This window comes from Coenobita brevimanus, chromosome 72 (assembly GCF_032717465.1).
Source record: "Coenobita brevimanus isolate Jiangsu-jjx chromosome 72, ASM3271746v2, whole genome shotgun sequence".
Classification (NCBI taxonomy): Eukaryota; Metazoa; Arthropoda; class Malacostraca; order Decapoda; family Coenobitidae; genus Coenobita; species Coenobita brevimanus.
In genome coordinates, this window is record NC_137025.1 from 12,164,592 (window position 1) to 12,233,567 (window position 68,976).

Below are 68,976 nucleotides of genomic sequence, written 5' to 3' on the forward strand. Positions count from 1 at the left end.
GCCAGAAGAACGCTCCCAAAGTTTATTACCCTGGCAGGGCGCGAACCCTCGTTCTTCAGTGTACGAAAACGCACACTTTACCACTGCACCACAGAGGGTCCATATATATATATATATATATATATATATATATATATATATATATATATATATATATATATATATATATATATATATATATATATATATATATATATATATATATATATATATATATATATATATATATATATATATATATATAATCATCTCATCAGCCGTTTGAGTGTCCACTGCAGGAGGCCTATCCCTACCGAAGCTGGGACGATACAGCCAAGGTATCTCTACCAAATGGCTTAGGCTGTCTAGTAGAGATTGTATGTAGGGCATGGAAGTGTTACTACATGAGAGTGTGGTGATACTAACTCTAACATACGGAAGTGAAGCTTGGATGTGTGGAAGGACACAAGTCAAGAGTCGGCCAGAGCAGTGGAAATGAGTTACTTTAAGAGCGAGCCTGGTTCAGCCACAGCAACCCTTGTGTCCGCCAATGACAGGCTGACGAATGAGGATGTAAGGAGCGTTGTGGTGTGGATGTGGATATGATAGGGAGCGTTGTGACGCGAACACACTGAGGTGGTTTGGCCAGTTTACGAAAGACTGACACTTTACCACTGAGTCTATATATATATATATATATATATATATATATATATATATGAGAGAGGGGGTGAGAGCTGGGAGCAGGGCAGTGAAATGGCGGGGGACAGGGCGACTTGGAGGCGATTTGTTATATATATATATATATATATATATATATATATATATATATATATATATATATATATATATATATATATATATATATATATATATCCCATTGGAGCCCAATGTCCCCAGTATTGGACAGAACTGGGAATTTTCAAATCTTAATAAAGTAGGGAACCCCCGGGGTAGGGACCAATGAGCTTCACGACTATGAGCCGATAGGCGGAGGGCGGTACGCTAAGGACCCTCCCGGAACAGTGCCTCGCCAAGCAACGCTGGGATCCAATGGGATATATATATATATATATATATATATATATATATATATATATATATATATATTTACATACATATATATATTTATATACATACTCATACACATTACTCATACACATACAGATCAGTACATAAATCTGATTGCGAAGGTAATTACTGGGGAGCTTCCTACTCATTTCGTGAATTAATCTCTTATGCTATAGTACCTGAATTATTCAATAAGTAATTAGATTCAGATGAGCTTTTTTGAGTTAAGTTCATCTCCATGTAATTAATTACTTAAAAGTACAACTGAATCGTAGCTACGTCTTTTTAAAGTATGACTAGAAAGTACACATTACTCTAACGGAGAGGAGAGGATGGCGATCCTAGGAATGATATCTATGTTATAATCATCGTATTTCTGTATGTTTCTTGGTTTGTTTGTTACCGTAACACAGCAAAAACCGCGCAACATAGAGGAATTTTCGTTAGAGCAAAGTACCGTTAAAATACTCTATTTTCAAGAATAAAACAATTTTCAGTCCAATCGGGCCACCGGTCCCCGAGTTATGACTCATCTCTGGCCGTTTGACATCGAGCGTAGGCCGCCGGGGTCGGCCTTTAAGCAAGTAATTGTAATTGTTAATTTCTGACATATTTTCTCTCTCTCTGTCTATCTATCTATCCACCTATCTATCTGTCCATCTATCCATCTGTCTTCACCTATCCATCCATCCATCTGTCTATCTACTTATCTATCTACCTGTCTACCTGTATATCTATCTATCTATCTATCTATATATATATATATATATATATATATATATATATATATATATATATATATATATATATATATATATTATACACACCCACACACACCCACATATACAGTATATATATATATATATATATATATATATATATATATATATATATATATATATATATATATATATATATATATGTATATATATATATATATATATATATATATATATATATATATATATATATATATATATATATATATATATATATATATATATATATATATATATATATATATATATATAATACCCGACCCCTTCTTAATATACTCGTATATTACTACTTAATTTGTACACAAGAATCATTAATTACCTTATATATAAAATACCAAACCCTTATTCATATACTCGTATATTACTACCTAATCTGCACACATGAAGCATTAATTACCTTGAGTGTTAACTATAAAAATACTTTAAGTAAAGTGTGTTTAAGCAAAAGTTAATACAGTATCAACTTTAATGGACAACAAGGACTTCACCGCTAACAACAACAACTGGTGCAACAAGTGTATACAGTATGCAACAACAGGTGATGCTGGCAGCTCTCCCAGATTTCTGCCAGTCTCTCTCATCCACAAAACCCGCGTGGATTCTTTCTCTTCCGTGATCCATCTCTGCCCCACAGCGTGAAAGAACATATAGTATGCCATCCATCCCAAATTCCTACCCTTCCGCTGTTCTGTGTCGTGCTTATATATTTTATCACCTCTGGAAAAGTATGTCTGAATTTTTTCCCACCCAACGATCTCTTGGCTTATAAATGCAATGACCAATGAATCTCGACAGCTCGAAATGATGGGATCTCGATACTCTCTTGTGAAAGCTTCTCCCCATCACGTCGTAATTTTCTTTGTCCCTTTGACTTAGTGCGTTACATAATCAGTATCGGCGGAACATTCATTAATAATTACAACACATTCACTTTTAATACTTCTTTGCAATGGTGACCTGCAATTAAATAAAAGTTCAGCTATTCAACTGGGCGATGGAGCGGTTCCAGTCCACCTTAATTTAACATTTGTCTTCATCAGCGTCCCGACCCTACTCCCGCTATTAGGCTGGGGTTGGCAGGATCCAGAGAAAATTAAAAACATACAAAAGCAGTAAAACTATCATCATAATGTTTAGCAACATTGGGTCACATCTCCATTCATTCCTATTTCCAGACATTGATATTTTCTACTCCTCTTCGAAGGTGAACCCATTCCCCTTGACGTACTCTACTTCATACAAATCTTCACTTTTGCAGAATATAGCACGTTTGAAATGGAGTGTAGCCCTTGTCATAAGCGGCATCATACCTAGTTCACCCATCCAGTTCTATCATTTGAAGATTTTGCTTTTTCATCTTCAATATATAGATTCTTACATGTTTGCTGATCATCATAAGCCATTTTCCTGGCCATCTATGCCTCAGTCTACCTTCTTACTTAATTGGATTATTTATTTCCACTCCCTGTTAATTTCCACTCCTATTCATATCCATTTTCTCAGTGTGGCCAGCCTTCTAAGCTTAACACTCTTCTATTGATCAGCAGTCAGTTTTGCCCGCCATCTCTCACAAATCTTAATATTTTCTAAGTAACCCATTTATATTCCTTAACAGGGTCATAACGCCGGGCTTTTCATGCTGATGCCATACCAGTGTTTCATACCCGTTCTGTAATGTGAGTGTTATCATACCCTAATCGTGTATTACAGCATTGGTATTGAGTTTCTTGTTTTGCTATATCTCATACGTGCCGGGGATTTGAAACAGGTGTACTGCAGTAAGGACCGTACTACGATAACTGAGGGCACGAGGGTATGGACAGGCTCCCATCTTCTGACAATAAATTCTAAAGCTTGTGATGATATTACATGCTTGACCGGTATGTATCGTCGCTGACTATACTTTATGGCGTAAGATGCAGGTTAATCACACCAAACAACTGCAGATGTTCCATAAATGGCCGGGAAAGAAAAAAAATAGGAGCTTGCTTGCACCTCAGCTCAATCAGTTTTGATAATGGAGATGTTAGATTTTAAGTTCCCTTTCTAAATTTTCTTAAATAAAGGTCATCGTAAATTACAGAAAATGTTGCCATTTAAAACTCCAGTAATTCGTAAAAATCTGGTTAGTCAGTTTTCCCATTTCACAGTGCCACTTGTATGATGTTTTGGAAGACTAAATAGAGAAATACTAGGTCAGTTTCCAAACATAATCAGTTTTTTTACATACCTTGATAACTTTCTCATATGCCCTCTATGATGGCCGTGAAAATGCCCATAACAAAATGCATCTGTCTCAAAATTCCTTCTAGTGTCTTTTTTCGAATTTGGTTCTCGGCTCAAAGTATCAACAAACAAGTACCAAAGCTCTAGGGAAATAGAAAGATGCCGAACCATATGGGGCCCCACTTAACTGGAGCATCCTATGGAGTTCCACAAGAGTGAAGCACCTCGCGTGTGAAAATCCTAAGAATGTGAATGGCCGACTGGGCAGCTCCTAGAAATATTCTCTCACCAACGTGTTCTGATGTCTCCCTGCCCAAGAAACGCTGTGTCCCCTTTTACACTTCCTGTATTCTGTACTATCACTTTTTATAAGTTTGTTCTCCAGTCATACTCGAAGGTATTTAATCCAGCCCTCTATATACTCGTATTACAAGCTTCACTGAACTTCCATTAGCGCAAATTACATTGATCGGAAAGCACCATTCTTTAAACTGTACCGTTAAATGTTTTACCGAAAGAAGCCTTTGTACATTGTCCTGAAGTGTTGGTAGTTACGCCTACCAAATAGTGGGGGCATTTCGTCACTGATATACTTAGCTCATGCTTCCCGTGCTCAATATACAAAGACAATTTCATACCCTCGCTGTTGTATCATGTTACACAGTATTGCACTGGTATCTAGGAGCTTGTAATTTTCCACTGTTTGCTGTGATGGTTTACATATCAGGCAGCATCTATGAAGCTTCCAGTAATCCCATCAAACGCAAACTACTTTTTTGTGCAAGAACACTAATCCTCTTGGCTCCAAGCTTGATATTTTCTTTAATATGCACATCTTCTTAGTCTCTAATCGCTATACATTCTCTTTGTGTCAAACTTCAGAGTGCAATATCGAAAGTGTGCACTCCAGAGATACTTTAGTTTTTGGTGTGTTAGAAGTATGTACTGCTTGAATTATTTGTCCTTAAATGTGAATTACTTAGGCTTTTCAGCCGCCATACCTTTATCAGCTAGATGTCTATCTTTCAACAGTAATAACGCTTGACAGAAGCCAGAATATAACTACGCACATTTATTGCCGGGGCATTGATAACGTGTATTCTTATGCTTAGCAAACTGTTTTGTTGTTAATGAATTTCGATTATTAAAACTATAGTAATGCGGACCTTAATTTCTATTACCTGATCATAAATCCAGAAATTTAATCACTCGACTTTACATTCGTTGTATTAATAAGAGCTAATGGCACTTTTATCACGGTCTAATTATTTCATAAGCTGCTAAAATAACACGATAAGTTGTCTCCGATGAGGGTAGCCACGTAACACTAATTGTCACTATATATCGAGAGTATTTCCACTGATACTGCATTAAGCGTGTTTGTCTGTGAGTGTGTGCGTGTGTGTGTGTGTGTGTGTGTGTGTGTGTGTGTGTGTGTTTATCTGCAGGGCGGCTATCGCCCTATCACACTGGCCTCACTCTTGTGACAGAAATTCTAATGAGACTGTGGTCTTAATATTGCATACAATTGTCCATCACAATGCAGTAATTGGTTACGATTTTACGTATACATTTTAAGAATGTTACAGTTATACAAGAACTGAAGGTTTAGGGGAAGCGTACATGCGTCAGTCCTAAAGATATAAAGTAGAAGGAGCATTCAGATAGTGCTGCGCCCGCTCCCAGTAATTGGTCGAAGGGCCTAATATCTAAGGTTGACCCGTTACCTTGCTTTAGACCGGCTTTTGTCAAATTCGAGTTGCATCTTCCTTGCCAGACGTTCACCCTTTCCACTAAGTTAGGTCCAAATCGGATCAAAACTGTTCTAGCTGACTTTGTTCTGTGGCCTTGACCACTTGACCACTGACCTATTGTTTTCAAAATCAGACCTCTTCCTTCTTGACTGAGCCTCAGTCTCTTTACATTGTTTGGTTCAAATTGAATCAAAAGGGTTTGAGTTCTAGAGTCGAGGCTTTGACTCTGACCTGTGACTTTAAACTTTTATTAATTTTTTCCAATGTCAGAGCACGTCATTACTAACTTATCCTCATCCTTTCCATCCTGTTTGGTGTAAATCATATCAGTACTATTCATGTTTACCTTGTCGTGTGACCCTGACCTACCTACTTTTCTTAAAAACAACTCTTCATTCCCTAGACTAATCCTCGACAATTTCGTCAAGTTTTGTCCAGATATCAAAGCTGAATAATTCTGCACACACACACACACACACACACACACATGGTGATACAATATCTCTGTCGGATTTCCACACGTGCGGGGTTAATTAAGTAATATTATATACCTCTTGGGATGGTACTGGTTTTTGAAACCCAAGCATTACATGAAAGTTGACATCAAGTTTGCACGGACGTCTGTTCAAAAAAAAAAAAAAAAAAAAAAAAATCTGAAAAAATAACACTTAAAAACCTTAATATTCCAACAGTTAGTAATACAACTCATATAATCTTCTCCAGTAATGATGTAATCACTTCCTCCGTCAGCATCAAACTACACTTTAACACTCTGTGTACTTATTAATTCTAATAATAAATTACAAGTACACATGTTGTTGCGAATACGATCCGTTCTCATTAATATAGTCAGTCCTGGCTATGATTTGGTTATTTGTTCCAAAATATCAAAACCTTTCTTATGTTTGGTACTGCAAACAGGGCAAACCTGGGAATCATCTTTGTAGGTAGCAATGGAACTTTAATTGACTGTTTTCGTATAATATTGTGCTCTCAGTAACAGAAACGAACGCCAAAAAAGCCAGTATAAAAGAAGGAACTTGTGTACTAAATAGCCAAAATCGGAAACTCATTTACAGTAACTCACCAAATACCGACCTTTTACCTCTCACAGGAGGACATGTAGGATTATGCTCTTTTTTGCAGCACCATTTTTAAAAGGATTATCATGGACTGGCTTACATTTTATCTGAAACTGCATCAGTCAGTCCTTCATCTTGTTAGCGCGGTCAAATACAAATACATCCTTCTTGTTGGCTGATGTTAAGTAGTCTAAAAACATTGCATCATTTCACTGGGATTCAGTACAAGCAAAGAATGGTCGTGACTGGCAGAGTTTTACATTGACTAACTTCACTGAATCACTACATTCAGATATTCATACAAACAACAAAACGAATGTTTGTTTCTTATTGTTGTGGGAATTCAGTCAAAACAAGAAGAAGCTCTCAGAAAATACAATAATCACTCGTCCACCAACTAGTGTAAGGGCCGAACATTTGACTCTGCTTTGTGACCTTGATCTTTGACTGAATGCTGTCAAAATCGAATTCCTTCACCCTTCCTTTACCCTGAACCTTCCCACAAAGTTAGGTCTAAATCGGATCGAAACTGTTTAAGCTGACCTTGCCATGTACCTTGTCATTCGACCTTTTCTTGTGACCCTGACATTTAATAGGTTGCTTTCCAAACCGTATCCCTTCATTCTCCTTTTACACTGATCTCTTCCTTAAACTTTTGTCTAAATAGGATAAAAACTGTTTAATTTGACCTTGGCATGCGACCCTTACCTTCAGAATGTTGTTCTAAAAAACTATAGGTCACCCCCATGGCTGAACCTCGGCTCTTCTCCAAGCTTGGTCCAGATCATATCAAAAGTGTTTTATTTACTTGTTCGAACACTGATAGAGAGGTCGAGCATCTACCTGATTGTTATCAAAACTGACTTACTTCTTTCTTTCCTAAACATCAACCCTTCCACCAGTGTTGGTCTATATTGGATAAAAACTGCTTGAGTTGGCCTTGTCATATGGCGCTTACATTTGACCTTTCCTGTGACTTTGGTACTTATTGTTATCAGACTGAAATTATCTTATTCTCGCCTTTCCATGAGCTCTACCGCAATGGTTTGTATAAGTCGGATCAAAACTTAATTTGACTTTGCCCCGTGACTTTGACCTTTGATCTGTTGTTCTCAAAAACTATAGGTCAACCCCCTGGCTAACCTTCAACGCTTCCACCAAGTTTGGTACAAATCTGATCAAGTGTTTTAACTACTTTGTTCAAACACAGGCACGTACTCACAAGTCGAAATCTGACCTTACCCTGTGACCTTGGCATTTAACTGAGTGTTCTCAACTTTGACACATTTCATTTTTGCCTAACTCTGAACCCTTCCATCAAATTTGGTTGAAACTGGATGAGACCTTTTTGAGTTGTTTTGTTTACACACACACGCGTGGGGGGGGGGGGAGGCGATAACTCTTTCAAGCTGGGCGTAAGCATATGTTTTGTTTGCATCATGTTGTACTTTTAACTTTGGTAGGTTTAGGATGATGAATTGGATTGTCTGAGGCCATACAGATGGCTTGATAATTTTAACAGTATATGAAAAACGAAATGATTATGCTGAAGGAAATGACGAAAGATGGAACTGCAGAGATGAAGTATAATTGTAGATGCATACAAAAAGGAGTTTTTTTTTTTTTTTTTTTTTTTTTTTTTTTTTAACTTGGCGGTGGACGGAAAAGATCTCTCCCACTAAGTAAAGCAGTTTTTAAGTATTTCTTCTCCTTTCGAGAGAGCACAGATTTCCGAATACTTAAATGATAAATGAATGGAGGTACCAAAGTTGAGTGAATAATATCGTGAAAATATTGACATAACATTTTTCTTGCAATGGTTTACTACAGTGGCGATTTGTTTGTAGCAAGAACTGGTAAAATCCTTTGCAATTAAGGGCCCTGACAGACCCCGTATAGATTTTCACATGTTTGAAGAGTGTCCGTCTAAACATACGAGTAAGTTTTATTAATTCATATATCTTGGACTTTCGTATAAAAGGGCAACAAGGGGGTAATACTAAAGCTTAACAACGCACCTAATTAATTCAGTTATGTTTAACTTAATTTTGATTTAAGAGTGCATAAATCTGCTCGTCAGATGGACCGCTGACTCTCATTATATTCCATGAAAAAATAATACGTTGCTGTAGGAAAGGAATGTTTGGGGTTACTGCTATACCAAAATAAACTTCTCTAGTCAAGTTTACCTTGTTATCATGAAGAATCAAAAATTTAATTTCCTTATTCCCCTTGTTAATATTCCTTATAAAACATTTACTTCATTATTACTGACTGTTTTATGTCAAGGATTTACTTCCTCGTTTCAATTCGGTTAGTACCAAAGATATTTCTTCCTTTTGGGGGTTTATTTTATATCCACGTACTGTAAAATTATTAAAAAAAATATATATATATATTCCTGGTATTAGTCCGTATTCAGTATCTTTCCGAATATTTACTCGTTTCTTCTGTAACAAAAACAAAAAAAGGGCCAGTTATCTTCCTCTTTACGAACTGGCCAAAAATAAAAATAAAAATAAAAAAGTAGAGTCCACTCAACTTTGTTCTGATGAACCATGAAATAATTTTACTTCTTGTTTTAGTTCACCTTCTGTTTACGAACAATAAAGGCTATACAGGATTCGGTATAGTTCAAAAATTACCAGGACATTACACCCTATTATCTTCAGAAATTGTTAACATTTTACTTCTTTTTTCCAGTTCACTATTTTCATGAACCATCAGTATAAGTGCTCCTCATGCATACTTACTGCACGAATTGCCAAAACTTCTTTAGTCCATTTGGCTGTATTCTCACGAACCATCAATTTTCTAAGAGCACCTCATTCCCTTACCATGGCCCATCACGTTATGGCGCTTAAATCTTTTTAAATGGCGCCCATCTACCAATCCTCCTCCTTTTTTTAAGCTCAAGCGCCCATCTCGGAGAGATCGATGGACTTAAGCAAGACCAGCGTAGAAACTTTGTAGTCTTGACTAGGCGCTAAAACTATTACCGAAAGTAAGACAAGAATTACTTTAGCACAGTAAATTTAGTACAGGCCCTAAAAGTATTCAAGAGGGCAAAGCAAGATTAACTCTATAATCTTGGCTAGGCTCTAACGCTATTATCGAAAGCAAGACGAGATGTACGGTATTTACAAAATCTGAAAATTTTGCCTAGACACCAAAACTGTGGTTAAACACTAGAACTTTCAGGAAAGCCATGTAAGGCCGGTTTAAGCCTTTGCCTCATAGCTGCCTCCACCAACGAAGTTGGAAAAGGTTATTGTATTAACCCCTCTTTGTTTGTTTCATAGTCCACAAGACATCTGAAAATGTTATTGATGGATTTCAGTGAGATTTTATGAATATGTGGGTCATGGGCCTAAGACGAGTTGATAATTATTACTGATAATCTAAGTTCGAGTCCCGGTTCAGGACTACTATTTTTTTCGGGACTATTTGTTTATTTGATTATCGACAAGCTATCTCAAAAAGTTTTTGATGGATTTCAGCGAATTTTTATGGACTTGTGGGTTATGGGCCAAGGAAGAGTTGACTAAATGTTGGTGGTGATCTGAGTTGTCTGATACGACGCTGGCGAAGGTTTGGTATCTCTGAATCTTGTCTAATTATTATTATTATTATTATTATTATTATTATTATTATTATTATTGTTATAATAATAATTATTATTATTATTATTATTATTGTTGTTGTTGTTGTTATTGTTATTATTATTATTATTATTATTATTATTATTATTATTATTATTATTATTATCGTTGTTGTTGTTATTGTTATTGTTATTGTTATTATTTAACCAGGAGGCGTCATTCGAATTTCATTCCTGCCATCTCCTGACGATTCTATTCACTCAAGCTAGACTTTTCTGGCGGGGGGAGGATTCAGGTATAGCCTGCGTTAACATAGGCAGCTCCTGAATGTCGATTGTAGTTTGTTCTGTTGCTGCTGCCAGACAGTTTTATTCAGCTCAGAGATGACTTTCTGAACTGGAGGAATGAGATATTGCAGTCATCAGCCCCTTCACTGCTAGATACCACTCTGAGGTTGAATGTAATCGTCTGGGGATGGCAAGATTAAACCAAAGTAAAATGTAAGCTGATTGAAGGGGTTAATGAAGACTTTATAGAACCCCATCAGAATGAAAAAAACAAAAATCCCAGAAAAAAAATCTAGTTACACCAGGAATATAGCAAAAATATGACTTTATGAAGAGATGAGCAATATAAAAACAAGTACCATACCGTTCTAAATTATTTCATAGTTAACCCTTCACTATGATGACGTGCTTGTGTCCTTAATTTATTCTTACTGCCAACAAACTGTTTCATTCAGCTTAGGAGAGCCCCGTGGCAGTGACTAAGGAGGACTGTAACTAACACCGCTTGTTTGAAAAGACTAACCTAATCTGAATTAAATCGTCCGGAGACGGTAAGACTAAAAGGAAAGAGCAAGTGAGAGGGAGTCGTCAGTAGGGGGGCAGGATTACGGCGCATCAGCCTCACCATTTCCAATGTCCCTTCAAATAATAAAATCAGTGGTGACAACAATGCAGTAAAGGAAAATTGAGGGGTCACTGTCTTGAAGGCGTTAACCATTTGAATGCGTTGGCGTCTTTACTTTATTCTTGCTATCTCCAGTCGGTGTAATTTTAGTTAAGAGAGACACCTGAATCGTAGGGGGTTAGGTATAGCCTTTATTAACTGTTTCACTAAAAGATCTAACAGAAGTATCAAAATAAACCAACAAAAGGCGTCATCGCACTGAAGGGGTTGATGGAGAGTGCATCTTCCCTCTCATTAAAATAGGCCTTTCGAAACCGAAGACACCATCGTACTGAAGGTGTTGATAGAGTTTGTTTCTGACTACTTCACCAAGAAAGGCCTTTCGGAGCTGAAGAAATTTGTCTTGGTAGAAGAAATATAGTGAGTAAAATGACATTAATATTTTAATAAATACTGTAGATATGAAGTAAAAGACTGACATAAAATATAATTAAATAATAAAGTACAGTACTACTTAAAAAAAAAATGCCATCCCACTGCAAGGACTAAGGAAAGTAATAATGCGGAAATCTCAAGGAAGGGATGAAATATTTAGAAAGTGTTGAATCAGGGAGGAAAGGGAATTGTAAACTAAATAACAGAGAATACTCAAGCTTGCCAGAGAACGGTGAAAGGTGCAAGTTGCCTGAGGGATGATTTCGTAAACATAAAGGTGACAGATTTCAGTGTCCTAATTCTTTAGCTAGCTTACGTATTTCATATTTTTTTCATGCACATAGCCAGAATTATATAGAGTTTAGGAGATTTTCCGAAATAGAGGGGTTTGATGTAATCTCCTTTAACTCATTCACTGTGAGAAGTGTCTCTTTAACTAAATTAATCATCAGCTGGCGACAAGAACGAAGCAGAAATATAGGATTCACGCACGATGCATATTTTAGGGGATGTACTTATTTTCTTGTGCTACTGTTTGGTCGGATTCTTCACTTTAATACCAGCCTCCTCTTTTGGTTGTGAAGTGTTTGACAGCTGAGTTGTTGTACTAGCCCAGTCTGTCTGAAAGAGTAGACTCATCAACCATAGGCAAGCAACCGCCCCGGCAGGGCAGTCCCGTGCATTGTTTCCATACGGCTGACAGCCCCTCGCCACAGCAAGACTCAGGGATAGTATGGAGCATTGGTTCCTGAGTGACTGCTGCATAGCTTCTCTCCACCCACTTAGCAGGAACACCATAGCAGACTTCACGTCACCCCGTTATATGTCTACAGTATATGGTTACCACTTAGTGTTGTAAATAGTTTCCTGAACTACAGGAAACGATTTGGCTTGTCACTCAGTGAAGATCTACCTGAAGTGGAAAGAAAATTAATAAATAGTGAGCGAAAGGATGCGAAAAATAGGAAAATAGGATAACAGTCACAGAAAGAGCATGAGAGGCATGGAGGAAAAGCAGACAGCACTACCTCAAGTGAGTGGACGATGGACACCCCCACCTACCACCTTGACAGCTGAGTAAAGAAAAAATATAAACAAGCAAACTTTAACACGATTTCGATTTGAAAAAAAAAAATCTGTAACCATGGTCTCCAATACTTATAGTTTTGTAAGATATGGATCTGAAATAACTGGGCAAAAAATTTGTTAGACCATATTTATAGAATATACAGTGGTCTCCACCTCTTTTTCAATCTCTTCTCCTGTGCTCCACGTCTTCAGTTTTCGTGCTCTTGTAAACCCAGAGTTTCACTACTGACTCCAACTCTTCCCTCTGCTTGTCCTCCCTTATTCATTCTAGGCCTTCCTTGGTTCTCTAAATATGTCATCACACAAAATCCTTCCACTGCCAGTCAACCCCGTTCATCAGCTTCCAACCAAATTTGCTGGAGGTCAACAAGGACAGATAAGAAGCCATAATACCTGTTATAAAAGGAGAGACAGCAATTAGTGACCTGGGTAGTGGCCCGTAACCGAGAAGTCTCGGGTATGATTCTCAGGTCAACTACGAGACCTTCGGACAGGGCCTCTTTAGTCAGTTTGCAACTTGAACTGAAGAGGGACTTGAATTCGTTAAGCGACGTTTGCGTGTCGTTGTCTGGGGAAATGTTTGAGGAGTGCTTTCCTTGTCACCTATGCACAGTGACCAGAGGTGGGATTCTCAGACACATTTACGACTAATGCCCTGTTATTTTTTGCAGGAAGAACTAGAGATATGGACCCTTTCATTTTTTGTGCTTCCATCTAAAACAATTGAGAGGTTTGGCAGTGTTCCTCTCTTAACCAGAAACTGTATTTGAAGAAAGAACGAAAGACAGGACCAGATTTTTCGTTGTCCATGCTCCAAAACAAATCTGAGTCACGACTGCCAATCGACAGTAAATATGTTCGAGAATCCAACTTCTGTACTCCTCGACTTACCTCAGTTCTTTTACTACTTGTCATCTCATCATAATGGTGTTTTGCAGACAACAGCAGCCAAAGGAGTTGAAGGAACCCACCGTCAGTTCTTCCAAGCCAGTACCCACGAGGAACCCTTCAATAGTCGCGTTGCAGGACGTTTATAACAGGAAAATCGGCTGTGTGAAGCTTATTTGAGAATTGTATTTTTGGTATGATAATTGTATATATTCCTTTGTTTTATTTTTACCAGCGAGCGAGCGCAGCGAAGCGATGTTTACTCTTCGTTTAGCAGAGAAATGAGCGACCCGACACGACATGGCCCGACCGCGATGGTTTTCAGAGGCTAATAATTTTTCCACTGTGTGAGACAGAGAAAAGATTCTTTCAGCAGGTAGTAGATACATTCAATAAATTTTGTTTTTAGCCATATATTTACTCATGAGACCAAAGAAACCCCTTGGAATCCCAGCTTTCCAAGGGAATGTACAGAGGGCTTCAATTGACATGCTCCACTATGAAATCGAATTTAAAAAGATTTCCTGTTGTAACACTATGTTTTCTTTCGTCAATTCTAACAATTAAATATTGGATATTCCGCTCATAATTTTACATGAACGTTTTTTCAATGTTTAGGGGATGAAATCAACAAGAGTAATTGCCCCGTTTCTGGGTTTTATCATTCGATCAATAGCCAGCCGTTTACCGACGCACTTCGTTAACACTGCAAGTCGGGAGCAGAGAACTGAACATTGCCCTTGTGATAAATGCTACGGCTCCTTGCCATTTTCACATCCAGAAGGAAGACGTGGGAGAAAGAGAAAATGTGAGAAAGTAAATATTTTAGCTCAATTATTCTTCTGTTATTTTTCAGCTACCTCACCAGAAATATTAAAAGTTTACACGAACATGAAATTATGACGATAGGCGTATGTACAAACGCTCGCTCGCTCGTCACGTTCTCACAAAGCGCACTTTACTGGTTTAGTACTGACGATCATATATGTGTGGTTAGTTTGTATACTGATTCACAGTAAGCATTAAGCCTTTACTCCGACTTCCGACTCGTATTTTATTTTAGCCACTCTCTGGCATATATTTAGCTAACAAAGAACTAAAAACTATGACTAAACCATCTAATGTAACTTTCAGTGTCTTAATAAAGGACATGTACCCCTTATTTAACAGATATCTAACGATTTTCAGATTGCTGTTAATCATTATTACTCAGTATTATTTAATGCAACCTAAAGCCATCATTATGAAGAGCTTACCGGCAATTTTTCCTGAAAAAAAAAAAAAATAAATGCCCTTTAGATAACTCTGTGCTGGAGAAGCCAATGTTTGGTCAGTTTTAAACGCGGCTGCCAAGCGCTTGAAATGTTGCTCCATACATTTTTCATGGGATTTGGGGCGCATCCCGTGCTCAGTCAGTTCAGGCTGCATTGTCGCATTTTGCATCGATTCACCGGCTTGAGGGATTTTGGAAGGAAAGACATTGGCGGGCGCCCACGGTCGTGGTCTGGTTGCTACCCAGTTCAGTTAGATTTATAACCATGAATCATAGACAGTATTCTAAGTGGCATAGAAGGCTTCGCTGCGACTCCTCCTTAGCATTTAATTTGCATATTACACTTTTTAATCCTCTAGGATGATACTGAAGCACTCTACACAAGGTCGATATAAAAAATATATTAGCATAAAATACAATATCAAGGTGTTTAATAAAGCGGTAAGAAACAGATGCTACGAAGCATCATATGTCCGCTTAAAATGCTTTTCAGTCTTTGCTCACCGTCAACCTCCCCTTACCCCATTGACTGAAACGAATCAGTATCTAGGGTTTCACAGCAAACACAGATTTCTCGTTCGAAGTTTATATGGTCTGTACGAGTACCAACGTCATCGCGAACTGTTAGTCATGTAGTCTAGCAAAGATTCGAGCTAGCAGAGCGCATTTGCTCAAAACTGACAAATATCCCGAATACCTTTCAGCTCAGTTGATGGCCATTCGTAGTGAAATTAAAGGGAAAATTTGTCTAGCAATCATGGAGACCAAATCTTACCTCATAACAAAAGTCCATCGAATTTGATGTAACCACGACTTCATATTTAATATGTGAGAGTAGTCCAGTTCCCTCAGATAAAAACAACCAACTCTACCTTTACACTGGATGACAGATTGTCTTTGGGCTGGAAACACTGACGATGATTTCCCTCCAATGGGTGATATGATCAGAGGGTGGGCAGATAGTATAACTTATGGGTTTACTGGAATTGCTTATGTGTCCATGATGCATTCCAGAATAACCCAGCTGTTTCCATACAACCTGGTATATTAAACTGGGGGGGCTGACACCCTCATATTTTGCAGTGGCATTTTTACGAGTAATTTCTCTGCTATTAACATTCATTCATCCATCTTCAAATCCTACGTTGCCCCATAAGGAGCGTACGAGCTAGGGGCTAGGCAAGTTGGTCCTGACAGTTAAGATGAGAGTGACCAGCCTCACTCATCCCTGAGTGGTATTACGCGAGCAATAAACCCCAGCCATCCCTTGGATATAAACCTTCACCGGCTCAATCCGATTGGAGCGCCGTAATTATCCACTAAACCACCAGGCCAAAACTTGGTTATATGGTTAACACCCAGCGTAGTAAATCGTTTCCTTGTGTACAGGAAACCATTTGGCTTGTCACTTAGTGTAGAATCGCCCACAGGCCGAAGGAAGAGGAAATAATGAAGGAAAGAAAGACAGAAGAGGGAGTGTAAAATCACCCGTAGGCAGATGGACGAGGAAAGAATGAAGGAAAGAAATACAGAAGAGGATGGAAGGAAAGAAGGATGGAGGAGAGGAAAGGGCAGACATGCGAGAGCAGCACTACACTGAGTGAGTGGATGGTGAGCACCCCCACCTACCACAATATCAATCTAATAGTAAACAAACTCAGAAGGGCGACCTCTTTCCTTTACAGATTGGGCCCCGGGAGAGCAATAACATGTACGATTAAGTTTCTGGTCTGACCATGATTGGCTTTCCAGGAAGGACAAGAGAAACATCAGAAAATAGCCATGGCGTTGATTCACAAACTTTGGGTCAGTGGCATTAAGATCAATTTTGTCTCTCAGGTAAGATTTATTTTTTGTCAACAAGAGACAATGGTAATTTCTGCGCTCTCCTTCACTTGCCCTTCCTGGATCAAACAGAAACAAAATAATAATAATAATAATACTAATAACAGTCGCAACAGGGAACTGATTGTGTGTTTGTTATGCTCAGCCTGGATGTTGACGCAAATGCTGTTTCATTACATTCAGTAGAGATTCTGTGCTGTTGATTATCTAAATTTTATTTTTACTTGCTTTATTAAACGCCATGTATATGGGAGAGACTCATGTTTATTTATTTGTTTATTTATTTAGTTGTTTATATTTTGTCTTATTCTTTTTCTTCAGTTAAGACCAATGATTTAACTCTTCACTAGGTTGGCGTCATTATTATTTTACCCTTGTCATCCCCAGACGATTTACTTATTTCCAGTATACTGTAGCAGATATGAGTTTTTTTTTAGACTTTGAATGCCTTTAGTCCTGAACACTTAGGCAGTTTCAAATCATCGGGTGGTAGCAAGAATAAATGTAACGACGTCATTGTGCGCGTGAAGTTAATGATTTTTTTTAATATTACTCAAAAACAGCTCATGAACCTAGTCAGTAACAAGAGTGATAAGTTATACATAATTAAGAACGCTAGGCATTTATTTTTGAAGGCTTGAAAAACGGAAACTTTTAAAATCCAAATGGTATTCCTGCTGACATAAACTGCACTTGGTGTATCATTTCCAGTGCTCTTATAATCCACTGCACACTAATTAAAAAATGTTCTCCGAAATTAGTCAGATGGAACGAGCACCACTAAGCTCATCGTTTCCAAATTACCACCATGAAGTCTGTAAAATATATATACATACCGGCTTATTGTGTACAAGTATGGATCATTATAAGGTGCATGGATGTGTTTGATTGCCTGCTGTTTCGATCCTAACGTAGGTATTGGTATATATGAAACAATTTAAGGAATACTCGTATACCAATTTTCGGCGTAAAGGCTAGTTCATATGAATTTCGTCTAAGTTGTATTTATAAGACTTCAGCTTTTCAACTTTTTTTTCAGAATCTACCAATGTTTTTATTTTTTATTTTTTAAGTTCAAATTGTTTCCCATGCTTATTGTTTTCCTTATTTTTTAAATATAATTCAGCCTGCACTCGTTCACGCTCTTAAGTCATGGCAGTCGTGAATCTGAAATGTACTTTTACCAATCCTACCTTCGAACTGTGGCATCATTATTCAGATCTAGGGTGGGCATAATTCAGGAGGTTAAATGTTAAGTACACTCTGGTAGGTTTCAGCTGGACTCCTTCGTTGTCAGAACCCAATTGGGAAACCAGTGTCAATAAGGAACAACCATTGCATCGAAAAAGAATGGCAAATAAAGAGGACGCAATAAGGGAATGCTAATTTCAATTGAAAATCTTTGTGCTGATGCTCCCAGTGCCTTATTCTACCTGATTTTCTATATCCAACCGTAATGTAAGCTGAATCTGTCATTGTGGCTTAGGAATAGAGAACAAATAGACAGCATAACTAGTTAGTTTTTATTTTATTGCAAACACTTACGTCACCATTATCAATTAATTTGGAAAGTATTTACAAATATCTTACAGTGCACGTAGATTGTCTCACATATAAAAAGTCAGACGACCTCAACAGACACATACTAAACACTCAACCATGGTATTAAAAAGGGTAAATGAGCTTTGTTCACTATAGAGAAGTATTCCACTGATAGAATTTGACATCAGATAAAGTTAGGTCTCTTATTGCTAATTCATGAAGCAGTTGTTGATTGTGTATGATCGCTGACTGTCCCTCTGGCCAGTTGCGTGGACTCCGAGTCTTGCGTGGCCACGTGGAGGAGCTGCCGGGGACGTTGTCCCCTGCCACTGCCACCGATGTAGACCCCGCAGACTCGCTTTTGCGGATCACATCTAGCTCGTTGTAAAAACTTCCGCCGTAATAATCGACGACATGAGCGTGGCTAGAGTGATGCTGCAGCTCTGAACCCGACGCTACCGGTACCAGAGGGCTCTGCCATCATAGCCGCATCTCCTCATAAGGGGGTATCTTGCCCTTCGGCGGTGCCGGCACCTGCACAGGCAGCAGTGGCTGTGACTCTGATGGCAACAGCCGCGGTGGTGGAGGCGGCATCGGCAGTGTCTGTGGCTGTGTACTGGCTTTTTGCTGCTCTTGTATTTGTTGCTGTGGCTGATTACCAACCATAGTAACATTACCATTCGGTTTAGTAACTGGCACTAGCGTCGTACCTTGATCAGGGACTGTGAGGCAGCTTGGCGGGTCGGCAAATGCAGGAGGACACTCTGACAGGTGTGTGAGGGCGTGGGTGTAGACGAGTGGCGAGGGCGGCGGGGCCATTAGGGAGGTTACTGTCAGTGGTGGCTTTGACACCTCCAACTGGGTGCTTGGTGCTATAACAGGAGTAGAAGCAGTGCTGACACCCACCATCTGCTGCTCACTGCTGCTCTGACTGGTCTGCTGACTTTGCTGTTCCTTCTTATTCCCTAGCCGTGCTCGGTCACGCTGGTAGTACACACCGGCAAAGATTAATATGTTCAGAATGAGTAAAGAGACTCCAATGGTGATCGTCACCGACAGCGCCGTTGAGTAAGATACATTGGCTGTAACCTCCGACCTAGTTTCTTGGGTTCGAGCTGTTACGTTGGGAGATATATCGTTATCGTAGTTAGGATGCAGGCCAGAAGGAGTCGTTAGAAAGCGTGTAAAAAGGGAAGGAAAGGTTGTGGTTGAAGTGGTGGTTGTGGTTGTGGTGGTGGAGGGCAGGATGTAGTGGCCCGCCATATGCTGTACCGGCCGTACAGGACCTGAATACAGCTCAGGGTCATCGAACTGGGAGAAAAGATGGTGGACTGCAGAAAGCTCCTGCAGTTGGTCCTCGGGGTCTGCTTCCTCGGCCTCTGGGTCCCTGAGGGTGAGGAACTCGAGGCGGCCCACACGCTGCAGGCGAGGCACCAACCAGGTCCACAGAGCCAGCTGGTGGGCGCGGTAGTGGTGCCTCATCTGGGGCTGAACACCTGCATCACAGCATAATGAAGACTGGTTAGTGGACGCATGCTTTTAATCCTCAGTCGGCAAGAAGCCACAACCACAATGAATACAATAGCAAAACGAGAAGTCTAAGGAGGAGAAACTATCATCAAAATACCCAGTTAATAATAATAATAATAATAATAATAATAATAATAATAATCTCTCCATATCTATTGCCAGACGCCTTAATCCCATAAGGGGTGGTAGCAAACAAATCGCTTCCATGTCACCCGGTCCCCCACTATTTCGCTGCCCTGCTCCTAGCTTACACCCCCCTCTCTCATATACCTCTCCACTATATAATAATAATAATAATAATAATAATAATAATAATAATGATAATAATACAATATTTAAAGGATAATTAAGAAAAAAAATTCAGGGTCCAGTTACATATAACTAGAAAGAAGTAACAGATAGATAAGATTTCTGTCGTGTTCGTGGTTTATGAACATAAAGGGAAAGTAGTAATTAGAATGTTGTTAGATAAATCAAAACAATAATAAATAATGAAAGACTTAGTATGGATGGTTTTTGCTTATAGGTAGAACCGAGAAATAAAAAGTTGGAGTAGTAAGAGATGGGATGCAAGGTCCTATTCACTGGACAGACTGATGACTGTTATTTTTATATCATCTCACAAAAAATTTTATTCTTCTTTTCATTCATCCACCATGTAATCCTTTTTGCCCCATCATTTGCGTAGGGGTCCTATGCTAGGCTTCTCTATTCCGACATTTAAGGCGAGGGTAACCACCTTCCTTCGCATCTGAGTGCCATAATGTGAGCAATAAACCTCAATCATCCTTCACCACCCTCCTTCGCCTTTGAGTGGCATAATGTGAGCAATAAACCTCTACCGTCCTTCAGATTTAAACCATTCATTTAATTATTTTTCCTTCTTCCTCTGGCAACTCACTCCACATAGGTGAAAAATTTAATTTATGCTCCTGATAATTACGTGTCTAATGTACTTTGTTCGTGAATGCTATTTCTTTAAACTTAAACAGGACAGGTTTGTTAAAAGAGAAGTTTTCAGCAAGAAAGATTAGGGCTGATAAAATAAAATCTTAGGATATTAATCTTACCATCTTTATAATGCAGTATTTGGGAAGCAACTGTTTTTATCATTAATATCATCTCAGTTCCCACCAAAGGGGAAAAAACAATGGAGGAGTGAGATCCAACATAAGAAAGAAAAAAATAGAAGGCACAATGTAGGGTATACTTTACTGACGTCTAAGAACATCAGACTGGTTCAGCGGCAATGTTAGGTCTCTCTCTCTCTCTCTCTCTCTCTCTCTCTCTCTCTCACACACACACACACACACACACACACACACACACACACACACACACACACACACACACACACACACCAGAATACACAGAGCCACGTTCGGAGAGACTGTACAAAACGAAGAGGGACACATTTATGCACAGTATTTTTGAGGACAGGCTCTGTGTAGTCGGAAACGTTAAAGAAATAAAGAGACCCTTCTGAGGGTTCGAGGGCCTTGTGATTCTCAATGCGCCTGGCTTTTTCACTTCACCCATCCAAAATTCATTTCGTACCCTCCCCAAACCCTTTATCCTCTTTACCAAATCCTGCCAACCCTCCTGGCAAAAATCGTGGGTGTGCTGCAATGCCTGGCGTCAGAAATCATTGAGAATATGAACTCTCTTCAACACATATATATATATATATATATATATATATATATATATATATATATATATATATATATATATATATATATATATATATATATATATATATATATGTATGTATGTATATATATATAGAGAGAGAGAGAGAGAGAGAAAGAAAGAGGAGGGGGGGAGATAAAGTAACTTGTGACCTCATATTAGATTAACGTTGGAATAACGGATGTACTGTAGGTGGTTAAATGCAACTCCCGCAGCGATAATTTTTTCATTACAGCTTTTTGTACGTTACTGAGGCAAACTATATCGAGACTCAGATAAATTAAACTACATGAAACAGATTATCAAGGTGTGTTATGCAAATATATCGCAAAGAAAAAGTTACTGTTGAGTCTCCTATCCCACCCACAATACGACCCTTAGTTCATATGCTTTAAATGCTTGTGAAAACCTTAAGAGTTTTTTTTTTCTGTTTTTATCCACTAGTTGCTCTATATCAGCCACATTACGCCTTGCTTACCTATGGCCAGGTACCGCTGATAGATGGGATCGTACTTCTCCCAGGTCAGGCCTCGAAAGTAGTTGTCGATGGCGTTGGTCAGCATATCCTGGTCAGGGCGCAGATCTGGGTTTCTGTTGATTTGTCAGGTAGAAGGCGCTTTTAGTAACCTCGAGGACATGGTTAATAAGTAAATGCAAACAAGTATGAGTTCTAAATTTTTAATGCCTTCAGAACGATAGGTCATCTTAATTTTCCTGACCTCCACACTCACTACTCTGTTTAGTATGAAGGCCTTCATAACATCATCCACCTTTCTTCCCTCTGTGTCAATCTACCTTTTTAAACTTCCTGAGCACATTAACCTCTCTTCTTTAACCCTGTCACCAAATTTTCTTTCCACTGCAAAAATTATCCACAACAGAGAGTGGGTAACTTATTTCATACTATTTTTCAACATGGAATAACAAATACTGACTCTCTCCTGGGGAAGTTGGTGATGAAATTAATCATGGCCTGGCAGTGATAATACATTCACCATTAACGGACCCTAGGTCAAAGCAGCACTACAGAAATATTCTATTCCGACCAATGCCATGGCAGGCGATTTTATTCAGCTGAGAATGAGTCTTAGGGGAAAGTTAAAAAATGCGGTTATCGCTTTCAAATTGACCATGTCCTGACGAATATAATGATGATGGTGAGCATAAATGATGAAAATTTAAGTCGTATGGAGACATGTTTCAGTGCTCTGGTTGGGATCCATTACAAATATGACCTACGCTGAAAGGGTTAATTAACATATCCGCTATACTGACCCTGTCCTGGCGAAGTTAGCTATGAAGGTGAGCATGGCCTGAGAGACGAGCTGGTCCTGTCTGGTCCAGTTACCGATGTACACTCCCAGCTCGGCCACCAGGGGCGCACCCAGCACCAGCGGTAGCTCTGACCCGTGCACTGCGCCGTGAAGACTCTGCACGGGGATCATGGTGGGTGAGAGAGAGAGAGAGAGAGAGAGAGAAAGAGGAGGAGCCCTCAAAGTCTGGACGTTTAAAGTACGTGCTGTTAGTATATGCTTTCATATGACAGCATATGTTCACATTCTGTCTGTTGTACCCATGACATAAACATCGAGACACACAAACGTAGCCAGTACAACACCTCGACCTCCATATGCATATATTTTCCTATAGACACCCTTTCTCCATTTTTATTTCGTCAGCACGGGGAAGATTTTAATTTTAACTATCACTCTCCCTCTTTGTAAAAGGCCTGGTCTTACAGTGGGCCTAAAATGGACTAATACAAATATACATAAATCCAGCCCTCTCAGTGGTAATATTACAGCCATGAGAGACTGAATCCCCTGTGTGGCAAGAATGGCGAGTGGCCCTCCCCCCCCACCAGGCCTCCCCATCAACTGTAACTCGGCGCCATGCACGCCCTGCTCCGGGAGTCATGTAATGGAGGAAGCCTGCAGCAGAACTTGGTGAAGAAAATAAGTCCGTAAGAGTCTGGGAATCAGTTTACCGGGAAGTGCTGGACCCGAGTATCGACGGTAACTGGCGAAAAATAGAATTGTAAAGGTTTTGGTTGTGTACTAGATGTTCATGGACACACATAGCATAGAAACGCCACGGTAGATACCAGTAACTTTGATGAAAGTACAAGAATGATATATTGCAGTTCGTATGATTAATCATAGCAATGGCAGGTGCTGCTTTCTGGATTACATATATATATATATATATATATATATATATATATATATATATATATATATATATATAGATAGATATATATATATATATATATATATATATATATATATAGATAGATAGATAGATAGATAGATAGATAGATAGATAGATATAGATATATATATAGATATATATATATATATATATATATATATATAGATAGATATATATATATATATATATGTGTGTGTGTGTGTGTGTGTGTGTGTGTGTGTGTGTGTGTGTATATATAATGTATGTAAATTATATGATATATATGTATGTTAGGGTGGTCCATGGCTATATACTGGAATTTCACATAGCGTACACTGATTCAGACACAAGATGCCCTTAATCCAATTTACTGCCTTAGTAACATGTAAAAAAATGAGGCCAATCTGATAACGTTTAGGGGTCGCTCTAAACTTAGGCTTTTAAGAGGGTATAGATGGTTCGCGAGAAATGTACTGTAGATTGTAGAATGTTCTAGAAGGGGCTAGTCGGTTAAAAACGGTTATAGAATATTCTGGTATGTTCTAGAATGTTCTGGACGGTTCGAGAAAAGTATGGAATGTTCTATAAATACCCGCAGGCGGCCTTGCTGCTCAGTTGGCCGGTTGTGCAATGTGCAATTGAGCATATTGCGCTGACAAAATGTGTGTGTGTGTGTGTGTGTGTGTGTGTGTGTGTGTGTGTGTGTGTGTGTGTGTGTGTGTGTGTGTGTGTGTGTGTGTGTGTGTGTGTGTGTGTTGTGTTCTGCACAGCCTACTTTGCGTTTTTCCTCTATTTTAAGTTGAGTTTCTGTTTGCAGGTGATATGGCTATAGCCAGGGTGCTTCTGTCTGGTTGACTAGTCATTCTGAAGAGACAATTACTGGTTGTCGATTGCCATCCAAGGGTCAAGTACTCAGGCATTTCTTTTACCACCACGTAATGCTGAAGAAAATAAAGTCTGACAGTGCGTCTCCAGTGACTGACACTGTTCTTATTTTCTGGGATTCGGCCAATGTTCCGACCTCGACCGTCTGCTACGGCAAGAAGAAGCTTCTGGGGCTATTCAAACAGTATGAAAAGCTGAAGAAATATCGACTGAAGGACTCAGATTCATGTCGAATGAAAAAAGATATATTTTTTGGAGACCTTGAAGAACTGTTTGACATCCCCAGGCGAGATGTTCAGAAACAAATCACAAACGAAGAATTCGGGGTTTCCCTAATCAGTCAGCAGGAAGATCGCATGCAGTCATCAATGACAGTCGACCAGTTGTTCCAAATGGAGACGGCAGAAGAGAAAGGAAAAATCTGATAGAGACAAAGAAGCTATGGCTAAGACAGTCGATTCGTCAAAGACTGATTCCCTTTCTTCTTCTTCCACATAGGAAGTACTGTAAAAGATGTTGGAAATCTGGATTTTACCCATGTGCTCCGTCGAACAGCAAGTAGATGTTGCGATGGGAGCCTCAGCAAATGCGACTGGTCAAAACTTGAATAAACTGACGCTCTCCAGAAGCTTCATCCGTCGCCGTCGATTTAAGAACCGTGAAATGACAGCAGTTGAGGCTAAAAATCACGGCATACAGTATCACCATGACATTCCGTGCTGTTCGAAGGGGGCTTTCATCGAATAGCACTTCCGTTGAAAAATAGGGTTTACCGTGCTGAAATGACTTTTCTGAATATGTGCTTACAGTTTTCTATTAACATTAGTTACAAAAACTTCTGTTTTAATGTTCAGTGTTCACGTCGTTTATGGTGAAGTGCAATAATGTGATGGTAACAAAAAGTGAAAGCTGTTGCGACCTTTAAATATTAAACTAGAGAATTGAAATTTTGCAGGTTCGTTTGATTAATAAATGGGAATAGAAGCAGCTTGTATTTGTCATGCTATCCTGTTATTTGTATTTTGGGACCACCCTAAAGTGTGTGTGTACATAGATAGATAGATAGATAGATAGATAGGCCTACATGCTTTCTGGGTTATATATATATATATATATATATATATATATATATATATATATATATATATATACACACACACACACACGTGGGCCAAAAGTTACTTTACCATAATATTATTCAGTATTATGGTGGTTTAGTGGGTAGTTATTGTGCTCCAATCGGATTGAGCCGATGAAGATTTATATCCAAGGGGTGGTTGGGGTTTATTGCTCACGTAATGCCGCTCAGGAATGAGTGAGGTTAGTCACTCTCATCTTAAATATCAGGACCAACTGCCTAGCCCCGGGCTTCTACGCTCCTCATGGGGCAACGTAGGATTGGATGATGGATGGATGGATGGACACAGTTACATTACAAGAGTTATATTTCATCTTCCAAATTAATATGGATACAAGATGGTACACCTCCTCATTGTGGTAGGATTGTGCAAGAATTTCTCGGTAACACTTTCGACACATGGGTTGAAAGAAGGGCTACTGCTGAGTGGCCTCCAAGATTACCTGACCTAAAGCCATGTGACTTCGCAGTTTCGAAGATGATCAAAGGGGAAGTTTCCAAAACATATATCATCATCAGCAGCAGCAGCAGCCGTTTGAGTATCCACTGCAGGACCGGCCTATCCCGACCGAAGTCGGGACGATACAGCCAATGTATCTCTATGAAGTGGCTTAGGCTGTCTGGTAGAGATTGTATGTAGGGTGAGAAGTGCTTGTAAGTGTAATTGTAGTGCTGGAGTGGCTTTGGATGTGTGAGTAGTCTGTGAACCAAGTGTAATCGGCCCGAGCAAGCCGACTGGGTGCAAGCATACTTCATTGTAAGCGACACTGGTTCAGTCACATCACCCCTTGTGTCCGCCAATGCAGTACGTGGCCGGGTGAACACTCCCAAAGATTATTACCCAGGCTGGGCGCGAACCCTGATTCACCCGTGTACGAAAAAGGACACTCTACCACTGGACCACAGAGGCTCCTATATATACTGTATATATATATATATATATATATATATATATATATATATATATATATATATATATATAATGAGGGGTCGCTAAAGCTAAGGGAAATGAAAGAAACCTTGCGTCCGTAAAATGTTAGTCGGAAACAGGTGGATAAGGCCGTTTCAAGAGGTACTTCTGTATCTAAAATATGAGATGAAAATGGCAAAGGAAGAGAGGTTGTTGTTGTTGCTGTTGTTGTTAATGACCCATGTCTGTCTGACCGAGCAGATCCATCAGTCGCAGGTAAGCAATCGTCCCTACAGTACCGTCCCATACAGTGAATAGATGTTCCCTTGCGGTAGACAGCACCTCATTCTGGCCAGGTGAGGGGAAGAGTATGTTGGTTTGGTTCCAGATGGACGCCGCATTTGTGTCTTCAACCAGTTAACAGTGACATCATTGTAGACTCCACATCTCTTTATTGTATCATTTGTTTACCACCCAGCGTTGTATATGGTTTCCTGTGTTACAGGAAATCGTTAGGTTTGTCACTGCGTGTTGAGCTACAGGAAGTAGCATGAACAGTAATAAAAAGTGACAGGAAGGATTGGGAGAAATAGGAAAAGAAGAGGACAAATACAGTAAAAGAACGATAAAGATAAGGGAAGTAGACAGCCTTACATCAAGTGCGTGGATGATGTCTGCCACTTCCTACCACCAAAGAGAGGATGTAATTGTTCTTAGCACGAAACTGCATTAGCTTATAGAGCAGTAAAAAAATGCATCAGACATAAGGAAAATTTCATACCAGCATTGCCAAGGCTAACCACATATACAGTAACAGAGTGAACTAATTAAAGTCTTATACTTAAACAGAAAATAATCATAATATTACAGTCACACATCATTTACTTTAATCAGTGGTGATGTTAAGGTCATGAGGTTTTACAAATGGCAAGATTTCAGTTCCAGCTCAAAAATCGCATGCATGATTACTGAACAGACACAGGCAAACTCTCCTTCCACAGTTCTGTATAATGGTTTGTGGCAATATTATATTTGCGTCAAGAATGTAAGCAACCCTAAATGGTGCAGTAAAAACAGATGGATGTTTGGCGATTTTTGGTATGGTTGCATTAGAATGCACTCTAATTGTAATCACTGATCAAATTGAATTAAAAATTGATATGATTCAAATGAAAATGTACACAAAAGGATTATGACTGTAAAGCATTTTTTTTTAAGTGAAATTTTGGGCAGAAATGCAATAATACAACGGAATGTAAGAATACCAGCGAAAGATTAATGGCCCAGGTGCTCACTGAGATTACTGTTCCCCATAAAACCCACTCACATTATCCGAGAAAAGTTCTTCTTCCCATGATGCAACATCTATGGGCTAAATATCACCGGATGATTCTTTATTTTCTGTAGGACTATTTGGTGGACTATTTGGTGTGTGTGTGTGTGTGTGTGTGTGTGTGTGTGTGTGTGTGTGTGTGTGTGTGTGTGTGTGTGTGTGTGTGTGTGTGTGTGTGTGTGTGTGTGTGTGTGTGCGTGCGAACACGCGTGTAATGTAAATTTTTAAGTAACACAGAGCTGTGAAAAGAATTTCCCTGTGTACTGTACTAAGATGAACTTGTTCTGTGCCACTCACACTCATCGAGCCGTAACTGCGTATACTTACGAATTGCTCATCAGAGTGATCACTATCGTGATCGAAGACATAGAAAAACTGGTTCTTGTGTCCCATGCGAAGGTTGTTGGCAGTCATGATGAGTGGAGCCACATACTGAGCATCACTGAGAGCATTCAGTGTGGCGTCTCGTACAGCAGTTGGGGGAGGGTCTGGCTGCTCCCAATCTGTGTACTCTTTCACAGCCGAGATGAACACCTCGTTCAGGTGGTAGTCATAGGAATTACGGATCATCGTGCGCAGAATTCGATCTCGCTGGTTGAGGGACAAACCATCTTGAATGGAGGCACGTGTGAAGGAGTTGAATGCCTCGTGAGGCACCACTCCAAACATGAGGTCATACTCGCGGCTACCTTCAAGTGCCCTCTTCTTCATCTCCCTCCGGTAGTCCTTTTTTATCACGATGCCATCCACGCTGGGACCGAAGGAGGGCAGGAACTGTGGGGATGAGATGTGAACGGCCTGCAACTCCTCCAGAGGCTTTTCCTTGAGGCAGTTAACCATCTCGTCCAGCTCCTGGTTGGAGGGGGTCAGGTCAGGACGATGAAGGCTGACGTTGGTACAGTTGAGGGCCCGGCCGAACTGAATCGCATAGTGAGTTGGCGTGTCGACGGTGGCCCAGGGACTGAGTGCTGAGCCAGACATGAGCACCGCCCGCTGGAACAGGCCAGGAACCACGGCTGCCGATGTCATTAGGAAGTGTATACAGGCGGCGCCAGTTCTGTGACCCACCAAGGTTACACTGCCAGGGTCGCCACCAAAGGCCCCGATGTTCTCCTGGACCCAGTGGAGTGCCGCTATTTGGTCCATTAACCCGTGGTTCATCACATGTCCATGCCCACTTGGGTCAGCGTTTGTGTTCAGGAATCCTGCAACAGATACATACTGTTCAGTAGTCCTCAGTTAATCACACAATGCTCATTAAAATTAAATCAGTCACATCGTACGCTACTCAGCAGACTTTCAACAATCTCGCACAGCTTAGGATTTAGTGCCCTTCACTAAACATCATAAGAGTGAAATATTGTGGATACTAAAGACAATGAAGGAAACCAGGAATCAATTTATTTTGCTCTATTTATTATTATTATATCATCATCATCCGAACCTCCTTTCCCACCCAAGGGCAGGGTGAGGAGTAGCAATGTCCAGACAGCACAAACTTGCCCAATTCAAATAGGCCACACTTCCATTCACTCATCATTCAAGCCCCCGAAATCCTGGCTCCACCAGATACGCCAAAAACATTCACCACATTCTGCAGTTTCACACAGTGTATCCGATTGAATCTATCCGGACGCTGCCATGCTCACACGAGGTACCAAAATCACTGATCACGCACTTCTCCTAACAAAATTCATCCAGCCAGCTCGATCTCTTGTCAGTTCCATAGCCTCACCGACTTACAAACCTTTCTTCCTCACACACTCATCCACCATATCTTTCCACCATCTCCTTGGCCTACCTCGCCTCCTCCCTCCTTCAAATTCGATCAGGTATACCTATTTTACCACTCTATTGTTATCCATTCTTTCCACATGACCATACCATCTCAGGACACTCTCTTCGATTCTGGTGTCCACAGACTTCCTCACTCCATACATTTCACGAATCACATTATTTCGTATCCTATCCAGCATCTGTACACCACATACATTCCTCAGCAGTCCCATCTCCACTGCTCTCACTCTTGACTTTTCATTTTCATGTCACACCATAGTCTCACACCCATATGTTAGAGTTGGCACTAACACTCCCTCATGTAAGCCTCGTGCAGCTACAACACTCAAGCCTCTGTTTCTTATCAAGGCCTTCATTGCACTAGCCATTTTTCTTGCTTGTGTCACTCTACTTTCAACTTCTTTTGCCCATTTTCCTGTCTTTTCTATCACTGTACCCAAGTATTTGAACTCTCTCACCAGTTCCAGTCTTTCTCCATTCACTGTGACATCACACTGGGAGTCACCTTCTCTCTCAGTAACCATCACTTTATTCTTCTCTACATTTACTCTCAAGGCACGACGCTCACAGACATCAGCAAAACTCTGCACTAGCCTACTGAGTTCTTGTCCGGTACTTGCAAGCAGTACTGCATCATCAGCATACAACAAATTTGAGATATTCCATCTATCACCATTCATTACCAGCGCCATCCCTCTCTCCATTACTCGTGTTTTTACTTCTCTCGTCACCCCATCCATATATATATATTGAACAACCAAGGGGACATCACACAACCTTGTCGCACGCCCACACCGATCGTGAACCACTCACTTAGATGCGCATTAACCCTTACACATGCCTCGCCACCATCATAAAAACTCTTGACAGCACCTAACAGCTTACCATCTACACCATACATGAGCAAAACTTTCCACAATCCCTCTCTGTCTACTTTGTCGTATGCATTTTACAGATCCATGAATGCCATAAACACCTTATGGTCCTTCTCACAAGCCTTTTCTGCTACCTGTCTCACTGTAAATACTTGATCCACACATCCTCCGCCACTCCTAAAGCCACCCTGTTCATCATTCACTAGGACTTCTGATATCTCTCTTACTTTCTCTACGATAATTCTTCCATATACCTTCCCTATCACACTCAATAAACTTATGCCACGATAATTCTTGCACTTACTTCGCTCACCTTTTTTTTCGTACAGGAGTACAATCACAGCCCTTTTCCACTCTGCAGGCGCAGTTTCACTCATCTATGCTTTCTTACATATCTCCAACAAGCACTTCATTCCACTCTCTCCACAACACTTAAACATCTCTGCATACACCTCATCAACCCCAGCTGCTTTCCCATTTTTCAGCCGTATCACAGCGCTCTTCACCTGTGCGAGTGTCACGTCTCCTGGCACTGCATTCCTTCTCTGCACACCCCCAAAACCAGTCATGTTTACAGCCGCTCTGCTCTCTCTATTCCCATTCATCAGGCTTTCAAAATTTTCTTTCCATCTGTTCCTTACTTCATCTCCATAGGTTACTAACCTACCACCTGCATGCTTCACACCATCACATTTCTTTCTATTCATTATAATTGTTCATAAAGTTATTAATTCACATCGTAGGAATTCTTGATCTTTGCAGGGGTTCCCCACATACAATAAGACTGGCCATGTACAATTTAAAACAGTGAAGGCTGTCAACAGTCTGACTGAGTTGTCCGAGTCAGTAGTGTAAAAATGATAATGATGGCCCGATAGTTCAGACCTAACCTAACTTGGCCTTACCGAGTGGTCCAAGTCTGTAGTTAAGAGTGATGACAATGACCTCCCCGTGTGCCGCCAGAACTGACCCATCGTAGGAGTTGGAAGCGCCCCACTCAAAGCTCTCTCCGTGGATGAACACCACCACCGGCAGTGCTCCATGGCCAACCGTGTCTGCAACTAGGATCCAAGCACATGTTAATAATTTTTACGTATTTTGAGTCCTTTAGTCCTGAATGGGTACGATGCGTGTATATCCACTGTGCTGGCTGGCTGTAAAGAGCTTATTTCTGTAATCTGTCAAAACATAGTGAGCTGAAGTATAATAGTGCCCATCATCATGCAGCAAAGCGTACTGTTCACGGAATATTGTCTTAACCTTTGCAACTCTAGATATGAAGCCATCCTAAACATAGTATAAAGAGAGTTTGATGTGTCTTCATGCCTATGAGAGTGTGAGAGGGGGACTCGGTTTTTAGACTTTTCCTAAATGCTAGCAAGGCAGGGCATTTACACACCTGGCACTCTAAATAGGTCACCACTCTTCCACACGCAGAAAACTCAGGCTGCGTTCCCTTCCTCGGTAAGAAATTTCTAACAACGCACATCTCAAAACAGTGTTAATTTATGAACGCCTCCTATCGATTTCGTTGTATCTGTTTGGTCCTGAGCTGTACTGATGAAAATGTTGTTGTTAGCTGCCATTCAGCTTTGACTGGCGAAAGCAGTAGCTAAATTACCGTATGATTGTCCTTACCATGCTGAAGGCAGGTGCAGATAAGACAAATTTAATCAAAATAAGGATTTAACCCAACGGCATAGGTTTAGCAGTAAGTGTCATGTTCCGATTAGCTTTGGAACCAACGTAACACCTCTTCCCTGATTTATTCTACATATTACATCTCAGTATCATTTGTATGTTAATGATGTGCGCTGTGTTGATATCAAAACTATATGAATTCTATGTAGAGAATATTTAGGCGTAAAGTGCATAAGCTGCAATGAGGAGGTGCTATGGTGCGTGCTATGCTACCCAGGATACGGCCCTAAGAACGAGTTGCAGCGTCTGTGTAGGTATTTCTTTTCATCAGTTCGTTTCTTAAATATACAGATCTTGTCCTACATTACCGACCATGGACACGGAAATGGTCACATCTCCACACATTAATCCATATTGCCAGGCACGTGATTAACATGCTTTAAATGAGAAAACTACTTTCAGAGTGGCACGAATGAGAACCAGTCATTGATATTAGACATTTATAAAGAAAAGTATAACTGTTCTGCCAGCTTTACGGATAAGAAAAAAGTGAAATGGGTAATCTGTTATGAAAAGTAGCAATGTGTGAAGTACGAATAAGCGGTTACGAATATGAGAATTCATGGCAATAGTTATTAAGTGAGAAATCTAGTAACTGGCAATGCTACACACGTAAAAGAAAACGTGTGATACTGCTCGGTAATTAACTAATTACACAATGGAGTGCCGTAGTGTTTGTGATGGATTATAGCCTGTGTACAAGATGATTCACAGGGGCAGGGTCAAGAATGCCTTTGAACCTACCCAGCTTATATTTCAGCTTAGTTACACGACACGGAGCACGGTCGCACGGTCTCTCTCTCTCTCTCTCTCTCTCACTAATTAACTGGGTTTTTTTTCCTCGTCCCTCTGCTTGCTTCATGCCTGAGCTTAGTAGCGGATAAAAATGACTGATTAGCTTCGTACAGTCCTCTTAAGTTGAAATTTTAACATTTTTTTTCAAGTGCAGACTGTGAATTTGCATTTTGTTTCTGCTAACGTCATTCAGCTCTGTTCACATAGAGAAACCCATCCGACAAGATGATAAACATTATAACCAAGAACTGAGTCGCTGGAAAGAGATGCATTCTCACGTTGGCGCTGATACACCCGGACGGAGGACCTGCCCAGAAGCACAGACGTCCCTCAGCTCCCCTCACCATGCAGAAGGGTAGTTGGTTACCGCATTAGTTACCTGTGGTTTACTGGGTTCGTGCTCAGATGATCCTAGGGTTAAACCTACTACTTCTACCAAAAACTACCCCAGAAAATTTAAGGTTTTGAAAGAAGGAGTAAATGATTGTTTAAATATAAATTAGTACTACTTGCGAAGATTGGAGGGTGGCACTTGTTACATTCTCTTTATTTTAAATTCCAACTGACTAGCAAGTTGTCTGTGAGTGAGGTGGAGGGCGGGGGGAGAAAGAAATCGAGGATAAGATGAAGGGAAGGCGTAAAGAGGTATATAAGAAAGGGGTGTGTGAGCTGGAGAGAGGACAATCTAATGTTTGACGACAGAGTGATGTGAAGGCGATGAGTTTATGGCAACCTCCTCTGAAATTAAGGCGTTTAGCTCCTGATAAATAGATAGACGAAGAAAACCAGGTATTCAGTCAGAAGGAATATGATAATAATTCGGCCATAACATAAGAGTAGGAAAAGTAGCTGATCAGGAAGCCAGTAAGAGACAGGAGAAGGGAACGCAGCTGAGTGGTTGTGTGACATAAATAATACTGACAGAAATAAACGAAAAGTAAATGCAGCTGACAAAGGAAATAATGGGCAAAAGAACTGATAATGAAACTGATAAAAAAGGAAATGACAGAACGGGATGCAGTCGGTGAAGAAGGATCTGTAATGGACAAGAAAAGGTAATACAGAAGAGAATGGAATGCAGCTGATGAAAACGGAACTGATGGGCAGGAGAATGGAATGGGGAAAGAGAAAGGAATGCATCTGATTAAGATTAAACTGATGGGCAAAAAAGGGAAAAGATGGGCAGGAGAAAGGAAATGCTGCTGATAAAAAAGGAAATAAGGGTACGAGTGTGAGGAACTACGGTACTGAAAAAAGATAGTGTAGGTGATGATGAAACTGTATGATAGACATGAAAAGATAATGTAGTTGTTAATGTAGAAATTGACTGGCAAGAAAAAAAATATACCTGTGGGCAAGAGAAGGGAAGGTAGCTGATAAATAAGGAACCGATGGATGGGCAGCAGCTTGAACTAATACTGACGGGATCATGGCGCAGGAATGAGAGGCTTGACTCTGATGAAGCTCCATCCTTCAAATATCACTCGGGCGAGAGTGATGGAGGGCTGGTGCGCTCGCTAGTTTATATTTGGACACGAAGGCCGTCACAGGGCCAGCTATGTGGTTTTTACTTTAGGGAGTTAGAGGATATTTTAATTCTTTCTGACAAGGAGAGTATGTGTTCACCCCTGTTTGTTTGTTTGTTTGTTTGTTTGTTTTGTTGTTTGTTTGTCTGTTAGCAGGATTACTCAAAAACCAAAAGAGAGATTTGGACCTAATTTGGTGGGTAGATAGCCCATGTCCGAGGGAACAATCGATTAACTTTTGGGACCGATGTTTCTTAGTTTGCTTGTCAGTTAGCAGGTTTTCTCAAAAAATAAAAGAGAGATTTGGACCAAATTTGGTAGGTAGATAGCTCATGTCCCAAAGAATAATCGATTAACTTTTGTGATCGAGCTGGATAGCATTACAGATTCAGGATCCGGAAAACACTTTGCGAAACCCCAATCAGTGATGAGAAAACCTAACCCATTAAGAAGAATGATCTGGAAATTACGTGGCCCTTGTCGGAGAGATGTGCTCCACTCAGTCTCTCTCTAGTTGGCCTTTGTTTTTCCAAAGTTTAACTGCGGCGAGTTGTTTTCAACTTAATGAACTCATGTGTAGTTTGGTATATGAACAACAAAGTTCGTATTCAGCAGACTCAGAATTTAGACTATACACTGTCTAAAAGCTCTGATGTAGTGGGTTTTTCTTGGCCAAATAATACTGCGTGGGGATACAATAAAATCCAAAGATCATAAATCGCGGAGTGAGATTTAAACTACGATGATTGGGCCTTAGTACCATCAGAGGAAGTGCTCACTTATTATTCCACTTATTTTAGTCAGCTTTTACAACCGTTCTCTCTTAACTCCATCAATTGATTTACTGAACAGCCATGGGGACATCACACACCCTTGCCTCACTCCAACTTAGCTGATGAACCACGCATGACATCCACCTATATTTACACATGCCTCAGTATCATCATGTTGTTATTTCTGCAACCCTATCCTCATCTGAACGTGAACCCAATGACTGCAGGAAACCGGCCTTTTCAGCCAGCTGCTCTTAGAGTTCTTTTGTTGAGGCTATGTTAAAGGATTTGTCTGAGTCGTGGTAGTATGATGCAAGAAGTAAGTGTATTGTAATGTGGGGAACTGCATTGCAGTGTAGGTAGACAGGATTGTTTGTAAGTAATATTTTGTGTTAGTACTGTAGCCGAGAAGAGTGATGGATGCATTTTGATCTCTCTAGGTGTACTCATGTTTCCCTGGGTATGGCATTTTCTTAGAGGTTTATGTTTGGTGGCATTTCCAGAAGGAAGTGATATGGCTGAAGACTTTGGATGGCTGTTGTGGCTGTGTTGGTGTCTGTATTTGTAAAGCGTAGTGTTGGGTGTTGAATTGAAGCAGTGAACCATGCGCCTCTCATATTCATACCATTGGAAGTATTTTTGTTTCTTGATGGAGGTATTCTGTAGGCTATTTGTGGTTTTAGTGCATCTAGTCTTATTCTTAAGGAGCTGTTTTTTTTGTTTTTGTTTTTTTCTGAAATAATTCCATGTTTGTTTTTGTTAAAGTATGGGCCCAGCCTGAGCCAGTGTAATTCACAGTTGTTCTAATTGCAACAGCTGAAACAAATTAAACACAGTCTTGGACGGGAATCGATCTCAGCCCTCACACTTTGCTAGCCGTTACGTTGCTGCTGAGCCAAAGAGACGGATACCACTGAGCTCTATAATATGGAGGGACTGTCTCCGCGCGAGCATGTGACTTGGGCCGCCATACTGAAACACCGCACTTGTCGCCTCCACCATGATAATGCAATTGGAGCACTGTTCTTAGCTTGCTGTCTGTTTCGCTGTTGCTTCCATAACCTGCACAGTGGGCAGTTGCATTAATTTTTAGCTACGTAGTGGACCATGGCACTATATTTTCCGGATTCATCGGCTAATTTCAAAAGGCGCGGACGTCAGTTGTGGTGCGTAAACATCATCAGCGCCGCCTTGGGCCCCTGGCGGCAGGCACACAAACTATGCAGCACTAATGAGAAAGCCCCACTATATGATAGAGCTCAGTGGTGGATACCTACTTTGCCTAAGGGCAACAAAGGCATTTATAAACCCCATTACTCCTTCTTATTACTCCTATGATTAAGTTGGTGAGTTCCGAACACATATGGAAGTGTCACAGGAAATGAATACTGCAAGCTCATCCAGGAAAACCAGTTGAGAAAAGCATACTGCCAGCCAAGCCTCACCTCACATCCCACACTGCTGCCAACCAGTGCTGTTAGTGCAACGTAACAAATTAATCACAGTCCTGGCGGGAATTCGGTCTCAGGCTCTCGCACCTTACTAACATGCAAGCTACCACTGAGTCAGAGAATTCTCAATTTCCCTACGGCACACGGTCATTTATAGACTGCATTACATAATGAATTATTCTTAGACAGTTCAAGAATACTTTCTGCTGTCCAAAGGATGTGCCTGTGAGTGTCTTCAAGGTATCCCGTTTACGAAATGCCTTTGACGTGATGTTAACTGTATGCTGAGATAAAGTTACTAGCATGGTCAAAATAAGTCGTAGAATTTTGTGGTGTCTTCCCATTAGGATTGGTTGGTAAAAAGGGAAAAATATGAGAATGCTTCTGAGATTCATGTCTGTCTGGAGTGAAAAGGGTAGTGGTTGACTGGGTTGGTGAAGCACTCATTCACTTTTGTCCACGCCATTTTTCTAAAGACTATAGGTACTGTTGGAATAGGACTTCTTGTTGAGTTCTGAGGTGTTGTGAAGATATTGCCTTGTCGTCAGAAAGGGATAGTACTGTTACTGAAAGATAAGGGATTGGCAGGTCATGGAGGAAAACGTCAAACAGTGAAGGTGGAAGGACTGAGCCCTGTGCACCACAGTTGCATAGTATTCTGAATTTATCATTTTTATTTTAGATCATCTGGGCTTGTCTGCCTGAGACAAAGTTGGAAAGCCAGTTTTTTTTATCTGTTTCTTTCATGTTTGTATTCAAGATTTTATTTGTTAAGGCCTATCTTGGTTGTGTTAAAAGCTTTATGTTCGTTGCAGTTTGTGTGGTTATTAATGATGTTTGTTTCTTACTGAAGCTATGAAAGATGCATTAACCTGAACAGGTGCATGGTGGCCTAGTGCCGCGAAATCAGTATTACAAGTCAGATAGTTGGCCGTGGAGGTGATGTTTTATAAGATTAAACTTTCCATGATATAGGATGGTTTGCAAAGCAGCGATATTGGTACATATAACGTCGAATTGCTGGGAGGTTTTTCCGGTTCGAGTATAGGGTAATGGTTGCATTCTTCCAGATATCACAAATTTGTGAGTCCAGAAGAAGTTGGATTTTTCAGAAAGGGCAACAGTTGTTTTGGTGCCTAGGTGTTTTAAGCTGATTTGTGAAGTCTGATCTGGTTCTGCCGCTTTTTAGTGTTTTTGTGATTTTGACCATTTGTTGTGTTGTTGGGAGAGGAATGCAAGTGGTCATGCGTGTGTATGTGTGTGTGTGTGTGTGTGTGTGTGTGTGTGTGTGTGTGTGTGTGTGTGTGTGTGTGTGTGTGTGTGTGTGTGTGTGTGTGTGTGTGTGTGTGTGATGGGTCTGTATCAGTGATTTGTATTTTTGTGGCTTATTGATGTGTAATAGTTTATTACAATGTTGACTTGTGTTCTTTCTAGGGATGGTTCCATAATCTTTTAGTTGAGCTTCGCTGGTTAGTGAATATGACGTTTTGGATATATGGATATTCCATGTTGATTTCCAGAATTTTTGCTGTATGTTTTATGATCAGGGCTGTCCACATACTTCTTCCAGATGTCATGCTTGTGTGTGTGTGTGTGTGTGTGTGTGTGTGTGTGTGTGTGTGTGTGTGTGTGTGTGTGTGTGTGTGTGTGTGTGTGTGTGTGTGTGTGTGTGTGTGTGTGTGTGTGTGTGTGTGTGTGTGTGTGTGTGTGTGTGTGTGTGTGTGTGTGTGTGTGTGTGTGTGTGTGTGTGTGTGTGTGTGTGTGTGTGTGTGTGTGTGTGTGTGTGTGTGTGTGTGTGTGTGTGTGTGTGTGTGTGTGTGTGTGTGTGTGTGTGTGTGTGTGTGTGTGTGTGTGTGTGTGTGTGTGTGTGTGTGTGTGTGTGTGTGTGTGTGTGTGTGTGTGTGTGTGTGTGTGTGTGTGTGTGTGTGTGTGTGTGTGTGTGTGTGTGTGTGTGTGTGTGTGTGTGTGTGTGTGTGTGGGCGTCCGCGTCGGGCTGAAGCGGTTGGAGCCAATTGGAGGTGCAGCATACGGCACGCCAAGGAACACCTCAACAGGTCGCAGTTGTTTATTTCCCAGAGAGTGGATGATGCCTCTTAGTTGCCCATACTTAGTTGTCACCACCCGTGGGCTACGTTTCTCACCATCTGCTGCCCCTACCAGCGTTGCCACCATCACTAATACAAATGCTAGGCTCCACATGGTGCCAGGGAGGGAGCCTGGCCCAGGGCGACCATCAGCCAGGAGGTGGCTGGTGGCACCAAGCCTCCTGTTGCTGTGCCCATGCTGCATGAGTGTGCAGACAGCACAAGGCTCAACTTGCTAAACCACTGTCACCAAAGCATGACTTCTTTAACGTCGTATTGGTCATGTCACTACTTCTGACAGGAGCATATCCGTGGGAGTCCAGTAGTTACATTACTATCTGATTATCTGTGAAAGAGAAGATAAGTCAAGTTTAGTAAAACAGCATAGACATGTAGTTATGTTCTTGACACCGAAATTTCATATTAGAATGTAGATACTGTATGAAGGAAAGGAATGTCATTCACATCATCGTGAAGTTATATGTAGCCTTGATTAAGTCTCAGAATTTAGTCTTCATAATAAGAGAACCTTTTATCACTGAACAAAGTGAAAAGGATGGAAAGACTACTCTTCTAGCCTTTATAGTGCAGAGAGAATTGATATATTTGTATTACGTTTATATTGTCCTGTAATCACTGAATGTATAGTAAATCACACTTTGAGCAACCTGGGGTGTTATTAAATAGCTTAGAAACATCTGTAAGCGGTAACACGATTTCCAGGCAATGTAAAGAAACTAAGTCTCATTTTACCTCAGGATTCGAAAAGCATGTATCATGACACTGTAAAAGTAACTAAAATATAATGTAATGCAGAGACTTCAAGGGTTAAGTTATGGTGTGAGCACAATACTGCAACCTGGAAAGAAGTACAGTTCACAGAAAATCGGGACAGAGAAGATGTGGTAGCTGATGTGAAGACCAGATTTAGTGCCTGAAAATCAAGTGTGAAAAATACAAGGCAAATGAGAGAGGTTTGTATGTATCTGTTATGGCCCTTCAACTACGATGACATCTTTAATAATTTCTTCTAGGTTCTGTCTGATATCATTTTTCTTTCATTTAGGGGAAACCTCTCGTAGTGAAGCCCTTAATGAATGCTATATGCCCTACTCTAGATGGCATGAGAAGCTCCGTAATACCTCTCCCTTGATGATCTGTTGTGCATATTACACCTTAAAAATTTTCTGCGCTTTATTTATTTCGTACTAATGTCCACACACGGTACTTTCCATCAGCAACAAAGAGGAGGATACTGAGGTGCAATGTATATTTGTACAATAAATCTCTCTCTCTAAAAAAAAGAAAAAAAAATGGTGTTACGAAATCTCCAAAGTCACATGGCTTACCACTATATCTAACCCCCTCCAGATCGAAAACCTTCCCCTATACTGAAGAATGTCACGTGGTGGTGACTAAAGGAAAAGAAAAACATAGGCAGTACTACGCTATTGCAACCCTCCACCTGACCAAGCACATACCCCCCACCTCCTTGCACACCTAAACAAATGCGTAAGGGCCCCTTCCCCAATCTTTTCTTTTAAAGGTGGGAGTAAGGAGAACGCCTTGAGGACACATAACTTGGGCCCATCAGATTCCTTGCGCAGGTCGCACTGAAATTTCTGGAGTTTATTTTTTTACTCTTTCATTATTTTTAACAAAACTACTTAAGACACAGCATTCTAACTATCAAAGGCACCAGTTCACTATAAGACTCATAGCTAGGAGAAATTTCATTGCTCTATAACGAATACTTTCTGAGTTCTGGTCCGGAAACGAAACCTCCACGTCCGGCCAGCCGGCCAGCCGCCCTGCCGCCCAGCTCTACGGACGGACATCTATTGATCCCAGTGATAACAACGCCCTCCACTGACTGCAAGGTGGAGGGTAAAAACCGACGGCTCTCGTGGAGGTAGGTGAAGTGAAGTGAGGAGCTTGAACCTTTGAAGTTGGGCAAATGTATAGGTAGAGAGGGAGGTTTTCGTTAAAGATGAGTTTAGCCTACGTCAAGAATGTTACGTCTGGTAGAGCCTGTGCGTGCGGGTGGAGAAGCTGTAGACAGAGGTGATTTTTTGTGGAGGATATCTGATATCTTGCAAGCGTGTGTGCAAGTGGAAAGGTCACATGTAGCTGAAGGTGGGGTTATCCCAAGGTTGTTATGTCTTGTACGGCATATGTGCAAGTGCAAGTGGGAAGGGAGACTATCGATAAAGATGAGGTTATGTGAAAGATGTCTATTATCTCATTCACTACAAGAAATCATTCAGTAAATGAATAAAATCAAAGTATGGACGCAAAACCATATAGTTAGAGGTCGCCGTACTGATGTTTACTGAGACTGTTCCTAGCCATTGAGGTCATTCCTGAGAAAAATTATATAGCGGAAGCAAAAATAAAAATTAAGAATCCGGTACCTTACTAAAGGCGTCAGAGTGCCAAACATAGATCTACAAATGATCTCCTAGGAATAAAAATATATGCATCATCATCATCATCATCATCATCATCATCAATTTCTCCCATAATTTTCTTCCTTTAATTCCAAATGTTGGCTGTTGTCACTCGTCAACTTTCATTCATAGTCTTTCATGCCCTTCATTTAATATATTCTAATGCCTTGTCAGTCATCAGCCTTCAACTTTTATTCATTTATTTCACGATCATTTCCATATTATTCGGTATAGATTTCTTCACATATTTCCATATTCTATCTCTGTTCTCTCCTCGGTTTACTTTTATTATTTACAATTACTCTTTATATATCTTATTCTGATGGTTTTTCTCAACTCAAATTTATCTTCTTCAATCATTTATTTTTCAAGGCTTTTGTTCCTTTTTTGCAGGACTTTTTCTTGTTCTATTTTCATGTATGGCCAGTCTTTTTCACTCACCCTCAATCAGCTATTTTAAACACATTTTTTCTTTCACTTTTCATATCTGGAATTCTACCCTCCGCATTTTTTATGATTTTAACATCCTAGTCTTTTCCCCTACACCACCGATATTATTATTTTTTTTCATGTTCTCCATTCAGCCTTCAAGTTTCCAATAGTCTCTCTCTCTCTCTCTCTCTCTCTCTCTCTCTCTCTCTCTCTCTCTCTCTCTCTCTCTCTCTCTCTCTCTCTCTCTCTCTCTACGTGTGTATTAGCATACCTTTGTTTCTATTTCCCCTTTCAGGATAATTAACTCCCCCCCCCTCTCTCTTTCTCTCTCTCTGTCTCTCTCTGTCTCTCAGGGTTATTATGCCCTCTCTATGGTTTCTATAATTTTTTCCTACGGAATTAAAATTCATGACAAAAGATGAGGATCTGAAAGAGAGAGAGAGAGAGAGAAGGGGGGGAGGGGAAGTAAACGCTGAATGGTATAATAGGAAAAAGTAAGAGAAATCTGTGAAGAAATATGCAGTGTATAATACAATGGTAAATAATATTACGAAGTATACAAAATTTTGAGAAGTTTGGGCAGCGGGGATGGGGGTGGGGTTTTGGATGGGGGATGGGGAAGGGATGAAGGCGGATGGGTTGAGGGATATGGAATGAGGTCGTATTGATGGTGGGGATGGGGGTGGGGAGGGGGTGGGGATGGAGGTGGATGGGGGCGAGGGTGGGTATGCCAAGTTGTAAGTGGTCTTATACAAACAAGCAGTGATATCGGTGGGGCTGTGTGGTTACCCCGAAGAGTAATCAGTGTTGGGGCTGATTGTGAAAGTTTTAATTAACCTTGATGTCAGTCTCTATACGCGGTGTTTAAGGTACTGATACCGGATGACCCTGCTGATCATGCTTCCTGGCTCCAGTAGATACAAACTGATAGAAAAATAGAGTGATTGATATACAGATACTTAGAGAAGTCAAGCTTTGTACTCGTAAGTTGAGAGAGTGATTCTGAATGAGAGAGTGATTCTGTAGAGAGAGAGAGAGAGAGAGAGAGAGAGAGAGTCTCGTTAATAAGACACAACAAATACTGCAAATACTGTACAAAGAAACGAAATGAAAGGAAGAGCTAAGTACAACAGAGAAGCGAAATCAACGCAGAGAGAGAGAGAGAGAGAGAGTTCCTGCCACCAAATAAATCTGGTTAAACATATCTGTCTTAGCTATTTTAACAAAGAGGTGATTTATGTGGTACAACTAACTCAGCTTTTTATGGAGGTTTTCTATCTTTGTTTATAAGACATCCTTTTGTTTTTAGTCCAATCAATCTTGTGACACGATTTGATTCATTCAGCTTAGGAGAGACTTTTGGAAGTGAAGCATTTAAGTACAGCATTCATTAACCAATTCAGTATCAGATATATCCCAGAGCTGAATAAAATCGTCTGCAGAGGGCAAGAAAAAAGAGAAAATCGAAGCGAATGGGTTGACACGCATTATGCAAACAGTAGACGGTTGGCAAAGGGTTCGGCAGCAGAATCCACATGAACGAAGACTGTATTTTTCTATATCTTCAGGAGAGGGTTTGGAGAGAGAGTCGTCCATTAGATTTTCAGCCTGTTTAATGTAGGTGGTGAGTTTATGTAACACTGATGGCTATTAATTAAGGCTAAGGATCGTGCTTAGATGTTTTGAAGTTCCTTAATAATAATAATAATAATAATAACAATATTAGTAGTAGCAGTAGCAGCAGTAGAAGTAGTGGGACTAGTGTTAAGTCCCTTCGCGTTAGAAACTCGTCTTCTTTCTTATGCACTAGTCAGTAAAAGTAATCACAAGTTCCTGTTCTCTATTTTTCGTAAAGCATTGTTTGCATGATTAGATACGGTATAACCTTGTTCAGTTTTAAGCATCTTAACTACGACATCAGTACTGTGAAGTTTTTGCCACCGAGCCTTTTTGGAGTCGTCAGCATACTCCTATTTATATTGCGAGGAAACTTAATAGATTCAGGAATCATTTTCGGGATGATAGATGCCATTTCAACCAGTATTTTCTACAATTAGTAATAACAGTCTACTTAATTTTGCCTTATGTTGGAGAAATGTTTGCAGAAAATTGACAAAGTTTTTTTCTTTTAACTAATTTAGCTTTTACACAAGGATAGGCTTTATTTTTATGCTTCTGATATTCAGAATTGGTTCATTGTATCGCTTCAAAGACTCTAATCTCACGCTGCCGAACAGAGCTGGTCGGAATATGCAGTCATGCGAGCACTCATCTGTGAGGAAACACTGTTTTTGGTAACATCCGTCTCAAATGTAAGTATTTTTTTAAACAGATAATTTACCCTAGTAAACATTCAAGAATTTTAGTGTCTTTGCACAGTAATTACATAAGTCTCATCTCAGCAACAGTATATCATCCTTTTCCCTGACCATTGCTTAAATTATTATGTTTGATCTTGAACATATGAATATTTGTATGAAAATATTAATTGTTTTATTGTGTTATGACCAATGAATTTGATACGCGTGACGAGCCTCTAGCATTAACCCCTTCATCCCAAAGACGACGTTTCTGTTGTTCTTGTTATCATCTGATGGTTATATTCTGCTTTGAAAAGAATATCGAACTGGATGGGTTAGACTGAGCCTTTTTTAAACCCCTTTCATGCGAGGTTCCATTGATGCTGAGTAAAATCGTCAGGTGTGGTGCGAGGGGAAAAAAAAAAATCTCCATGTTGAAGCGGTTACAAAATCACTGTGATATTTGTCTGCTCCTTTTGTTTGCTGCTTCCCCTGAAGAATCGGCCCTCAAGAAACGAACCAGTATTGAGCGAGATTACTTTTCATTACAACCCCGGGATAAGGATACCCAGCCGTTCCAGGTTTTGCACGGCGCTGTGGCTCTGAATGAACTGATTGGCCGCGTGGAGAAAGAAGGGCTAATGGAACCTAAAAGTTGGGAGGAAGAGATTTTCGGAATATGAGAATAAATGAAGAAAAGTCTGAGGATGGGAGACGAACTCTGCAACAAATGTCATTCCTTCAAGATCTTAGTGTTTAGTTGTCAGGCACTTTTAACTTTTCACATCTCTTTACCTCAGTGACGACTTCTTAATTTTGCTGTCACAGGCTGTTTTACGCAGGCTAGGAAATACTTCGTAGTTTGGAGATGGAAACAATCTGTACTATTTTCTTTCGTCCTTAACCTGGCCCAGATTTTCATCCTCTTGTAACTTACTTCACTTAGCCCATTGACCGAAAAAGATACTGCAGTGACCCTACATCCTTTCCACAGTGCTTCTTCGTGACTAGCAGCACATTTCAGTGTTCATCTTTTACGACAACCCGGGGACAGGGTGGCTCAGTGGAAGAACGCTTGACTCGAGACCGCGAGGCTGAAAGTTCGCGCCCCGCCCAGGTAGCTGCCTTGCCTGGGGAGGCACCGCTCTCTCGTACCCCAGCAGGACTGTTATGATCTACCGAGGTCTAGCTCGGGGGAATAATCCCTTACGACAACCCAGTATTCAAGATAGGGAGATGGCAATTTTATACCATGTTACAGTAAAAAAAAAAAAAACACACATTTTTAGCTTACGCAGGACAGTGGGAAATCTGTTGTGGATTAACAACAAGTTTTGCGCTTTCCAAGTAACTGAAGCGAGGTTTTACCCCACTTCATTATTACTGATTATTGTTGCTAGAGTTTAGGTTTCGAATTTCCCGCCCGTGTTGACACAAAACACTTGTTTTAACTTCCCATGCTCCAAAACTGTCGCTGCTCTTGTAGCTGGAAACCGTGAAAAGGTGACGAGGTGGAATGAAGTGCATGATAAAACAGCCTACAGCGCTGTGAAATTGTGCTGGTCTGACATGAATGGTCGGAGTGTCAGACGAATATGCGTATATATAAAATTCTTTCTGTGGGATGTAGGCTACTGTATTTTAATTAAAATGTACACCATTGCGTGTGGAGAAAACCCCATAATTTTGTGTCAGTACTGCTGAAAACGAGCGGGAAAAGATAGGATGAGCTAAACACTGAGCTGCGTGTCTACTGCAAAGCGTGAATATGCAAAGGAAATAAATATACAGAACAATTATTAAATTATTTGTGGATTCTGTGGAACTGTATGTGTACTGGAACAATCTACGATTAAAGCTCTAATTGTCTGTTCCACGATTAATTCTTTTGCTGATTTCCTCCCTTCGTACTGGTTCGGAGCGCGTGTTTCCCTGTATCATTGCAAGAAATAGGCACTTTTTTTTACCTATTCGTTGTGGATGGAATAACTTCTTGGGTAATAATGCTCTTCAGTCATTTCCAACAGTTAGGTAAATAAGCTCGTATCATTACCCACCAGAAAATTTGTAAATCCTATTTCAGTAACCCTCTGACGTATATGTTCAAATGGTTGTGTTTACATTCATATCGAACACCTTTTATTATTCCACTTCGTTTCTCACGAAGTGGAATCTTAAGTCATGTACGTCCGTCAGTTGGTCCGTACGTCCGTTCGTCAGTGCCACGCTGTATCTTAGAAACCATTTGTTGGAATTTTCTCATATTTTGCATGGTTTTAGGACCATATAGGAGGCTGATGTCCGTCTTTTCGAAATTTTGAAAAAATCTAACATGGCCGACTTATGCCAATTTTCTATTTGTGAAACTTTAAATCCTTTATCTCCTTTACTTTAAAAGATACCGTACGTTTACAGGTTGTTACAAAGTGAAATATAGTCTCTCTGGGCCTTGTTTAATTTTGTTGTTCCTTTTTTTTTAAGTTTAGGTTATAATTAAGAGTATATAGGGACTATTTATTGACGACGATTACTGTACCGTAGACCGAAGGCGAGAAGTTTAATAAAAGATCTGTAGTGGGGGTCCATGTCCATTGAGGCTTCTGCTTTAATATTTTCATTTCGGGAATAGTGAAGATCTTCGGCAGTATAATTTGCAGTCACCATTAATCAAAACAACGAATACCCAAGTGTACCATAGAATGAACGCGAGACGTTTTACAAAAGAAATAAAAGAGGAGGATGGGATTTTGCTGACGTCCGTACAATATTAACTGCACTCTCTCTGACAAAAATGAAATATCTGTGGCAATATGTTTGATACTCGTGACATCAGCCATTACCTCTCGCTATAAATCAAATGCACGAGGATGTATTTGCCAACGGTGGGAGGACAACAGTGCAAAAATGAAAGCGGGATGAAGCCAATAACTCGCGTATTATTTGTTAAAAAATGACAATGTCGTCCGTGATATAACAAAAGAGTGGAGCGTCGTGAAAAAGCCTGCATCGGTTTATATCTGACTGTGCTTTTTACCCTTGTTCAATGAGTGTAATGTTTATGGCATTGATGATGATGATGATGATGATGATGATGATGATGATGATGATGATGATTATTATTATTATCATTATTATTATTATTATTATTATTATACTAGGACAGTTATGAAAATCTCCTTATACATTTTGAAGGTCTTGTTGAACTCTGGAAAATTTCAGTGGATTCAAAAATATTTGTTCACGTCTATATCGTAATGAAGTGGATCAAAATTTATGTCCGCATCTGTACCTAGAGTTGAAAACTAAACAAGGTTCATATGCTCTGTAAAAAGGATTGTATTTTTATCAGCATATAGGTCATTTAGGTTTACTGTGCGTTATTTTTTTTCTTGTTTGGCTTCAATAGCGCTCTCTCTCTCTCTCTCTCTCTCTCTCTCTCTCTCTCTCTCTCTCTCTCTCTCTCTCTCTCTCTCTCTCTCCTCAACCCAATCAGAGGGGTGCACGACCGAGATGGGAACACTGGACTCAGGGTAATGGCAAATGTACGTGCTCTAAAGGGATCACGCTCGAGTAGCTAAGCGTCGAGTATGGGCTTAAAGTGAGCCTTGCAACCGCCGAGGTGGACCTTGGGCCTGGGGAGCGGTGGGTTTGGTCCAGTGGCTTCTGGGAGATGGCACCGCTATTTGTAAACAGCATCACACTCTAAACTGAAGATTTCTCAGCACAGTTCCTTTAAATACCACGGTGCCGCATTCATATTTTTGTTTTTTCTTCCCTCCTCGTACTGCTTACTTAGGAAAGATTTTCAAACAGAAGGGGTTGTTTATAGCCTGCAACTCCTTCAATGCCACAAGCCTCTTATAATTTTAAAACTGTATAACATCAGTTAGAACGAAATACATGATTGTACTGAAGTTAGCCAAGCAATCGTCGAGTTAAATTTTTGGGCTGCATAGCAAAGGGTTCGTTCTAGTACTGTGCTTTCGGCGGATGGTGCTGTTACTTGTGCACAGTATCAGTATCTCACTAAAAGTCCTGTATAATCGTGTTCTGCCCATGTAAGATTGATTTTCCATTCATAACTCTTTCAATTCGTTTGTAGCTGTCAAGTCTTCATTGTAGACATATAAGTAGACCGACATTGTCTCATCAATTCACTTTCAGTTTTTGACCCTGTCCCCATCAAAAAAAAAAAAAAATGGAGTTTCAGAAACAGTAATATTGAGTGGCCTGATGTTTTGCTAATTTCACAAAACTTTGCTGATCTATCTATCTATCTATTGCCAGACACCATAATCCCGTAAAGGGTGGCCATTTGACACTGAGTTAGTTGTTTTACAGGGAGGGGCACCAACCCTCCACCAGCCCACTTGTTGACACGTAGGGAGCACGTATGGTTTGGTTATATGGTTACCACCCAGCGTTGTAAATGGTTTCTTGGCTTTATTTCGTGCCTTCTTTGTTTTTTCATTACTTTTTTGGACCCCTCCCATCATAATGAAAATGTAGGAAATTAGACTTGGTTGATGATAAAGAGGATGATGATGATGAGGAGGAGGAGAATGTTAAAGTGTCCGAAAACGCTTCAGGGTGCAAGAGCCAGCTACAGCCCTGGATGCAATTTACATCACCTGAAAACGTCCTGTCACCTCTCGGGGATTCACACTTGCACGTAAGGCAGAGCCGGCTGCTGTATTCTACCTCCAAACCACCAAGTAAATTCAGGCAGTTTGTTGTAATTATATGACAGTTTTGAAAGCCTGACTAATGATGGAATGAGTACTGCAACACGGCTTAGTGTTGTGGACGATGTTGATAGCTACGTTTGTTTGTATTATTTCTTTTCAGTCAATGAGTCACTTTCATCACGCTGACCACGTGGCAGACTAGGCTAGGATGATGATTATCATCATGTTCCTAACCCTGTTTGTGGATTATACTTATCCAGTTGAGGTAGTGGTAACTTTCAATAGGCTAAGATAGTGGCGACGACGACGACTTTAACTAGACGATTGGTGATGATGATGATGGCATCACAGTATAGTGACAGGTTATTTTACCATATTCCTTTATACTTTTCCAAGGGCTTTTTTCTTTTTCACATGGTGGAAGCAGATTGTTTTGAAGATGCTTGGTGCTGGACATAACGAGAGGAACCAGTTATATAAAATCCTCACTCCAACCAGCAGCACAGTCTTACGGTTTCTTGGCTCTCACTGGGCTTCACCAACACCATCTATTTCGTCCACAAAACCACCTAATACAAACGTAACCAGCCGTACAGACTTTCTCCGTACTATTGAATTTCAGATTTCACATGATACCAATCTTAAACCACTTGCAAAAGAACATCCAAGCCACCCCACACTTAAACCACCCTATACACCACGTCAAAGCCACCCCACACCACGTTCTTACACTTTCACCCCCCACCGACCTCACTTACCACCCGACACGCTATACACCCACAGCGCTTCCATTGCTCCCACACTTCACACCTCCCTACTACCCCCTCCTACAACACTCCACACCCCGTACCCATACCGACTTACACAGCTCCACATCCTATGCCCACACTGCTCAACCCATCTCTACTCGCTCACACTCACTTCACTGTACACTCTCCATAAGTTAGAATATCACACTCCGCTCACAACGACTGATGAGACCCTATATACAGTAACATTTCCACTCCAATGTGTATTTCAGTTTTTCTTACACCACAAGAATATTAAAGTAGAAATTCCCGTTATGCCATCGCCCAATCCACGAGCTCATAAAGGTATCATTCCATGTTGTTCTTGGTCTCATTCTACATTATTCGCGGTTTGCCCTTTTTTCATTAATCGTCTTGAAAAAAATATATAAAGTAGGGGTTCCCAAATTTGGAGGAATTTCCCCCGAGAGGAAATTAAGACATGGTGGAGAGAATAAACGGATAATGCCACAGCGGCCAAAGCAACCTTTTTGATTAGTTGCATGTAGATTTAATGTATTTTATGGTCAAACGCTTCTTTGCTCTAATTTGTGCTTTTTAGTGAGTACGAATTTGGGTCCTCAGACAATTACAGTATATGAAAAAAAGAAAAAACTAAAATAATCTCAACACTTTCTTTAAAAATCTTCATAGTACCGCTAGACTGTTGTCGTTACATATTAAAAAGTATTGCTAAATAGAGGGGAAGAAGTAGACTCCAGATTTTTTTTTAATAACTGCCAAAGAAGGGTGGCCAATTCCTCCTTTTCGGAGTCGGCGGAAGAGGGGAGGGGGGGATCATCCAAAATTTTCTGGTAAAACTGGGGAATGGTCAGGAAATGTTTGGGAACCTCTAATTGTTGCAAGTAGATCATTGTGTAGCCTATGTATTTTAAACTCAGATTAGTTTCTACATAATTTTTGAATTAACATCTCAAATTTTGCGAGTGAACTGCGCACGAGTACGGTGGTGTGAATTTTGAGAGGCGCAGAGAATTTTGAAGATTCTCATGTGTGCCCTATTTTTTCTTGGCACGAAGATGGTTGTTATCCTCTTCTTGTCTTCTTTTTCTGTGTCTTGAGCATACCCAACCCACTCATGTATAGTAGTGGTAGTGAATGATGATGAGAATGTATTTTTGATCCATTCACTACGATGACTCCTTCTCAGTTTAATTCCAAGTAGCCTGCCATTGAGCCATTATATAAACCTGTGAAGGATCTCTCAAACGAATAGAAACTAGGAAACAATTTACATAACACTTTCGCTGCGACAGTTGTTCCAAGAGCTGGGGTAAAAAGTTCGGGTTGAAGCAAGAATAAAGAGAAAGTGGTGTCATCACACTGAAGAGATTAAGTAACCTTTCGCACCGACAACTCTTCAGGAATTTTTGCGCGATTCTTGACGTGACATCTCAAGTGGGTGCTGATGTGTGAAATAATCTGATTTGTGCGTCCCCCTTCCCCTGGCTCATCGATCTGCCTGAGGGAGTTTGCGCGCATTTTCCTGTGTATGCTCTGTAAATCTCCTCCGTCTTACCCTCGCGCCCGCCTCTCTCCCCACCTGTCTTAGTCACCTGGTTGGGAAGTAACTCATGCCAGAAGTTAAAGCTGCATTTATCGGGTTAACTCTTAGAAATCGAAAGGCCACTCGGAAGCTGAATGTAACAGTATAATAGCCACATCAAAATAGTTACTTAAAGATTTCAGTGTCTAGAAGTGATAACTGTTTCGCCCCTTAGATGAATAGAAACCATTCTTAACCTCCTCGATATCGCGATATCTTCCTATTTTTATTCTAGCTGCATCCAGATGATACGTGCAGCTTACGACAGCCTTTCAAATTGGGGGGATTAGATATAACCTACGTTAACACCTGCTAGTTCGAAAAATCTGTCCTGATCATAAAATTATTTGTAAATAGTGAGAATAAAATGGGAAAAGGCGTCATGAGATTGGATGGGTTTAGCTAAAGATAAAAACTGACGATAGTATGAATATAATTCTGAAGTGCCTTGAGATGATTTGGCCGGCTGGAGTGAAAGAATGGGAAATGAGAGACAGACAAGGAAAGTGTATGAGAGTGAGGTGGACGGGGAAGGGGGATGACTTGAGTGGAAAGGTACATGTGTAGAGGGGTGTGAGTTGAAGAGAGGGCAGCCTAATGGCGGAAATCAGGTCAACATGGAGGAAATTTGCCTGTGACCACCCCCTCCGGGATTGAGGCGTCTGACTATAAAAATATAATCATTCAGTCAGTAGACAGATTGGCAGAGGTTTTTTTTTTTTTTTTTTTTAGTCGTTAGCGTGTAACTGGCGACGAATTTCAAAATTTAATTGTGAAGACCACATTTCCAAGCTAAATAAAATCGTCTAGTGATAATGAAAAGAAGAGTTTGAGGTTTTTGTTGTTGAGAGAGGGTCAGATAATATAATACGTAATATGCATGAAGAAAAACAGAAACTTGATGTATCCTTCAGTCACGCTAGGAAATCATCTCTCTCTCTCTCTCTCTCTCTCTCTCTCTCTCTCTCTCTCTCTCTCTCTCTCTCTCCATCGCGTTGACATCGTTTTTATTGTTTCCCTTTTGTCTCCTGATACTTGTATACAACTTACGAAAGACCTGTCATCTTGAGTGTGTTAATATAAGTTGTATCTTGCCGCTCAAATTCGAAAAGTCGAGCTGAAGAGTTTAGTTTTAGCAAGAAATGTGTGTGTGTGTGTGTGTGTGTGTGTGTGTGTGTGTGTGTGTGTGTGTGTGTGTGTGTTTTGTTCATAGGTGTATTTGGGGTACACATTAGCAGATTTTCGCTTTGCTCGTTTGAATGTTTAATTTTCAATAATCTACTCATAATGGAGTTACGAAAAAGATGAAGGTGTGATATTGCCAGTTAGCAGTAAATAGGCGTGTTGTTGCGTACTAGATGTTACATAGGCTTTGGCCTGGACAATATATAAATAGTAATACAAAGTTAATAACATGGCACTTAACTCGAATACTGTTTCTATTACTGTGCTTTTAACTATCATCATCACCATCAACGTCATCCAGTAATGTAGGCAAGGTCTGTTAAAACGACTCGGGATATCGCGAAAGTAAGGAAACTGATAGAGTAGGCTACTCAATGAAAGGGACTATACAGCCCTTCACTCGTCTTTTAACTACAAGAACACTCAGATGTTTGAAACAATATTCACGTTTGAATTTTTCTTGAATCTGAACAAAAAATGTTTTTGTCTGAAAGTTTTCTTGCAATGAGATTTTTTTTTTTTAACAAACCTAAATTTGGTGTGTAAAATTCTTGCAGCATGATTTGTAAAAGTTTCCTGCTTCAATACCAATATTTTTTTTTCCATCCCAGCGATTGAACTGGTCGTGGCATGTCATACCATTCTGAAATTGTTATAAATATTGCCTTCCAGTGCTACCAGACTTTTTTCCCCGAGAGCTAAATGTAGCCGAAAAATGCCACAAACATTTTCCGTCTGCAGGGAGGGAACATCATTTTTTTTTTCTTTCTCTCAGCTACCAGTCCAGTCATGGCATGTCGTACCTATCTGAAACTGACGTGAAAATTGCAGTCTACAGCCGAGTATAGCTGATCAAGGCCCAAAATACAACTTACTCGCTCTGACGCGGTCCACACCCCTTGCTTTATTGTTAAAAGAAGAGCAGAACTAGAAGCCATCTCACGATGGAATCTCACCACCCGCGTAGCCGGAAAGCTTTTCCTCGGCATATAATTTTGCACCTTCATTTCTTTCTGATTTGACGCAAATTCTGGATGTAAAACACACTCAGACAAAGCCAGCCAGCCTACCTCACAACTAAGAACATTACCATTCCACTTGCTTCGCAACACGGGTGATAGGCGAGCGGAGTGGTAATGTTCTCGGTTGGGAGGTTGGCTGGCAGGTTTTGTTCGTGTGTGGGCAAACAAGATATCTCATGAACAGCTTGAGCTATCAGCATGAAAATTTCAGGGTATCAAGATGTGGCCAAAATCTTGGACGAGTTCGAAAATGGGCACTCGGGGAAAAGATGAAGGTCACCAAAGGTCAACTAGTTGACCTTTGGCAGCCATTTGGGTGACCTTGACCCCGAGGGTTTATTTTAGAACTCGTCCGAGATTTTGGCCATATCTTGATGCACTGAAAGTTTCATGTTGATAGTTCAAGCCGATCATGAGATATCTTGTTTACCCCACAAAAACAGAGCCAGCCAGCCAACCTCACAACTGAAGACTTTACCACTCCGCTTGCTTCGCAACGCGGGTGGTAATTATGTAAATCGGAAAATAATTTGTGAAAAACCTTGATCATCTCTTCCATGTGCTAATCTCTCTCTCTCTCTCTCTCTCTCTCTCTCTCTCTCTCTCTCTCTCTCTCTCTCTGTAGCTGTAATATAATGAACCCTTTCAACACGATAACGCATTTTATACTTTTGCTATTTTCTATTTTGTTCAGCTTAAAAAAAAAAAAATCGAAGTATAAAGAGTCAAATACCGCATTACGTAACACCTCCAGTACTGGAAGTCTATCCCAAGCTGGAGTAAAATAGCGTAAAGGTTGCAAAAATTAACTAAATGTGACGCTTTCTGGACGAAGAGTTAACTGGATAAAGGTGGAATCTATTGTTGGCGAATCCAGATTTGACAGTTGATTGACAGCCCGTAAATTTCCTTATTTACAGTACCATTTCAGGGAAGTTCAGGAAAAAATGATTTGAATTGCATCCCAAAATATCCTATCTCTAAAATATATAAGCGTTTCTTAGAGTATTTACTATCACGAGAAAAATGTCACAAGCCGTCCTCTGTCAGCACAGTATCCTGCCAGCCATATTTATCACTCCTCCCTGGATATCAGAGCATATTTCCATCCCTCTCATGTGTTGTGAGCTTTTACATAGATTTAAAAGTAAAGCTATGCTTTCCTGCGACATATTTTCAGCAAAATTAAATCATTTTATCCACTGATCAAAATGAATAACCTGCACACGCATTCATGATCTTCCTTTTAGTTGTGTGTGTGTGTGTGTGTGTGTGTGTGTGTGTGTGTGTGTGTGAGATCGATGAGACTAACAGTCGGGGTGAAAATACAGCCAAGTGCTTATTGTGCAACAATGCAGGCTTCATGGTAGAATGGCTTATGGGAAGACCATCGACTTTTCAGGGAACATGCATTTATACAGGTATTTGAAGGTAATGCATTGAAACTAATTCATAAACATGGGAAAACATTTGATCATGTTTTACTAACATCTCAAGCCAAACCATTTACATTTATATGTACTAATTATTTTCATTTAAAAATAAATTATTTTCATCAGTTCCAGTGGTTAATACTTTGAATGCTTAATACTTTGAATACCACATGGAGTACGGTACTTATATATATATATATATATATATATATATATATATATATATATATCATCAGCCGTTTGAGTGTCCACTGCAGGACCGGCATATCCCTACCGAAGCAGGGACGATACAGCCAATGTATCTCTACCCAGTGGCTTAGGCTGCCTGGTAGAGACTGTATGTAGGGTGAGAAGTGCTTGTAATGTTGGAGTGGCTTTGGATGTGTGTGTAGTCTGTGAACCAAGTGTAATCGGTCTGCCTTAAGCCGACTGGGTGCAAACATACCAGTATGCGACACTGGTTCAACCACAGCACCCCTTATGTCTGCCAAAGCAGTAAGTGGTTCGGTGAATGCTTCCCAAAGTTTTTACAACTGTGGTGGGAGGCGAACCCGCGTCCACCAGCGTGCGAGACACACATTCTACCACAGTACCACAGAGGCTCCATATATATATATAGAGAGAGAGAGAGAGAGAGAGAGAGACAGACAGACAGACAGACAGACAGACAGACAGACAGACAAACAGACCAAGAGAAAACGAACATTTACGTCAATGTAAGAAATTTGCGTTTATAACTAATGATAGAGTTGAGATTTCGGTTGGTTTACCTCAGCTACTACAAAAATTTGCGGGAGCTTCAAGCTAACACCTAAGTCATGAAATTCGAGTGCTAGTTAACAGTTTCTTTTGCAATCATGAGAGTTTTGAGATAATGGGTACTAAATGGGTAGCAGTGTGGATGGGTCAGGAAAAGGTGTTTGGATGCACCAATTTGGTTTTGTTTACATTGATATTGGGTAACATGTGGACGGCTGGGTATTTAACTGGTAATTAATTTTTTACTATATATGATTTTTAAATATTCCTTAAAAACAGTTAATACTGCAGTACTGTCATGAAACTTCTGCTGCGTATTGCCATGTAGTGCTGTGAATTACCACGGTGTTCTCTGCAACATTATTCCATCTTTATATTTTTTTCTATAATTCTATGGTCTATACTTAAGTATGATTAATAACAATAATAATTAATCTAGAATCCTGAACCACAGCTAAATCTTGATCATAGGAAGAAAGCAGGTACTTTGGTAAATGAGAAAAGTTCAACAAGCAGATAATTTCACTTTACTGAGTTACGACTCGTGTATAAAATTTGAGTTAAAGGATCACCGATGGATGGTTCCCGTTATCACGAATTTATCATTTGAAGTGCAAAACTCTTGTGCTGGGAGGAAATCGGAGAATCGCTAGACGTGAAAAAGACAAAGTGGCCAAGTTCACCCGGGACAGCCGACTTCGCGAGGGGATTTAAAGTTCCGCTTTGAAGTAGGAGGAAAGTCTAAATTTATCTCGCGTCAGGAGATTTGAAAGACACGACAATGCGAACCTCATTCTTCAACACACACTATAGTACGACATTCTTCACCCATTTTACTGCTTTCCTCCGAGAAGGTATTATTAAAGCAATACTCTTAACTGAATATCAGCATATTAAGTCCATCATCATCATTATCATCATTAATAACATCATCCAAAACCTATTTCCTGTTAGTAAATGGGATGGAGGGATGCAAAGACAAAAACATGAATCATGTACACAGGGTATTGAGAAATTAGTACCTAGGCCACAATCTAGAAGGCTTGAGTGATACTGAATGGAGTTGTTATCCAGCTTTACTGGGCACTGATGCTAGCTCATGTTTTGTATTTATTTTGTCGTATAGCTTTTGACTTCATGTATAGTTGTGTAAAAAATTACCACAAGAATCAAGGCCTTTTATTTCATTATATTCTGGGACACGACATCCCTCACACACTTTATTGGTCGCCTCCGAGGAAGGATCAGTTACTTCATTTAGTTAAATCTTATTTATCAGATAAAAAACAGGAATCGTATATTTGTTATGCCAGTGATTACTCGAAACTACCAAAATCTTGAATGATATATAATGGCTTTGCCCATTGATCCATGTTTACCGAGCACTGATAATTTCCACTTATTTCTCTCTCTCTCTCTCTCTCTCTCTCTCTCTCTCTCTCTCTCTCTCTCTCTCTCTCTCTCTCTCTCTCTCTCTCTCTTTTCCTGACCCAGTTCAGTCCATGTATAATAATGGAACGATGGATAAAAAAAAATAATGATTAAGATGACTTTTCCTTCTGTTTATTTTCTTAGTATGTATCAGTAAGCACATTAATGGAAAGGTACTTCAGTGATTAAGAATTTATGTGTTGCTCTGTGTGAAATTTTCCTGTAGTTTGTTCTTGCAACCTCCAGAGTTCTTTATTAAATTTATGCAGGATAGCGTGAACATGTGGATGTCATAATGGTCCTGTCTGTTCTCTTCTGTTCGAAAGTCTCTGATAACCTGGAAACCAAACGGATGATAGCAATTATTAATCAACATATTTTTGTCGCCATACTAAACATGTTAATCCCTAAAAAAAAAAAAAAAAAAAAAAAAAAAAAAAACAGGGAATTATAAACCTGATGGTTTTCCACAGATTGAGGTGATTTTAGCTAAAAACAGACTTTCAAAATATCACTTCTACCCTCATTAAATTGACAGATGCATTACACAGAGTAAGCAATTGTATCTCATCACGTTCTACGACGTATTCAGAGAGCTGAGGGAGTGTTTAACATTTCCTGCTAAGTAAGCCAAACGTGCTAAATGAGGAAGATGTACTGCATTCCTTATAACCACTGACATTGCTTAAGACTGAAACAACTACAAAATTTTTCGATTGGTAATAATAATTCAGGTAAAGCGTTTAATGTTTCGATTTTATATTACGTAATGCTTTCATTCATTGCAATGCATACTGTTATTTCACAATATACCTAGAAAATCACGTACTATGATACGAAGATCGAAGTTTAATAATTATTTTTAATTCACATTATCATACATTCTCTCTCTCTCTCTCTCTCTCTCTCTCTCTCTCTCTCTCTCTCTCTCTCTCTCTCTCTCTCTCTCTCTCTCTCTCTCTCTCTCTCTCTCTCTCTCTCTCTCTCTCTCTCTCTCTCTCTCTCTCTCTCTCTCTCTTAACATTACCACTTTTAGGAGCGGAAGTTAGCGTTGTGGGGGGAGGAGAGAGGGTAGAGTAGCCTAGCACGGCCAAAGCAGACAGCAGGTGGGTTAGGTGAATAAAGCTCTGAGGAGTCTTTGTAAACATACCATACACCATCAGCCAGGCATTGAGTACATCAACATTCTAACACAGGCGAGAAAGGCAGGTCAGTACGGAGAACCAACCCTGGCATTTGTCACTAAATAACCAGGTAGGTGCCTCAGAGTTCAAGGGTTTACATTACAGTGGTGGTGTGTAATGACCAGTGGCAATCTTTTAATGCCCACCACTCTCCATTGCTTATCACGAAATGTCCAGGTCATTGCTCATTACATACTCCCAGTAGAGTTGAACTAACTGTGTTCTGGTCAATGGAGCTCTGTTGATCATGTAACGCCCAATCCAGTTTAGTGCTAATTGTGTAATGTCCAGAGAAGTTCTGTGAATCGAGTGCTGCAGAGTCCAGTCAGTGCTCTAAATATAATCTCCAGTAGAGTTGTGCTACTAGTGTAATGGTCAGTGGAGCAATGCTAATCATATAATTCCCCAGTCAGTCAGTGTCAATAGTGCAGTGTTCAGTAGTAGTACTGTAAGCCTAGTGTTAATCATGTAATGACCAGTCTAATCCGGTCCTGATCATTCATTTTCGAGTGCTGAACGTGTACTTGTCCAGTACTAATTATTCCATAATGCCCAGTACAAATTATACAATGCCCAGTGCCAACTGTGTAATGCCTAGTGCTTATTATGTAATACACAAGCCAGTACAGTTTTATGCAGTAAAGTCATTCACCATGAAGGTCGGAACATGGTATTCAGTGTTGTTAGCATGGTACTTTGCTTGAAGATTCTGCTCAAGTTAAGTGGAATAGCCTGAAACAGTCAAGACTCAAAACAAACTCAGTCTTTGACAATAGAAATGTATTTAACACTGCTCGACTCAGCTCAGAATATCTAAATTCAAATAATCTTGATAATTAAAGTCTATTTCTTGAATCTCAGAGTAAAAATTTAACATGTTTGATACTGCCTGAATCGCTCCTAATTGTCTTGACACATTTTGAATAGTCGCAATCAAATCATTTTGAGTTCTACTATATTCATGCAAAATATCAGAATCATAGGTTAACCATGTTTATGTGTTATGAAAAGGATGGAAAAAAGTGACGCAGAAGAGATTTCCCGTACATCTTACGTAATAGACGTGGAAACTACAGTATAACCAGACTGTAGTGGCTTCGGCAGAATTCCAATTAGTGCAATGAGCAGTAATAAGTGTGTAATGCCCATTGTTAATAGTATCCAGTGCTTATCATGAAGTGTCCGGTGTTAAATATTGTAATGGCCAGGGCAATTAATGTGATACTCAGTACTAAAGCGTGTAATGCCTAGTGCTAAACTTGGACCGTAATACTTAGTGCTGTTCATTCAGTGTTAAGTGCCAATTGTGATACTTGTTTCAGGAAAATGCTTGTCAGTGACGTGGAAAAGGAGGCTGCAATGGCTCCTCTTAAGCACAGTTATTATTATTATTATTTTTTTTTTTGGGGGGAGGGGGACTTTGCTTCAGGGATGGCATAAAAGGAGATGATGGTCTTTGTTTTGCCTCCCCACAGCGATTCTGGTTATTTACTTATTATTCGGCTAACCTATACGTTTTCGTACACCAGATTTAGGTTGTTCGCCAGCTTATAATAGGGGAAAATAAGGTTTGAATGATGATGATGATGGTTATAGTGGAGAATAAGGTTTGGATGATGATGATGATGATGATAATGATGATGATGGTTATGGTGGAAAATCAGGTTTGGATGATGATGATGATGATGATTATGCTACAGTACGTGTAAGTTGTGAATATGACCAACATAGTGTTCTGCACAATACATCGAAAAATATTAGTGGACATTTTTTTAAAGGAGAAAGAAGGTATCCTCAGACATTTTAATTCGGCGTAAGAGGAACCTGTCGTTCTGTATGGGTTAGATATATCCTTCATTAACCTCGTCACTACTCAGGCCTTTCTTAACTCGAATAAGATAATCCGGTAGCAGCAAGAAGTACAAAATATCTTGTTACTGAACTCGAGAAACAAGGCATTTTACACAATTATACCATATTTTAAAAATAAGTGCTACTCAGAACTCTCGGGAAGGAAGGATTCTCGTAATTCCAAATATTACTGAATCTAGTTAAGGCGAAAGAATTTAAAACATATACTCCTCCCGAGAATGCTGTGTTCATTTTCCAGAGATCCCCCTTAAAATAGTAAGGAAAATGTGAAGCGCGCAATAACTCAGGTCTAACTCAACATAATTACTTTCCGTCCCCCTCGCTCCGTGTTCTGTATTTAAAAATTTTCCTGAGCTCACGTTGTGTTTAAGAATGCTTGAATATAATTTTACTTTTCTTAGCACAGCCAACAGACACTTTACAGAGGTAGAGTCAGTGAGTCCAATGAAGCATTTTATATTGTTACTGCTATTCACCAGATGACTTAATTGGGCACTTTTGAGACTGGCGGAGTTAGCTAGCCCCTTCGCCGCTACAGGTGTATTTTCTGCGTAATGCGACATGCTTGGTGATACAGCTTATTTGATCTCCTATGAAAGTAGAGGAGCCTAAAGCTTTTGAAAGCTGGCAGGTGATTGGTTGTCCGGGTGCGTTCATTAGTAACGACGCATTTTAATTATTTTTATATATATATATATATATATATATATATATATATATATATATATATATATATATATATATATATATATATATATATTTTATGTTTCCGACTCTGGGCAAAGGCTTCAGGGCCTATATCTCGGGGGCAGTAGCCTATCCCACGGCTCAGTAGTCCTCCTAAACCTCCACATGTCACCACTTCGGCGCTAACACCCACCGTCCATATTGAATACATGCTAGGGCTGTCTCATACAGGACTGGTGTATTGGTATTAGCGGGGGTACTTTTATGACATGTCGGCGGGTCATCTGGTAGATCAGGAAAGTCTGCTTCTATGAAATTCAAATCTTTAAACTGTTCCCTGCCCTAGCCGGGATTCGAACCTGGGTCCATCAGGACTGCAGGCCGCATCTCTATCGATTCATAATAATAGCCCAAATAAAACGTTATATATAGTTATTTGCCTAAATTAATTGAAAAATGATGCCAAAGTTTATCAGATGGCTTAGATAAGTGGCATTGTGAATTCTCGGGACATATTAAACACGTCCAGGTAAAGTTTTACGAATACCTTGAATTCCCCTCCCCCCACCATGATCAGGCAAATTATGGTAAATTATGATATTACGACGACATTAGGGTAATATAGCCTAGTAAAACACCAGAATTCCAGTGAAAAATAACATTCCCTGAATTTTGATGAATGGAAGACAAAGGGGAGGGGACAGGGGGGCCGCTCGTGTGATGTGTCACATGACAAAGCAGACGAATATTCGAATTTACTTGAGACCTTTTGTTGTCGCATCAGTCTACATTATGCTTTCTTGTTTCGCTTCATCAGTAATTTGTCTATCTTTTTAGTTTCGAATATCTAGACACAACTTACAACAAAGCTATGACAAGGTATGGGCTGCGGAATATTTAAAAGTGACTGATATTCACCTTCTTCACTCGTGTCTACCAGTCATTTTTTATTGGCATTCACGTGTTTTACAAGGTTATATTTTACGTAATGTTGTAGTAATGTCGTAATTTACCTTAATTTGCCTGAACATGGGTGGAAAATTCAAGGTATTCGTGAAACTTTACTTGGACGTGTTTTGATTTGTCCCGAGAATTCAAAATTTCGCACTTATCTAAGCCATCTGATAAACTCTGTAAGGCAACGTTTTTTAATTAATTTATGCAAATAACTATAGGTAATATTTTATTTGAGCAATTTTTTCGTCATACTGTTACTATAAGCAATATAATAAAGATAATTTACAATGCGTCGTTACTAATGATCGCACTCGGACGACCAACCAGCAGCCAGCTTTCAAAAGCTTAAGGCTCGTCTCCTCTCAGAGGAGATCAAATAAGCTATAGTAAGTAAATAATATAATTTCACTGGACTAAATAAGAAAAAATACTTCAGTGTTAAGCCCTTGATAAAATTAATATGGCTCTTCCCTACCACGACGGTCTCCCGAAAGAGTTGAGATCTACGAGAAAGCTAAGATACTTCATAAATATGACTTGCCTACCACGACGAGCCCCCGGAAGGGTTAAAGATCCTTGAGAGCTAAGATCCTTTATGAATATGGCCTCAGCCCTCCAAGACGAGCTTCTCTCCGCTAATGGTAAATGGGGTTTATACGCCCTCCCTTCCCCCTCCCCTGCCCCCCCAAAAAGACAGCCTCAAATGTACCGTGAAATAAGTTTGCAGATCTCCACAATTTTTGCACCTTTAGCCCTTTACTGTAATGATTTTTCTGTTTTATTCCCACTGCCAACAGACAATTTTATTAATCTCATAATGAATCTTAGTGAAGGAGTTAACAGAGAGATCTTCCTAGAACGAGTGCAATACCAACTCCTGTAACCCCTATCCGGTGATGTACGAGCATTTCATTTGTTATTCGTGCTACCTCATGACGATTTCGTTGACTAGGGAGATACCTATTGTAGTGATGGGGATAGAAGCTGTCTCCAGTAACCCTTCGGCACCCTAATTTCTCTCTTTAAGCCGAATAAAGTCGTCTGAAGGTAGCAGGAATAAATGTAGAAATAACGTTAGTAGACTGAAGAGGCCAATCGTCAACTGTATCTGGAAATATGGAATAAAATCTTGCACATATATTTTAATATTATGGAATTTTAAACAACAATTGACATTGGAAAAGAAAAGTCGAAATAATTTTCATTCACAGTAGGAAGGAAATCTTAGGTATCTTAAACGACGATGATACTTCTTCAGCTTCTGTATTGTCTTTATTACACATGCGCTTTCGATAGCGAAAGTTGGGTAGTTTTGCTCGACGTGTGTGTGTGTGTGTGTGTGTGTGTGTGTGTGTGTGTGTGTGTGTGTGTGTGTGTGTGTGTGTGTGTGTGTGTGTGTGCGTGCGTGCGCGCGCGCGCCTTCTTGCCCGCCTGTTTCTCTGTTTGTGAAAAAATAAAACAGTGCTTATTCAGTTTTAACCCAACTGTGAGGAAGGGCTCAGGGTGTTTCCAGGTGCTGACTTTTTTTTAAATGGAAATAAAAGTTACATTGAAAGGTCAGCTTACAGCCTTCATCCGATCTAAACCAAGCGTGGTGGTGGTGTTGTGGGTCAGGCAATGATGAAGTTACTCGACTTGGCAAACAATTAGAGGTGATAGTTCGACTCTATAACTTGGTCTTGAATAGATTTGAACCAAACCTGGTGCGGGGGAGGGGGTGAAGGTCAAAAAAAGAGGGAGATTTGATTTTGGGAACAGCAAGGAAAATGTCAGGGTCACAGGGCAAGGTCAACTCAAACACGTATGGTTGTCTGGACTAAAGTTGGTAGAAAAGCTGATGGTCAAATGATGCTAAAGTACTTTGACTATGAGCACAATCGATGGAACGTCGTCACAAAGTCAAATAAAGGCCCCTTAGAATAACTAAGTGCAGATGTTTTGCTCTATGCAATTTCCTTGATCTTACATATATACCTCCCATCTTCATTTTATTCGCATATACCCCTTTCTTCACCCTTTTCATGTTCATCCTTTCCATGATCCGTTTAAGCACACAGTACGCTACCAGTTAATCAACACATATCCTAACGAGACATCTCTCATGAATCTTCGTATATCTTATCAATTCCAACCTACACAACCCCATTCTTCCTCCATCTCGAATACTAGGAAATCTTTCTGTGGTTATTTTGATGCTAAAAAGCATTTTATCCATCAAAAGAAAACCTCGATAGGGAGTTAAAGCAGTATCTATGTGTGCGGTCACACTTCCCCGAAACATGTGATCGACATGATGAAATGAATCACTGGGTTAGAACCGCGATAATACTGGAGGCTGAACGTTGGACGGACACCTGAGCTTTCGTTTACTTTAGTCGCTCACATGTTTGGAGTAAGTGTGGCCGAACGCTAATCATCCCATATCGAAACAGTCTATCCTAAGCTGAATATAATCGTTAGGAGATAGCAAGAATGTGATGAAAATGTCGCGTTGTAGCTGAAGGGGTTATCAGTCTCAGTTGTGCATGTCATTTACACCTATGTAGATCTCTTGCACTCACACATCTGTCCCGTATCAAGTACGTGGCACCAACCACTTTATATCACTCTGCTCTGTTGCTCTTGCATACGTATCTCGGTTTCCTATCGCTACACCTAAATGAAGAGATAAATAAACTCTTTCCCCACTTCCAGTTTCCTTTTAATCAGCACTCACACTGTAAGTCACTTTTTCGCAGGAACCACTGTTATACCTACATTTACTTTCATACCTCGCTGCTTACAAATATTCACAAAACTCAAAACTGGTCAACAACTTTCATGCTCACTGTTGGCAAGCATCAGAGCACCATTTGTATACTGAAGCCTTTGACAATTCTGACCCTCATGATTCATCACTAGCTTCCCTTCCTCCTCTGCAGCTCTTGCTTTGAACTATTTGATGACCCTTCCCATATGCATATTAAACAGCAATGGAAACATCACACACCCTTGTCTCACTCAACTGGAGGAGAATGAAAGGCATCATTTTTCACCAAGTGTGATTAACTCCAGAACTTCTTTGCATAAAGAGGCTATGTTGAAGCGGCAGATGTACTTATTTTTGCTTGTTGATCCCTCCCTCCTAAAAAACACGCTTTTGGAATGATAAACTTCCTAAAGGGTGGTGTTTTTGCACATGATAGGCGACAGATATTAGCTCCTTTCTTCTAGCGATGTATTATTTTTTTTTAGGCGACTTTGGTCAGATTATGAGAGACTTCTCGTACTGAATCGATTAAGGAAGCCTATATCTAATCCTTTCAGTTCGAAAATCCTCTGCAAAGCCGAATTATACATCGCGGTAGCAAATAATAAACACTTCATCAGTACAAAGTGGCTGAGTAATGGTATTCGAAGGCTTAAGCCCCCTGACAACGTTGACGTCCTCTTTATGTCATTCTTGCTTTCTCGTGATGTTACTTAGCTTAGGGGGGGACTTTACAAGCTGGAGGTTAAGATTCAACCTTCAAAAACCCTTCCAGTAAAGTTGTCTGTAAGGAGCAAGCACAAAGGAAGCAAAAACATCACTGACTGAAACGGTTGCTCATCTTACATGGTGACTGCGAATGTGTTGTTCGTTTCGTCGCATCGGATCTCTAGTGATAGTTGCTAGTGATTTTGTTTTTTTCCTTTTCCCAATTTTTTTTTTTATCCTCCTCATCCTATGTATAAAAGCTGGAATTTGGATGATGATGATGATGATGATGATGATGGTGGTGATGATTCTAATAGCTGCTCCTGCCTTTGTTTTTCTGTTCCCTATTCTTTTGGAATCTTGCTCATCCTATGTAAAAAAGGCGTAATTTGGATGATGATGATGATGATGATGGTGATGATTCTGATAGCTGCTCCGGCCTTTGTTTTTCTGTTCCTTATTCTTTTGGAATCTTGCTCATCCTATGTAAAAAAAGCAGTAATTTGGATGATGATGATGATGATGGTAATGCTGCTGGTAGTGATGGTAACAGTGATGATATTAATGGTGATGACATGCCGATGATGTGTTTTTAATTATTAATACGTGAATGATGATGGCGATGATGATTATGATGATAACCGAGATAATAATGATAACAGTGATGTGATTTACTGGCATGTGTTCTTGTATTCCTGAAATTTCATAACCATATTGATTTGACCTGTTTTAAGCATTATTACCTTCAACAGCCACCAGAGATCATAAAGTTTAATTACGACTGTGAATATTGCAGCGACACAATGCATTTGCTCTCTCTCTCTCTCTCTCTCTCTCTCTCTCTCTCTCTCTCTCTCTCTCTCTCTCTCTCTCTCTCTGTGTGTGTGTGTGTGTGTGTGTGTGTGTGTGTGTGTGTGTGTGTGTGTCATTCAGGTTTGCATCTTCTCTCATCGCAAGGAAAGGGCTTATGATGATGGTGTCGGGGGTCAGGGATGTGAGAATGGAGGGGGAGTGGTAGAAATGAGGAAAGTGGGGGAATGAGGGAAGTGTCTTGGTGTAGCTGGGCAGAGGGGAAAGAAAAGGGTGGTGTGGTGGTACTGGAAAGTTGAATGAAACAGATTGGGAGGCAGGGAACTTTGATGGATAATAATTGCGGTAATAATAATAATAATAATAATAATAATAACTACTCCTACAACAACAACTTCAACTATTACTCCCACTACTGCTACTACTACTACTACTACTACTACTATTACTAATGCTAAAACTACTACTAATGATGGTAATTAGAATACAGTAATGGTAGTAGTAGTAGTAATAGTAATAGTAGTAGTAGTAATAGTAGCAGTAGTAGACTGTGTTCTCAATTCTATTTTTTTTTTTTTTTTTTGCTATTATGTTCAGAAAATGTTACGGAAATTTAAAGTTCTAACGGTACTCCTGAAATTGATTTGCTATTTCCACCTAAATTATATCACCAGCTGTTAGAAATCGCTGTGATATTTTTGCACTAATTCCTGACTAATAATGAGGGCTCAGGATATAATCATTCTAATAAGTCGAGAGATAATATTTGCGAACACATGCATGACGTTTCCCAAGGTTTAATTAGGGTATAGTTCCCATTTGTAGCCTAAACACAAGATTCGCTTTCTCGTACACGTATAACAGGCTAGAGGGCACGGTGAGATTGAACTCGCCCCGTAGTGCAACCGCATCTCGAGCCGAGTGGAACACATGTTTTATCGGGATGGTTGATTCGGCGTCTTGTGGTTTTCCGGTTGTCTTATTACACCTCGTGGACTACTGACATTTTCTTTGGTTTATGTAAAAAAAAAAAAAGTGAGAAGAGTGTCTCAGACAGTGCGTTTCATGCTAATGCCCAGGAAAATAAAATAAAATAAAATAAAATAAAAATTAGGGCGTGGCATCAAGGGTTGTTTAGAAGAATCAGTCCACAACCACAAAGAAGACACAAACAAAACATTTTCCCCTAGGTATATGTAGCCTAATATTAATAATTGTATTGATACGTATGATAATAATAATAATAATAATAATAATAATAATAATAATAATAATAATAATAATAATAATAATAATAATAATAATAATAATTAATAATAATAATAATAATAGTAATAATAATAATAATAAACAGTCTTCATTTAAACCAGAAACAAGTATACTGTAGAATAATGATACGGTTATACGCCATGAACTCCTCCTTTTAGAGGCTAAGACAGTGTTCCTGTTTTGGGAACTTTTATAGGAGCGTGCTGCCTGCCAACGCACAATTAATTACACACACACACACACACACACACACACACACACACACGTAACGTAGACGTGTCCGTCATTAATATTATCTTGTTTATATTGATTATAACCAGTTTATCACTGAAGATATGCACTGTTCATTTTAAACTTAGTATGTTTCATTGTCAAAAAGCACTTAAACTTCTTTAAAGTATGTTTAATTTTTTCGTATTTTGGATTTCTCACGTTAATGTTTCCTACTAAATTATTTGCTCGTGCTGTAATTATCACCTTTTACTTCGATAAACCCACGAAAAGACTATTGCGAGGCAGTAAACAGCAATAAAATGGTATGCAAAAGGTATTAAAGCGCCTCCCTATCCCACAAAATTAATGCTCGTGTGTGGCAGTGTACTAGACGTGGTGTGGCAGCGACCCTTGACTTGGGTGGTGGTATTCTATTCCTGACCCTTTCTAGTGTGGTAGTGTCCTATTCTTTTTCATTTTTAGAGGGGCAGTGTCTCTCTTCTGATGTAGCTTTGTTCCTTTCCTGTCCCTGTCTAGTGTGGCAGTGTCCTTTTGCTTGTAGTTGTGTCCTTTCATGGCCTTCTATAGAGTGGCACTGTGTCTTATCTTGTGCGGCTGTGTCCATATTATGCCCTTGTTCTAGACAGGCAGTGCCCCTTTCTTTGGTCATGCAGTGTCCCTCTTATTGGTGTGGCCGTGTCCTTTTTCTTAATGTGGCAGTGTTCTTTTTCGTAACATGGCAGTCTCTTTTTTTTTTCTAGGCGTAGCAGTGTTTCTTTACTTAGTGTGGCAGCGTTGTGTGGTATACTGTCTCGTTCCTGATGTCCCTTTGCTGATGTAGCCCTTGGTTTGACAGTGTCCCTTGTCGGGTGTAGCAATGCCATAGAGTTTGCTGGTGTCCTCTTTTCTACTGCAGCAGTGTCTTTCAACCATGACAGTGTCCCAGCTTCGGTGTTACAGTGCGTCTACCTTGTGCAGTTTAATTCCTTATATGCTGGTGCTGGAAATTAATGGAGCGAGCAATATTTCAGCACGGGACTCATAAAACCAAGAGGCTTGGCGCGTTTTACTGGTGTTGCTGCGTCGTTTGTTGAAACATTAAGTGAACATGTGTACTCTCCCACGTATTGCGCATTTATTGAATTCGAGCTGATTGGCTAGCGGCAAACGCATGACCAGCACACACACACACACACACACACACACACACACACACACACACACCGCTCGCTGGTGCAGTGGTAACGTTCTCGCTTGCCAACTGGTTGATGGGAGTTCGCGCCTTGCTCAGGTTGCGAAAAGTTTCACTGACGAA

General features: G+C 40.0%; 1 protein-coding gene across 1 annotated transcript; it reads right to left on the reverse strand.

Annotated features, from left to right (window-relative positions):
• Window positions 1–18,957: 18,957 nt before the first annotated feature.
• On the reverse strand, window positions 18,958–39,362 carry LOC145407258 (neuroligin-3-like). Its single transcript, XM_080278291.1, has 7 exons — window positions 39,215–39,362; window positions 31,733–31,888; window positions 28,425–29,360; window positions 22,975–23,113; window positions 22,178–22,290; window positions 19,134–19,973; window positions 18,958–19,076 (listed from the first exon to the last, which is right to left on the reverse strand). The coding sequence occupies exons 1-7, from the start codon at window positions 39,360–39,362 to the stop codon at window positions 18,958–18,960; spliced, it is 2,451 nt and encodes an 816-aa protein (XP_080134417.1).
• Window positions 39,363–68,976: the final 29,614 nt, after the last annotated feature.

Bases quoted from the DNA above. Each gene is read 5' to 3' on its own strand.
- LOC145407258 (XM_080278291.1), bottom strand. From the start codon at position 39,362: ATGCAGCATGGGCACAGCAACAGGAGGCTTGGTGCCACCAGCCACCTC. The intron at 23,114-28,424 runs GTACAGTACACA...TTCACGGCGCAG, and splicing joins CACAGAACAAGTTCATCTTA to TGCACGGGTCAGAGCTACCG. The intron at 19,974-22,177 runs GTAAGCAAGGCG...GCTGTGATGCAG, and splicing joins TCAGCGGTACCTGGCCATAG to GTGTTCAGCCCCAGATGAGG.